The following is a 71,538-nucleotide window of genomic DNA, read 5'->3' as shown; positions in this document are numbered from 1 at the left end:
GGTTTTTTTCATGCAATCCCAAGATCACCAGTGGAAAATAATTCAGGACATATATATATATATATATATATATATATATATATATATATAAAAAATTTTTTTTATATTATATGTGTGTGTGTGTGTGTGTGTGTGTTTTGTGTCATCAATTTCTGAGACCTGTGACTTATTTTTCCTCCGATGGCGCTGTGTCGGGGATTTTATATGATGTTTTGAATGCTGATTTCAATGTTTTGATTGCTTTTTATTGCATTTTTCTGTTATTGTCAAGGCAATGTAAAAACTTAATTCCAATTTCATTTTTTTTAATCCTTTTAATGCATTGTTCAAATCATTGTATAATTCGATAGATTGGACCACGTACGGGTATTGTTTTTTTGCTTTATTTGTGAGCTGTGAAAATTGGATTGATTTTAACTTTTTTATTTTTGAATAATTTAACACTTTTTTTGCTTTATTCTTTATTTTGTAGTTTTCTTATGGTTGTTTGATCGTTTGATCTATTTACTGCAATACCATAGGAATCGCCAAATAAAGAGATAGATATGAAGCCCTCAGCTGGGCTTCTAAAGAGGACCAAGGTGGTGGGAAGTCTTTAGTAGGCCACTATAAGCCATCGGCATCCTGCAACTGCATTGCCAAATGGTAATTCCACTTCAGGGGTGAAAATTCAGTTTTTATCTGATTTGGCAGAGTTGTTGCTTTTGGGCTGTATTATGCTTAGTTTGGAAAAATTTGAGTAACCTAAAAAGTACAAAATTTGAACAAAACAAAGTTTCCAGTAAATATCCGCTGGCTGCCGACTCTGGACGGCTTGGTGTCTGGGTTTTAGGGAATGTTTTTAAGTCAAGGCCATCAGCCCCTACTGGGCTCAGAACTGCGGAAATATGCGAATGGTGACAGCTCGTGATTTTTGGTCTGTGCCTCCCTGTTGCGCTCAGCATGGTCTGCTCCGCTCAGGGGTCACCTGTTTGATTCACTACATGAAAAACAACCGTCTTTGCGCACCGCCTCCTGCCCGGACACAATTTAATGGCCATCATTAGCAGATTTAGCGTCTGATATGTTCCTAACCCTGCGACCTCCATCATTAATCACCTGCGGGTCCTGAAGACGACTGAGGTCCGGGTAAAGGTAAAACTGAATTCCTTGTAAAGCACCGGGTAACGAGACCCCTCGGATTAGCAAAACAACCAACATCAAGTAAGGGAAAGTTGCCGTAATATATACAACCTGCAAAAAAACAACAATTTTTGGATTGATAATATTACTTCTATTTTTTCACCCAGATCACATATGTTTTGTACTATTTCAATATATTTGAAATAGCCCATATTTTACGTTATTTTGTGTGATTTTTCCGGTACAGGGGTGGTCAAATAGTCTAGTTAGTGAGCTCATCGGCAAGGATTTGTGATGTCACCAACCTGTGATGTCACTTATAGGGAATCTGTCAGTTGATTTTGTAGTATAACATTAATGTAATCTTTAAATAGGGCTTAAGGAGACCTTTCAGGATCAGTACATTTTATTGCTCTACCTTATCCTCTTATCTTCAGTCTCTCCTGCACACTAGTCAAGGATATGTAAATACAATTTGCAGATCCACTCCTCCCCCACCTACCTCCCAGTTTATTCACTATCACTGCGGAGAAAGCGTATGGGAGGGGGCAGCAGTGTAAATTCAGTTCAGATTTATTTTCACTAATGGTAACACTGAGAGGTGGGAGGGGGAGCAGTGAATATGTTGTTTGTATTTACATATGCTTGACTACTAGTTACTAGTTACACTGAATTCTCTGAAGCTTACAACAAGATAAAAGGATAACGTAGAGCAATAAGACTTACTGATCCTGAAAGGTCTCCTTAAGCTCTATTTAAAGAGAACATTAGTACTGTACTAGAAAATCACCTGACAGATTCCCTTTAAAGAAAATCTCCACATGAACATGAGGTTGGGCTCTTATAGAGTTGCACAATAAAAGCTTTAGGTGAAGGTCCACTCTTGGGTATAGGTGGTATGGAAAAAGAACCTAGGATCTCAATGGCTTCTGCACCCTCAAACACAACAGTTTCCCATACTTTACAATCAGATGGGTAGATATGAAAGTCATCATACTAAGATGTAATTCAAGGAAAATACCCTCACCTTTCCGGTTGACTTAACCCCTTTCCAGATACAGAAGTAGCAGATGATCCAGGCCAGCAGGAGACAAAGAGCAAGCTCCCAACGTAAGCTTCCAATCTGATCAATGCCGTCGGATATACAAAGTACTCGCCTCCTGGGGTGAAAAAGGGAATTGTGTGGAATCTGGTTACATATATCTCTGGGATATTTAGTATGGTCACATTTCCACCCAAGGACTTGATGACAAACATTGAAGCCTCCCTAAGCGTTCCCAGTGTATCTACACCATGAATTATGGTCCAAAGAGTAACATTCAAAGAGTAGATGTTATCCCAAATGTTTATCAGGGACAGTAAGGTCAGGAAACATCCTTCAACTTACTCCCAAAACTCGATGACGCTGGATGTCCCATTTACGGTCATGTTATGAGTGCTGTTACTCTTGTGAAAATCTATGCAATTATCTAAGGAAGCAAGAGAGGTACCATGAGAAAAATGAAATATCAGCTACGTCTATGTAATGTTAGGATTTTTACTAATGCACCTGTGTTCCATGAATGGTCGCAGGAAGCCCAAGGAAGATCAGATGTGAAGGAATTGAAGAGATAAAAGAAGGCCCAAGCCAGGACTATAATGTAATAAAAGTTCAGCAGGATGACAATGACTTGAGAGGAGTACCCGATGCCTGGAAAAAAAGGAAACCGTTCTCAGCTAGCTGGTGGCAACCTATATGCATGTACTGTCTATGTTCCCAGTATAATCCAATCTTGGTGGTAAAACGGACTGAAAGACAAGATGATAAAAAGTGGAAGAGTTGTCAAAACTAACCTTCAAAGATGGGGCAGATCTTCCGCCATGACGTGACACCTCCTTGGCTGGTGTATTGTCCCAATGCTGTCTCCAGGAAGAAGACTGGAATTCCACAGGTGAAGAGGAAGATGAGATATGGAATGAAGAAGGCTCCTGCATAGAGATAATAAGTCAATAAAAAAATGTTATGATGGGATGTAAAGGATGAGACTATCCTATCAACCCTTGACACCTCTCCTCTGTACAATTGTAAAGGCCCTGTCACACACCTTTGGCAGATCTGTGGTTGCAGTGAAATCATGGACATATTGTTCCATTTGTACACAGCCACAAACCTGGCACTGATTGTCCACAATTTCACTGCAACCACAGAACTGCCACAGATTTATCTCTGTGTGTGACAGGGCCTTAAGGCTTAAAACAAACATCCATCAATGCAACCGCATCTTGCCTAAATTTATTTATAAAGGACTGTTGATGTTACGCAACCAGAAGAACATTTTGTAGACCCAGCGTCCTAGAGCTATAAAGCTCTATAAAGCTGCGTGGATACCAACTTTACTATCCAACATCCAATGAAACTGGTAAATACAACATTCATAAAGAATGGGTCCCATATTTCAGAGACGACTCGTAGGTATTTCGGTGGTGAGGTGACCATATAGCTGCATGAAACCCAAACTTAGTACCCACTCGTCACTTATATTCCTCTGACTGATCTGTGATTGTCCATCACATAGCCACTATTTTGAGGGCCTGGCGTATATGTTGGGTATATTTGTCTTGTGTATGCCTATTTCTAGTGTAGATGAATATTAGGCTGTCCAGGGTCATTCATGGTTGAGCGGGAGCACCATGTCGGACCATTAGGGTGTCAACCTCCGCGTTGAGTAGGCTGACAACCTATAGGGCCCATTAGGGTCAGTTAGCCACTTCCTTTGCTCCTGATACATCTGCCACACACACACATAATTTTAACATTTCAGAGTGGTCAATTAAAGGTTTTAATTAATTATTAATAAAATAAAAATTGTTAAGTTTTTTTACTTTTTGGTCTTTATCTAAGTGGACGCTGTATATTTATCTATTTTTTGGTTTTCTACCCACTTGTCCTCATCAGAAGAAGGGACAGCTACCTGATCTCATCAAAAAGACTCATCTCTTAAGGAAAACCAAACCTGTGACCCACTGTCCTCATCTGTTCTAGGCACCAACCTAGCTACCTGATCTCATAAAAAATAAATCTACATGAAAACCAAACCCAGGACTAACATATCTTCATTACTGGTAGGAACCCTGACTACTGGACTCCACTAATAAGACTTATGTCCCCATAAAAACTAAACCTAGGACCCACATGGTCTCATGCCAGCTACAGCTACCAAATCCCACCACGTCTCATACCTGCATTAAAACTAATTTTAGGACCTATTGTTGGGATCACAGCTAACCCTAGGACCCTTTTGTCTTAATGACTGGTAGAACCTCAAATGCTAGATGCCACTAACAAGACTCAATTCTAGGACCCACATTATCAAGATAGCATGGGGACAAAGTGGACCCTGTATATTTATCTATTTTTTGTTTTTTTACCCACTTGTCCTCATCAGAAGTAGAGACAGCTACGAGATCTCATCAACAAGATTCATCCCTTAATGAAAACTAAACCCACATCCCACTTGCCCTCATCTCTTGTAGGGACTAACCTAGCTACCAGATCTAAAAAAAAAATCTCCATGAAAACAAACCTAGGACCAACATGTCTTCATTGCTGGTAGGTACCCTGGCTGCCAGACTCCACTAACAAGACTCGTGTCCCCATGAAAACTAAACCTAGGACTCATGACTGGCGGGATGCTAGCTACCAAATCCCCTCCAAGTCTCATACCTATATTTAGGACCTATTGTTGGGATCACAGCTAACGCTAGGACCCTCTTGTCCTCATGACTGGTAGAACTGCTTGGACCCTCTTGTCCTCATGACTGGTAGAACCTCAAATGCTAGATGCCACTAATAAAACTCAATTCTAGGACCTACGTTATCAAGATCGCTTTGGGACTGCAGTTGCGAAACTCTACTAACAAGACTTATATCCCCATGAAAACCAAGCTAAAATTGGTGGTAACAACAACTAATGGACCTCACCAACAACATCAAGGCTGATATCTCTATGAAATCATATTCGATCCCAGTTGTCCTCAATATTGGTGGGAACCACAACGAATGGACCTCACCAACAAGGTCATGGACTCATGGGTCTATGAAATGCATGTTTTATCCCACGTGTCATCAATATTGGTGGGGACCACAACTAACAGACCTCAGCAATGAGGCTAATGTATGAAATCAAAGTTTGGTCTCACGTGTCCTCAAGATTGGTGAGAACAGCAGCTATCAACTCCAACATGAACACTCATGACTGTATGAAAACAGATCCTAGGAACGATTTGGACTCCAAAATGGAAGGCCAGATCTCAACAACAAGACTCAAGCTGCCATTAAAACCAAGTCTAAAATAGTTGCCTGAAGTCTGGTGCCATCCTATTTGTCATATAGGTTAATTATTAGAAGACCTCTCGATTTTTTTTTTTTATGGGACCTACACAGAGAAGCTGCTGAAGGTTTTACCGATCAGTATGGATCAGTATGAATACCCTCATTCATGGACGTTAAGCCTCGTCGACCAGTTGCAGCCTCACGTACTGAAAGTCATGCACTAACACTTGAACTCTTGTGTTGATCTCCTCGTTCTTAGACTTTGGACCCGTCAGGAGCAGTCGTGGTTAAACTACTTTCATTCCTTCACCCCCATCCAGCACCGACTTGTAAAAAATGTGGCCAATAGCAGAAGGGGAGGAACGGGGCGAGAGCTGAAAGGCCTCAAACTGTACTAAGAATAACAGGAGCTCTTACAGGGAACTGCAAGGAAATGCTACCCATGTGAGCAGGTGATCGAACACCAGGGGGTGTGTAAGGAAGACAACCTGATACAATACAGGTTTATTTTCCTCGGTCTGCTGAAGTGGCTGATAATAGAAAACAATGGTAGGACAATAAATTACAGGGTCAGATCTCTTTTATAATGATACATCAGTATAGATTCTATAGATTCTAGATTATAGGCTGAGGTCACACACAACCAAAAGTCCAAGGTGATACCGTGACCCCTGGGTGATGGCGACTGGACAACGTCCAAGTGATGCCGTGACCCCAGGGTGATGGCAACTGGACACTGTTCACAGCTGAAAAATTAACCCTAGATATATAAAACAAAACCTTCCCCAAACATTACAGCCATGTCAGGTTACATGCCTCATTTTAGAGGGACCAGACAACCATCCAACACACATGGGGCCTCACGAAGGAAAGATCGTCCATGTGGGAAGTCAGCACCAATCCTCAGAACGTAGAATCCAGGAATTTCTGGATTTTAAGGGAAAGGTTCTTTAAGTTTCCTTAATTTCTGGAGTGTTAACACCAAACACAATAATTAATGCAAATCCACCGTAAGAGCCAAATCCTTCAGGAAATAAGCTCGAAGAAATTCCGGGGCAGCTTATCGGGTTAGATCGTCACGTAAAGAAATCTGTCCAATCTGCTTCCTCTCTTTACGTATTTCGGCACAACCTCAGGCCTCTAGCTTAGGGGATGACTGACTGAATTTTCCTCTACACGTACCTCCTCCATTTTTGTAGCAAAGGTACGGAAATCTCCATACATTTCCCAAGCCGATGATCTCTCCGGCCACGGCCAGCACAAACTCCATCTTGTTGTTCCATTGACCCCGTTCTGTCATCGGTTTACCGCAGTCATCCTGGTGCTCCTTCTCCATCAGCGGCTGTGATGGAAAAGAGTCCCCGTTCCCCACCGCTCCCGGGACCTTGTTATCCATGACACCTGCAAAACCGCAAAAAAGACAATAGTACTGTAGTCCGAGTGTCAGGGTCATTATCCTGTACCCCGAGTGTCAGTGTCATTATCCTGTACCCCCAGTGTCAGTGTCATTATCCTATACCCCCAGTGTCAGTGTTATTATCCTGTACCCCCAGTGTTAGTGTCATTATCCCGCACCCCCAGTGTCAGTGTCATTATCCTGTACCCCCAGTGTCAGTGTGATTATCCTGTACCCCAGTGTTATCATGTACCCCGAGTGTCAACTTCATTATGCCATACCCAGAATGTCAGTGTCATTATCCCACACCACCAGTGTCAGTGTCATTATCCTGTACCCCAGTGTCAGCATCATTATCCTGTACCCCCAGTGTCATTATCCTGTACCCCGAGTGTAAGGGTCATTATCCTGTACCCCCAGTGTGAGCATCATTATCCTGTACCCCCAGTGTCATTATCCTGTACCCCGAGTGTCAGTGTCATTATCCTGTACCCCCAGTGTCAGCATCATTATCCTGTACCCCCAGTGTCATTATCCCGCACCCCCAGTGTGTGTCCTTGTCCTTTATCCCCCAGTGTCAGTGTCATTATCCTGTACCCCCAGTGTCAGTGTGATTATCCTGTACGCCAGTGTCAGTGTGATTATCCTGCACCCCCAGTGTCAGTGTCATATCCTGTACCCCAGTGTTATCATGTACCCCGAGTGTCAACTTCATTATCCCATACCCAGAATGTCAGTGTCATTATCCTGTACCCCGAGTGTAAGGGTCATTATCCTGTACCCCCAGTGTCAGTGTCATTATCCTGTACCCCCAGTGTCAGTGTCATTATCCTGTACCCCCAGTGTCAGTGTCATTATCCTGTACCCCCATTGTCATTATCTTGTACCCCGAGTGTCAGTGTCATTATCCTGTACCCCCAGTGTCATTATCCTGTACCCCAGTGTCAGTGTCATTATCCTGTACCCCGAGTGTAAGGGTCATTATCCCGTACCCCCAGTGTAAGTGTCATTATCCTATACCCCCAGTGTCATTATCATGTACCCCTCTATACACTGGAGATCATCATTAGCACACAATTTCCTACATGTTGCGGTCATTGTGTCGTCCTATATGATTATATCCTCGCAAGAGGAAACTGGCAGGATTTTTTGATTATTTCATAAATTGAATTTATTCTAAAGCAAATAATAAAAATGTAAATGAGATAAATGTAAAAGACATGGATCACAATTAGAGACACTCAGATCCCTGCAAGTTATTGGTGTTAATCTGCACCTGGTGCTAATTTCCTTAATTATCTGACAAACTCTATGTAACTGGTGCCGAACTTTCCAGTTTGCACTGACTTTGCCGTTCCAAAGTGACTTAAACCCTCCGGCCGCAGATTGTCCAGATGAAGGCCAAAGAGGTGACCCTATCAGCCATAGCAAGAGAAGTTGGTCGTTCCAAGTCTGTGATCTTTACAACATCACAAACTCTTTCAAGTCCCCCAAGAAGGCTGGTCGCCCTCAAAAAGACAAATGGAAGAGAGGAGAATCTCCATGGGTAATCGTTTCACACTGCAGCTGAAATTGCCGCCAGTTCAGCACTGAACAGGGTAAGGATCTGTCTTGTCATACAGTGTCACGACGTGTAAGAGCATTTGGACTATCATTATCAGAAAGAACCACAAGGCTAGACTGACCTTTGGTGAGGAGCATGTTGTGTGGACAGAGGAGAAGTGTCCACAGGTCATGTTAGTGATGAAAGCAAGTTTAATTTATTTGAATCTGATGGGAAACATTCTGTTTGTTGACAAACTGGGGAAAGACTGAACCCAAAGTGTGTTAAGAAGTCAGTGAGCGGCGGTGGAGGAAGTGTCATGGTTTGGGGAATGTTTTCTGTAGCAGGAGTTGGACCTCTTATACATCTACATGACAGAGTGAATACAAGTGTGGATCAGAACCTTCTTCACAACATGTGGCTTCTTACTTGTGTTCATCACTCAATCAGAAGCAATTTTCATGCAGGACAATGCCCCTGTCACACAGCAAAACGAGGAAAGCAGATCCTAGAAACAATGAAATGACCACAGCTCACAGTCCTGATCTAAACCCAATAGAAACCTCTGGAAAATGCTTGGTGACAAAGTTATGGTCAAGAAACCCACAACAGTCACAGAACTGTGGAAGAGACTGGAAGAAGAGTGGGCCAAAATCCCCCCAGAGCAGTGTGAGAGACTAGTGATGTCCTGTGGAAGAGACTGGAAGAAGAGTGGGCCAAAATCCCCCCAGAGCAGTGTCAGACACCAGTGATGTCCATGTTCTAGTGGCACGGTGCGCCCCTTACCCTCTTCCAGTGGCATGGTGCTCCCCCTTTACACAAAACCTTCATATGGTCATCAATGGAGATTACATTATTTCTGAAAAAAGCGAGTGATCAGACATTTTTCTCTAATTTACATCTCCAGTCTGTGTTATTACTGTTCTGTCTCTGGAATGACCTGAGATCATTTTTACCTTTTTGGGATCAGCGATGTCCTGGATTGTGAAGAAATCCAATAAGGAATCCAGCACTGAGTGTTGGGGTCAGGAGGAATCCATCATGATGGTCCGAGTGTCACTGCGGAGAGAGAGGAGCCGGGCGGTCAGAGAGTGGGGTCCAGAGCATCGGAGTAATGGAGACCGGGGGTCACTGCATGGGGAGAAATGCCCGGGGGTCAGAGCAGAGACACCAGAACAGCAGCTCACAGCTGCATGACCATGGGCTTCGAGGTCAGAGCAGAGACAGAGGGTCAGAGCAGAGACAGAGGGTCAGAGCAGAGACAGAGGGTCAGTGCAGAGACAGAGGGTCAGAGCAGAGACAGAGGGTCAGTGCGGAGACAGAGGGTCAGAGCGGAGACAGAGGGTCAGAGCAGAGACAGAGGGTCAGTGCAGAGACAGAGGGTCAGAGCAGAGACAGAGGGTCAGTGCAGAGACAGAGGGTCAGTGCAGAGACAGGGGGTCAGTGCAGAGACAGAGGGTCAGAGACAGAGGGTCAGTGCAGAGACAGAGGGTCAGTGCAGAGACAGAGGGTCAGTGCAGAGACAGAGGGTCAGTGCAGAGACAGGGGGTCAGTGCAGAGACAGAGGGTCAGAGACAGAGGGTCAGTGCAGAGACAGAGGGGCAGTGCAGAGACAGAGGGTCAGTGCAGAGACAGAGGGTCAGTGCAGAGACAGGGGGTCAGTGCAGAGACAGAGGGTCAGTGCAGAGACAGAGGGGCAGTGCAGAGACAGAGGGTCAGTGCAGAGACAGAGGGTCAGTGCAGAGACAGGGGGTCAGTGCAGAGACAGGGGGTCAGTGCAGAGACAGAGGGTCAGTGCAGAGACAGAGGGTCAGAGACAGAGGGTCAGTGCAGAGACAGAGGGTCAGTGCAGAGACAGGGGGTCAGTGCAGAGACAGAGGGGCAGTGCAGAGACAGAGGGGCAGTGCAGAGACAGAGGGTCAGAGACAGAGGGTCAGTGCAGAGACAGAGGGTCAGAGACAGAGGGTCAGTGCAGAGACAGAGGGGCAGTGCAGGCAGAACAGAGACAGGTCAGTGCAGGGAGAGCAGAGACAGAGGATCAGAGCAGAGACAGAGGGTCAGTGCAGAGATAGAGGGTCAGTACAGAGAGTGCAGGCACAGAGGGTCAGTGCAGGTAGAGCAGAGACAGAGGGTCAGTGCAGTGGTAGCAGAGCCCTGAGTCACTGGTGGCAGAGGGTCCGCTCCCTTCTCTCCTCTCAGTCTCCACTGTCTGAGCCTCCACAGTTGCTCGGGATATTTAAAGGATGAAGGAAGTAATTGTAACCGTCCCCGCCCTCACATTCCTGGGTCCAGCCGAGAGCAGGAGGGCACAGAGGCCACCGGGCAGCCGGGTCACCAGACGTCCTCTGCATCAGAGACATGACCTGCACACGTCTCACTCTTTGACCCTTTCTCCTGCACGGATCGCTGGAGGCGCCTTCCAGGAAAACTGGGTGACATCCTTGTGGTGACAGCCCTGTGGTGACAGCCCCATGGTGACAGCCCCATGGTGACAGCCCTGTGGTGACAGTGCTGGTGGCTACACTGGTTGTCACTTAGTTTTCGTACAACATTAAGATGTTTTAAATGGGAAAAGGGTCTCTGGCGGACACGTCTGCCGGTGGCGGGGAGGGTTCCAGGTGGCTGCCGGTCCTTGGGTGACAGAGTCCCGGTTGGCCACTCTTTGATTTCGATTTTTCTGCCTCTCTTTCCAAGAAGTATAACTTCTCTATTTTTGGTCGGCTGCGCTCTATCCTTATTTTTTGTGGAAGGAGATGTAGATTTCATCTCCACCATTATGGGGTCAGATCTTTTTATTTTACTTTTTAAAAGCCAAAAATAGCAAATCCGACATTTCTCTATCTTTCTGCTTCGGCGATCACCGCACTGATGTTTAATTGCAAATATAATTTTTCTGATCCGCCAAAAGTATTTATGTCGATTGTACAATCACATAATACCGCCGTATAGGCGACATCACCCGTCTGCTGTGAAACCAAAAACCATGACAGAAACAGGGTCTTCAGTAGCCCTCAACTTCCATGAGAATGAAGCCGGCAAGTTTTCCCCCCTGCACAGAATAGAGAAATCTGTAATTTTTATCGTAGGTAACTTTCAATGTGACAGAATAAAAAAATCCAGAAAATCCCATTGTATAATTTATAAAGAATTTTCATTTTGTTGCATGAAATAAGTATTTTATCACTGAGAAACCAGCATGAATTCTGCCCTCACAGACCTGTTATTTTTTCTCCTACTCTGCACTCATTACCTGGACTAATTGCACCTGTTTGACCTCGTTATCTGTATAATAGACACCTGTTCACACACTCAATCATACCCCAACCTCTCCACCATGGCCAAGACCAAAGAGCTGTCTAAGGACACCAGGGACAAAATTGTAGACCTGTATAAGGCTGGGGTGGGCTACAGGACAATAGGCAAGCAGCTTGGTGAGAAAGCAACAACTGTTGGCACAATTATTAGACAATGGAAAAAACACAAGATGACTGTCAATCTTACTTGGTCTGGGGCTCCATTCAAGATCTCACCTCATGGGGTAAGGATGATTCTGAGGAAGGTCAGGAATCACCCCAGAGCAACACGGGAGGACCTGGTCAATGACCTGAAGAGAGCTGGGACTAGGTATAAAAAATTACCGTTAGTAACACACTACGCCGTTGTGGATTAAAATCTTTCAGGGCACAAGGTCCCCCTGCTCACATCAGCACATGTCCAGGCCGGTTTGAAGTCCACCAATGACCATCTGGATAATCCAGGGGAGGCATGGGAGAAGGTCACGTGGTCAGATGAGACCAAAATAGAACTTTTTGGTTTCAACTCCACTTGCCGTGTTTGGAGGAAAAAGAAAGAAGAGTACAATCCCAAGAATACTGTCCCAACCGTGAAGCATAAGGGTGGAAACATCATACTTTGGGGGTGCTTTTCTGCAAAGTGGACAGGACGACTGCACAGTATTGAAGGGAGGATGGATTGGGTCAAGTATCGCGCGATTTTGGCCAACACCTCTTTCCTTCAGTGAGAGCATTAAAGATGGGTCGTGGCTGGGTCTTCCAGCATGACAATGACCCAAAACACACACACATACACAGCCAGGGGCCACTAAGGAGTGGCGCATTTCAAGGTCCTGGAGTGGCCTAGCCAGTCTCCAGACTTGAATCCAAGAGAAAATCTGTGGAGGAGCTGAAACTCAATGTTCTCTGGAGAAGTTCTGCATGGAGGAGTGACCTGAAAGATCTGGAGAAGATCTGTATGGAGAAGTGACCTGAAACATCTGGAGATCTGTATGGAGAACTGACCTGAAAGATCTGGAGAAGATCTGTATAGAGGAGTGACCTGAAAAATCTGGAGAAGATCTGTATGGAGGAGTGACCTGAAAGATCTGGAGAAGATCTATATGGAGAAGATCTGTATGGAGGAGAGACTGAGAAGATCTGGAGAAGATCTGTATGGAGGAGTGACCTGAAAGATCTGGAGAAGATCTGTATGGAGGAGTGACCTGAAAGATCTGGAGAAGATCTGTATGGAGGAGTGACCTGAAAGATCTGGAGAAGATCTGTATGGAGGAGTGACCTGAAAGATCTGGAGAAGATCTGTATGGAGAAGATCTGTATGGAGGAGAGACTGAGAAGATCTGGAGAAGATATGTATGGAGGAGTGACCTGAAAGATTTGGCAAGGATCTGTATGGAAGAGTCATTAAAATCCCCGCTGCAGTGTGTGCAAACATGTCAAGAACTACCGGAAACCTCCGACCTCTGTAACTGCAAAAAACCGTTTGTACCAAATATGAAGTTCTGTTTTTCTATTGTATCAAATACTTATTTCCTGCAAATTAATTATTTATAAATAATACAATGGAATTTTCTGGATTTTTATTCTGTCACAGTTGAAGTTACCTACGATAACAATTACAGATCTCTCCATTCTTTATAGGTGGGAAAACTGACAAATCAGCAGAGTATCAAATACTTATTTTGCCCGCTGTGTAACCCTTCTTTCATGTCATCTTCACATTTCTCGCATCCAGTTTTTGGATAGTTTCTGCTTGAATTTCTTTGCAGGATGTCAGAATCGCCTCCCAGAGCTGATGTTTGGATGTGATCGGCCTCCCACCCTCATAGATCTTGTGCTGGAGGATACTCCAAAGGTTCTCAATAGGGTTGAGGTCAGGGGAGGGTGGTGGCCGCACCATGTTTCTCTCCTTTAATGCCCAGAGCAGCCAATAACTCTGAGGTCTTCTTTACAGGATAGGATGGCGCATTGTCAGCATGAAAATAATATTACAGATGGCACTGTTCTTTATGTGCCATGGAAGATAGTGTTCAGTCAGAAACGCTATATACTTTGCTGAGATCATTTTCACACCTTCAGGGACCCTAAAAGGGGCCACCAGCTCTCTCACATGATTCCTACCCATGGTGGGTAGGGGTCTATGATACCCCCCATCAGTAATCCTCTAAGTAAAAAGAAACAAACACCAAAAAAATACTTTATTTGTAAAAAAATACCAAAAAAACACCCTCTTTCACCACTTTATTAACCCCAAAATACCCCTGTAGGTCCAACGTAATTCACATTAGGTCCAACGACGATCCTGGCTGTGCTACATCTGAGTCACAGCGCACGGCCATAGAGCATGACTGCCCGCTGTGAGTGCAGACAGAGACTGACTGAGCCACGATGAGCGATCCTGGTAACCGTACCTTCGAGGTTTTTTTGTGGGTTTTTTTCATATATTTTTATATTTTCATTATTGATCATTTTCGAAAATGTATGAATAATGTATGAATAATTTCTTTTTTTTGCGTTATGTTTTAATATATATTTTTGCTAATTTTTGTAGTTTAGATATGAAGTGTCTATAATTTTAAGGGTCGGTTCATTTTAATAGTGAGAGATACAATATCTAAAAAAAAATCCAGAAAATCACATTGTATAAATTATATAAAATTGTTTGCATTTTGCAGAGAGAAATAAGTATTTGATCCCTCTACCAACCATTAAGAGTTCTGGCTCCTACAGGCACTTAGACTCCTAATCCCCTCGTTCCCTGCATTACAGACGGCTCTGACATTGTCCCCTGTATAAAGCTTGCTGTCCACAGACTCCATTAATCCATCAGATTCTAACCTCTACAACATGGGCGACCAGAGAGCTTTCTAAGTATGTCAGGGAAAAGATCATAGACCTGCACAAGGCTGGAGCTGGAATGGGCTACAAAACCATAAGTAAGATGCCAGGGAGAAGGAGAAGCTGCTGGTGCAATAGTAAGAAAATGGAAGAAATACAAAATGAGTGTCACTCGCTATCGGTCTGGGCCTCCATGCAAAATCTCACCTCGTGGGGTCTCTAGGATCATGAGGAAGGTGAGAGATCAGCCTAAAATTACACGGGGGGAACTTGTTACTGATCTCAAGACAGCTGGGACCACTGTCACCAAGAAAAACATTGGTAACACATTACGCCATAATGGCTTAAAATCCTGCAGTGTCCCCCGCAAAGTCCCACTGCTCAAGGAAGCCCATGTGCAGCCGGCCGTCTGAAGAAGGCCCATGTGCAGCCGGCCGTCTGAAGAAGGCCCATGTGCAGCCGGCCGTCTGAAGAAGGCCCATGTGCGGCCGGCCCGTCTGAAGAAAGCCTATGTGCAGCCGGCCCGTCTGAAGAAAGCCTATGTGCAGCCGGCCCGTCTGAAGAAGGCCCATGTGCAGACGCACGTCTGAAGAAGGCCCATGTGCGGCTGGCTCATCTGAAGAAGGTACATGAGCAGCCATGCCGTCTGAAGAAGGCCCATGTGTGGCCGGCCCATCTGAAGAAGGCTCATGTGTGGTTTGCCCATCTGAAGAAGGCTCGTGTGTGGTCGGCCCGTCTGAAGAAGGTCCATGTGCGGCTGGCCCGTCTGAAGAAGGTCCATGTGCGGCTGGCCCGTCTGAAGAAAGTCCATGTGCGGCTGGCCCGTCTGAAGAAGGTCCATGTGCGGCTGGCCCGTCTGAAGAAGGCTCGTGTGTGGTCGGCCCATCTGAAGAAGGCCCATGTGCAGCTGGCCCATCTGAAGAAGGCCCATGTGCAGCTGGCCCATATGAAGTTTGCCAATGAACACCTGTATGATCCTGAGAGTGATTGGGAGAAGGTGCTGTGGTCAGATGAGACAAAAATTCAGCTCTTTGGCCTTAATCCAACTTGCCGTGTTTGGAGGAAGAGAAATGCTGCCTATGACCCATAGAACACCATCCCCACTGTCAAACATAGAGGTGGACACATTATGTTTCGGGGGTGTTTTTCTGCTAAGGGCACAGGACTACTTCACTGCATCAGTGAAACAATGGATGGAGCCATGTGCCATAAAATCCTGAGTGACATCCTCCTTCCCTCCGACAGGACATTAAAAATGGGTCGTGGTTGGGTCTTCCAGCACGAGAATGACCCAAAACATACAGCCAAGGCAACAATGGAGTGGTTCAAGAAGAAGCACATTAAGGTCATGGAGTGGCCTATCCAGTCTCCAGACCTAACTCCCATAGAAAACCTATGGAGGAGCTGAAGCTCCGAGTCGTCAAGCGAGATGATCTGCAAAGAGGAGAGGAGCAAAATTCCTCCCGACATCAAACCTCATCATCAACTACAAAAAATGTCTGACTGCCGTGCGGCCACCAAGGGGATGGCCACCAAGTATTAAGTCTTGTTTACCAGAGGGATCCAATACTTATTTCTCTCTGCAAAATGCAAATAAATGTATATACTTTATATAATGTGATTGTCTGGATTTTAGTTTGGATATTTTCTCACTGTTATAATTAACTGACCCTTAAAATTATAGACTGTCCATGTCTATGTCAGTGGGAAAACATACAAAATCAGCGAGGGATCCAATACTTATTTCCTTCGCTGTATTATACGCTGGTGTTTTTGTGTCTTGGGATCAGGGGAGTTTTCCTCTGGAGTATAATGTGTTTGCGTCCTTTTGTAATCACGTGTAATGAATTAGGAACAGATTTTGTGGTTTGAAATGTTTGTGATTCCCTGTAGAGATCGGTCTCCAGAGCACGAGGGCGTCGGCCTGAAACGCGTTTCTATAGGTTTTATTTTTCTGCCTAACGTGGATTTTAATACGAATCAATAAATGTGAATCTTTACCTACAGACGACAAGGATTTTCCTTGTTTTTCTCTGCTCGTTGTTACCGCGAGTCAGCGGCGGAGGAGTCGGCTCCGACTGGAATATTTACCTCGGGTGCACAATGTGAACAGCGCCGGTGAGCAGGAAAATGGCGTCTTATTAATGTTTTCTTACCTCGTCCTGACATTGCGATATGTGAGGGTTATCAGCAGCAGAGATCCTTTATCTGTCCCCTATAACCGGGGCGGCGAAATAATGGGGCACGTCCTTCTTAAGTAGTTCTCCTTTAATTGGGCTCAGCAAGAAAACTAATTATCAGTGACCCCCAAAACCCCCAGAGACCACCGAGACCCAGAGACCCCCAAGATCCAGAGACCCCCAAAGATCCAAAACATTATTAGAGAGATTATTAGACAAAACAGAAATGTAACATTTATGACACTTAAATCTAATTTGTATAATATGAATACAGCGTAGATACACAGCTCAGCAGACAGTATCACACAGGAGAGGATTAGATACACAGCTCAGCAGACAGTATCACACAGGAGAGGATTAGATACACAGCTCAGCAGACAGTATCACACAGGAGAGGATTAGATACACAGCTCAGCAGACAGTATCACACAGGAGAGGATTAGATACACAGCTCAGCAGACAGTATCACACAGGAGAGGATTAGATACACAGCTCAGCAGACGGTATCATACAGGATGGGATTAGATACACAGCTCAGCAGACAGTATCACACAGGAGAGGATTAGATACACAGCTCAGCAGACAGTATCACACAGGAGAGGATTAGATACACAGCTCAGCAGGCAGTATCACACAGGAGAGGATTAGATACACGGCTCAGCGTACGGTATCACACAGGAGAGGATTAGATACACGGCTCAGCAGACAGTATCACACAGGATAGGATTAGATACACGGCTCAGCGTACGGTATCACACAGGAGAGGATTAGATACACGGCTCAGCAGACAGTATCACACAGGAGAGGATTAGATACACAGCTCAGCAGACGGTATCACACAGGAGAGGATTAGATACACAGCTCAGCAAACAGTATCACACAGGAGAGGATTAGATACACAGCTCAGCAGACGGTATCACACAGGAGAGGATTAGATGCACAGCTCAGCAGACAGTATCACACAGGATAGGATTAGATACACAGCTCAGCAGACAGTATCACACAGGAGAGGATTAGATACAAAGCTCAATAGACAGTATCACACAGGAGAGGATTAGATACACAGCTCAGCAGACAGTATCACACAGGAGAGGATTAGATACACGGCTCAGCAGACAGTATCACACAGGAGAGGATTAGATACACAGCTCAGCAGACAGTATCACACAGGAGAGGATTAGATACACGGCTCAGCAGACAGGATCACACAGGAGAGGATTAGATACACAGCTCAGCAGACAGTATCACACAGGAGAGGATTAGATACACAGCTCAGCAGACAGTATCACACAGGAGAGGATTAGATACACAGCTCAGCAGACAGTATCACACAGGAGAGGATTAGATACACAGCTCAGCAGGCAGTATCACACAGGATAGGATTAGATACACGGCTCAGCGTACGGTATCACACAGGAGAGGATTAGATACACGGCTCAGCAGACAGTATCACACAGGAGAAGATTAGATACACAGCTAAGCAGACAGTATCACACAGGAGAGGATTAGATACACAGCTCAGCAGACGGTATCACACAGGAGAGGATTAGATACACAGCTCAGCAAACAGTATCACACAGGAGAGGATTAGATACACAGCTCAGCAGACGGTATCACACAGGAGAGGATTAGATGCACAGCTCAGCAGACGGTATCACACAGGAAAAGATTAGATACACAGCTCAGCAGACAGTATCACACAGGATAGGATTAGATACACAGCTCAGCAGACAGTATCACACAGGTGAGGATTAGATACAAAGCTCAATAGACAGTATCACACAGGAGAGGATTAGATACACAGCTCAGCAGATGGTATCACGCAGGATAAGATTAGATACACAGCTCAGCAGACGGTATCACACAGGATGGGATTAGATACACAGCTCAGCAGACAGTATCACACAGGAGAGGATTAGATACACAGCTCGGCAGACAGTATCACACAGGAGAGGATTAGATACACAGCTCAGCAGACAGTATCACACAGGAAAGGATTAGATACACAGCTCAGCAGACAGTATCACACAGGAGAGGATTAGATACACGGCTCAGAAGACAGTATCACACAGGAGAGGATTATATACACAGCTCAGCAGACTGTATCACACAGGAGAGGATTAGATACACAGCTCAGCAGACAGTATCACACAGGAGAGGATTAGATACACAGCTCAGCAGACAGTATCACACAGGAGAGGATTAGATACACAGCTCAGCAGACAGTATCACACAGGAGAGGATTAGGTACACAGCTCAGCAGACAGTATCACACAGAAGAGGATTAGATATACAGCTCAGCAGACAGTATCACACAGGAGAGTATTAGATACACAGCTCAGCAGACAGTATCACACAGGAGAGGATTAGATACACAGCTCAGCAGATGGTATCACACAGGAGAGGATTAGATACACAGCTCAGCAGACAGTATCACACAGGAGAGGATTAGATACACAGCTCAGCAGACAGTATCACACAGGAGAGGATTAGATACACAGCTCAGCAGACAGTATCACACAGGAGAGGATTAGATACACAGCTCAGCAGACAGTATCACACAGGAGAGGATTAGATACACAGCTCAGCAGACAGTATCACACTATGATTGGATGTACAGCTCAGCAGACAGTATCACACTATGATTAGATGCACAGCTCAGCAGACAGTATCACACAGGAGAGGATTAGATATACGGCTCAGCAGACTACCACACAGGAGAGGATTAGATACACAGCTCAGCAGACAGTATCACACTATGATTAGATACACAGCTCAGCAGACAGTATCACACTATGATTAGATGCACAGCTCAGCAGACAGTATCACACAGGAGAGGATTAGATATACGGCTCAGCAGACTATCACACAGGAGAGGATTAGATACACAGCTCAGCAGACAGTATCACACAGGAGAGGATTAGATACACAACTCAGCAGACAGTATCACACAAGAGAGGATTAGATACACAGCTCAGCAGACAGTATCACCCAGGAGAGGATTAGATACACAGCTCAGCAGACAGTATCACACAGGAGAGGATTAGATATATAGCTCAGCAGACAGTATCACACAGGAGAGGATTAGATACACAGCTCAGCAGACAGTATCACACAGGAGAGGATTAGATACACAGCTCAGCAGACAGTATCACACAGGAGAGGATTAGATACACAGCTCAGCAGACAGTATCACACTATGATTGGATGTACAGCTCAGCAGACAGTATCACACTATGATTAGATGCACAGCTCAGCAGACAGTAACACACAGGAGAGGATTAGATATACGGCTCAGCAGACTACCACACAGGAGAGGATTAGATACACAGCTCAGCAGACAGTATCACACTATGATTAGATACACAGCTCAGCAGACAGTATCACACAAGAGAGGATTAGATACACAGCTCAGCAGACAGTATCACACAGGAGAGGATTAGATACACAGCTCAGCAGACAGTATCACACTGATTGGATGCACAGCTCAGCAGACCGTATCACACTATGATTAGATGCACAGCTCAGCAGACAGTATCACACTATGATTGGATGCACAGCTCAGCAGACAGTATCACACTATGATTAGATACACAGCTCAGCAGACAATAGTGCCCCTCATAGAAGTAGATATACCTGCTAAGCAGACCGTATCACGTACAAGGCTGTGAAACTGTCTTCTGAAGCTTAGATACACCAGATTGGTATCACGGGGTCCCTGGCGGGTAGCTGAGCTGTGGAGCACGTGCCCGGGGACGTTCCTCGGTGTAATCCTCGCTCTGGACCTGTCACAGCCGAGCCTCCGCTGCTTACACTGCACATTTCGGCACCTGCCTGCGGTGACCCCTTCCCTCGCTGTGTGTCGCCGCCCTGCTGTTCACCGGCCCCATCTGCACATCTGAAGATCCAGATGCCTTCACAAGAGGTGGTCCTGCAGAAAAAAACTCAGCCTCAGGGACCCACGGGAACTACAACCCCCTAAATTCCATCACCCCCAGCTACTGCGGAGGCACATTAACCCCCTCAATTCCGGGGTCTGCTCACATTTCTAACAAGCAAATATAAGTCGCTGCCGACCCCCCCCTTCCCCCCCCCAATCCCCGGCTTGTCCAAGGCTCTGAATAGAAAACCTGATGTCGTATCTAATCAGAAATGCCGTTCAGGGGCCTTGGAAAGCCGTATAAGTGCGGCCATATTATACCCACTCAGCTTTCCAGAATGCAGATATAGCTATACCTTTATTATTAACCCAATAATGACTGACATTTACTAGGATTTTATATGATAGAAGGAAATTTTCCTGGATCTTCCCTCCTGATCCGCTTTGGTGGGCGGCTGTTGATCTGTGCGTCTGCGCAGCACGGAGCCGCGTCCTCACCCCGGTGTCCCGCGGGGTCGGGATCAGGCAGCTGTGACCCGTCCTGTGTTCTATCAAAAAACAAAAAACTTCATAGAACATCTCATCTGTTAACATTAAACATGACAGAAGCCGCATGACCCGATGTGAACGCAGAAGAAAGCAGAGGCAACAGAGCATGGTGGAGGCGACAACCCGGACACCGAGGACACAGGGCCAAAGTCTCCACCAAACAGCACAGTGAGCTTCACCGGACCCGAATAACAGCATATAGCTGACTTACATATGTTACCTACCTGCAGCCACCACTAGAGGGAGCTCACTACACACAGATTTATACAGCCACCACTAGAGGGAGCTCACTACATACAGATTATACAGCCACCACTAGAGGGAGCTCACTACATACAGATTTATACAGTCACCACTAGAGGGAGCTCACTACATACAGATTTATACAGTCACCACTAGAGGGAGCTCACTACATACAGATTTATACAGCCACCACTAGAGGGAGCTCACTACATACAGATTTATACAATTCTGAATATACCATTTAGTCTAAAGTTTAAAAAAAATAAAAAAAAAATGACTCCGGAGAGCAGAGCATTGTGGGAGCGCTAATCGCAGATTCATAGAGCTGTTACGTCACATCAGATTTCAAGTACCCAAAAGAGAAGTTTGTATATATTCACATATTACAGAACCACAACTCCCAGCATACTCAGGACGCCATTTCCCTATGGAGACTGACCTGCTATCCAACTCTTTTGTCTTAATACTAGAGAATGCCTCCTCTTCTGCTGACTGCTCATGGACCTCTTTCCGTGTCGCTCGTGTATTTTGCTGGCTGTGGTTGACTTGCAAAAGCTCGATTTTGTGTCTGGATGACTACAATGTGACTGTATATAATTCCAGGTATAGAAGTATTCACAGAAACTGACTGTAGAAGAGACTTCCTCTCCATCCTTCACAGACTTCTTACCTTCCATAAGATATAATTCTGTAGAATATGAATAAAGCTCAACTTTTTCGACCAGATCCATTAAGACTGAATGGAGTCGTAGGTAGATTATGATGGCATCACAGCAGCCATAAAGTGAGATGTAAGGGATAGCAGACAGGGATGAAGTGGTCATGTCAGCTCTGTAATAATCCAGACAAGAAAGATGTGGCTGTGTAAATCTGTATGTAGTGAGCTCCCTCTAGTGGTGGCTGTATAATCTGTATGTAGTGAGCTCCCTCTAGTGGTGGCTGTATAAATCTGTATGTAGTGAGCTCCCCTAGTGGTGACTGTATAAATCTGTATGTAGTGAGCTCCCTCTAGTGGTGACTGTATAATTCTGTATGCAGGGAGTTCCCTCTAGTGGTGGCTGTATAAATCTGTATGTAGTGAGCTCCCTCTAGTGGTTGCTGTATAATCTGTATGTAGTGAGCTCCCTCTAGTGGTGGCTGTATAATCTGTATGTAGTGAGCTCCTTCTAGTGGTGACAGTATAATCTGTATGTAGTGACCTCCCTCTAGTGGTGACTGTATAAATCTGTATGAAGTGAGCTCCCTCTAGTGGTGGCTGTATAAATCTGTATATAGTGAGCTCCCTCTAGTGGTGGCTGTATAAATCTGTATGTAGTGAGCTCCCTCTAGTGGTGTCTGAATAATCTGTATGTAGTGAGCTCCCTCTAGTGGTGGCTGTATAAATCTGTATGTAGTGAGCTCCCTCTAGTGGTGTCTGAATAATCTGTATGTAGTGAGCTCCCTCTAGTGGTGACTGTATAAATCTGTATATAGTGAGCTCCCTCTAGTGGTGGCTGTATAAATCTGTATGTAGTGAGCTCCCTCTAGTGGTGTCTGAATAATCTGTATGTAGTAAGCTCCCTCTAGTGGTGGCTGTATAAATCTGTATGTAGTGTGCTCCCTCTAGTGGTGGCTGTATAAATCTGTATGTAGTGAGCTCCCTCTAGTAGTGGCTGTATAAATCTGTATGTAGTGAGCTCCCTCTAGTGGTGGCTGTATAATCTGTATGTAGTGAGCTCCCTCTAGTGGTGGCTGTATAAATCTGTATGTAGTGAGCTCCCTCTAGTGGTGACTGTATAAATCTGTATGTAGTGAGCTCCCTCTAGTCGTGGCTGTATAAATCTGTATGTAGTGAGCTCCCTCTAGTGGAGGCTGTATAATTCTGTATGCAGGGAGTTCCCTCTAATGGTGGCTGTATAAATCTGTATGTAGTGAGCTCCCTCTAGTGGTGGCTGTATAATCTGTATGTAGTGAGCTCCCTCTAGTGGTGACAGTATAATCTGTATGTAGTGACCTCCCTCTAGTGGTGGCTGTATAAATCTGTATGAAGTGAGCTCCCTCTAGTGGTGGCTGTATAAATCTGTATATAGTGAGCTCCCTCTAGTGGTGGCTGTATAAATCTGTATGTAGTGAGCTCCCTCTAGTGGTGTCTGAATAATCTGTATGTAGTGAGCTCCCTCTAGTGGTGACTGTATAAATCTGTATGTAGTGAGCTCCCTCTAGTGGTGGCTGTATAAATCTGTATGTAGTGAGCGCCCTCTAGTAGTGGCTGTATAAATCTGTATGAAGTGAGCTCCCTCTAGTGGTGGCTGTATAAATCTGTATGTAGTGAGCTCCCTCTAGTGGTGGCTGTATAAATCTGTATGTAGTGAGCTTCCTCTAGTGGTGTCTTTATAAATCTGTATGTAGTGAGCTCCCTCTAGTGGTGACTGTATAAATCTGTATGTAGTGAGCTCCCTCTAGTGGTGGCTGTATAAATCTGTATGTAGTGAGCTCCCTCTAGTGGTGACTGTATAATCTGTATGTAGTGAGCTCCCCCTAGTGGTGACTGTATAAATCTGTATGTAGTGAGCTCCCTCTAGTGGTGGCTGTATAATCTGTATGTAGTGAGCTCCCCCTAATGGTGGTTGTATAAATATGTATGAAGTGAGCTCCCTCTAGTGGTGGCTGTATAAATCTGTATGAAGTGAGCTCCCTCTAGTGGTGGCTGTATAATCTGTATGTAGTGACCTCCCTCTAGTGGTGTCTTTATAAATCTGTATGTAGTGAGCTCCCCCTAGTGGATGCTGTATAAATATGTATGTAAATGTGGGGCCCCTGAGGCTACCGTCGTCACAGAGGTACTGCACCTCAGCCGGAGGTGTGGTGCCCCATCCTGGGTAAGAAAGGGGCGTACCAAAAACCTGCAGCCACCCAATTGTGACTTCACACATTAGATCAGGGCCGGGGCAGGTATCATTAATGCTGCAACCAGGAGTCCGGTTATGGCACTTAGGCCCAGTGCACTGTCTCTGGAACGAGCCTGGGGGTGGAGCTTAGTGGGTGAGCAGTCTGAGGTAAAATGGGCGGAGCTAAGTTTGAAAGTTGACAGTGGACAGAGTCAGTCAGGCGCGGGGAGGAGACCGACGAGGGGTCCGGACCCTGAGGGTCTTCCTCAACCCTGGTGATGCTGAGAGAATCCCGGAGACTTTGGGGAGGGGTGCCAGACTCCCCTATATTCTTGTTCCACAAGCAACATCTCCCGGTGGAGGGATTTGGTCGCAAACAGAGTCCCAGTCCCTAGGCTAGGATACTTCAGGACTTTCTAGTAACACCGGAGGCCGGGGGGGGGGGGGGGGGCTGTACGCACTTTTGGGTTACAAGCAGCACATGAATCCACTGGAGGGGGGCCACAGAGGGCCAGGGAGCCAAATAGGCCGAATTCTCTTTGAGGGTCCGCGTCCCCTGGCTCAGGGCACAGTGTGTGGAGGCGCAGGACCGGCGGGAGAGAGTCAGCGCCATCGAAACGACCAGGAAAGGCAAACAAAGAAGAACCGGTACTGGCCTCAGACATACTCGGGATCGGCGGATGCCCATCACTGGGGATCCCAACATACCGTGATGGACTAAGCTGGCTCAGTGAGTAAAAGACTTCTCGCAAAGCCCTGGTGTTGTCTCCATTCCTCCTGCGTCACAACCTGCCCTCATAGACATTTCATATTTGCAACAGTTGCCCCGGGGTCCGCTCCACCTGTGGAAAGGAAGATTACCTCGGCTGCACCCTCATCACCTGCCCCGGGGCACACGCAGTGCAGCGGCAGCACACATAGCCGCAAAACCACAGCTGGCGTCACCAACTTTAAAAATCTCTGTAAACACAACTCCCATCATCATCTCCTTTATTATTTGAAAGACACCAGGGTCACGGAGGCGGACCCTGCCACCACTGACATCCCCGGACTAGTCCAGCTCGGTTCAGAGTACCCTAAGGCCCGGGGGTGGGCGTGTCAATGATCTCATTTTAGTGGTGAATACAGAGACATAATCATGTGATTATATAAACTATTGCAATGCTACTATTAGGCTATGTGCGCACGCTGCGTTTTTTTTGATGCTGCGTTTTTTGCGGCAAAAAACGCACCCGCGGCAAAAAGCCGCATCAAAAAAAACATGTGTTTTTACCCGTTTTTGTTCACTGCGTTTTTTTTATCAGTGAACAATGCCATTAAAGATTGGTGAAGAAAAAAAAAATCTGATGTCATTTCCTTCATCAATCTGTTCTTCATTCTCCACTAGTGTATGCAGGAGAGCAAACAGCTGTAGAACTACAAGGCTCAGCATGCTCCATCCAGGACTGTATGCTGGAGGGAGAGGCAGGGGGAGCAGAACTACAAGGCTCAGCATACTCCATCCACTAGTGTATGCAGGAGAGCAGACAGCAGCTGCAGAACTGCAAGGCTCAGCATACTCAATCCAGGACTGTATGCAGGAGTTTTTTTGCTCAAAAACGTAAAAAAAATTACGTGGGCTTCGCCATATTTTTGTATGTTAGCCAAGTACAGCAGGCAGGGACGGCTGCCCCCAACTGCCTATTTGTACTTGATTGGGAACCAAAGATATTAGGGAGAACTTTTTTTTTTATTAAATTACGAATTTCATGAATAAAAAATAAAAAAAAGACGTAGGCTTCGCCCAATTTTTGTGTCCAGCCAGGTACAACTAGGCAGCTGGGGATTGGAATCCGCAGCTCAGAGTGCCCAAGCTTTCTGGGCACTCCCGCTGCAAATTGCAGCCGCCCCAGAAAATGGCGCTTTCATATAAGCGCCATCTTCTGGCACTGTATCCAACTCTTCCAGCTGACCTGGTGCCGGGTGGCTCGCTGGGTAATAATGTGGTTAGGGCTAGCTGTGTATTATCAACTTACCCTAAGCTCGAAATTCATAGTGTCACACCAATATTAGACATGGCCACCATGAATTTCTAGTAAAGATATAAAAAAAAAACAAAAAAAACCCCACAAAAATATTTTCATTAGAAATAAGACAACACAATTAGTGACTCCATCTTTATTGAAATAAAGCCACCCCCACCCCCCCACCCCCGGCAGTAATTCTGGGTCAAGGGTCCCGCGCTGTCCAATCCGGATCCAATATCATCTGATCGGTTTGCCGGAAAAAAGCCAAAGCGATCAGATGATGTTTCAGGTTCAAGGATGTGAATCACATCACACATCAGTTGATTGTATAAACGGCTTTTATACAATCAGCCGATGCATCAGTAGAAAAAAAAACACACTACACACGTCTGTGCCGACTCCTGTCCAATCGCTCCTGGAGCTGCCGGTAATCAGCTGATGCGGTCACCTGACGGCATCAGCTGATAGTTTAAGCCGATTGGGCGGTAAAAAGCCGGTGTCACCGCTGGACTTATACCGTCAGCTGATCACCGGCAGGTCCTGCAGCCATCGCACGTGTCCCGGGAGTCTGCAGACAGGCGAGTATGATATATTTTTTTTCTACTGTTCACTTTTGATTTCGCAGCTGCTTCCACCTCCCATCCGGACATGGCGCCGCACGGGAGGCGGAAGCAGCGGTGGCGGTACCGGGAGGATTCATTCTTCCTGTACAAGTGACTGTACTACCCACCCCTTGCGTTTATAGCTGCGTTTTTCATTGCGTTTTTGAACATTTCATTGAACTCAATGGGTGAAAAACACAAGAACAATTGACATGCTGCGTTTTTTTGGGCACCACAAAAACGCAGCATAAAAAAAAAAAAAAAAAAATGCTGTCTGCACACAGCAAAAATGAAAACTCACAAAGTCATGCAGTTTTCTGAACAAAAACACACCCGAAAAACACGCAAAAAAAACGCCAAGTGCGCACAGAGCCTTACTGTCTTATAAGAGCCAAGAACTAGGCCCTTTATAGATAGTCGATAGAACTAGCACCCTATTCCTGGACGTCTTACAGGAACTACACAAAGGGTTAAGATTTGCTTAGATACAATTGGACAGAAGAGAAATAATTTAGCAATGTAATGAAATGATGAAGCTTCAGCAATATGTTCTATACAGGAGATGACCCCCGGGGGGCGCTGATCCCTCCTTCATTTTTCTTTTATTTCATGCGGCTTTGAATAAAGCGCAAAAACTAAAAAAATGAACGAATGTTGAAGGGGAACAGCTCAAAAGGCAAATAAATTAACGGGTCCGTCCATTTTTTTCAGGGATTTTTCTGAAGACAGAAGGCGACGCGTCCTCCGATGACTCTCCACCCGATCCGGACGACTGTTATTTATTTAACAAGGACGGGTCGTCTCAGTTACAGAGAGCAGCGATGCGGACAGGCGAGACATCATAACGATACCTTACACAAGCAAAGTTTGTTCTACTTCCCAGAGACAAAGGGAGACGGATGCCAATCGTCCTGTAGTGAAGGAGGCGTTTCGGACACATTGGCTTAAATCCCAAAGTGGAAACCGGCACGAGATTTACAGAGAAATGAGAATCAGTGCCAAAAGGTCAACATCCCTGTCCCTACACGAATTATGGATGCCATTTTTCCAAGGACCGGACTTTCAGTGGCCAGATTTAGCACTTGTTTTATTCCCCCGGCCCCCCAAAGTTCTCATTTTTAATTATTCTTAAATCCACTGAACGGTTCCAGAAATATGGGCCTTTTTTTTTTGCTTTTACAATGGGGTGTGTCTCACGTGCTAATTATGCAAAGCAGCCAAAAGACACGCCCCCGAGGAACCCTGTAAGAACCACTCACTAGGCAAATCACCATATAGCGTCATGTGGGCAGTGGGAAGAGTCGAATCCTAATCGAACGAGGAAATTCGATAGAACTCATTACAATTTCTGTAGACAAATTGCCGATTGTTCCCTTCTCCACTGATCCAAGACTTTGGGTCCAGTCCTTCTGAATCAGGAAGGTACTGGTGTGTTCTCTCGGGTACGTCCTGCGCCCAAATCAAGTGTAGGCTTGTGGTGAACCCATCACTCATTCAAGAGTCAAGATCAAGACGATCATTCTCTAAGAACGAGATATCACGGCTGTGACAGGTTTGAGGGATTCGCATCTCCATATTCTCATTGTCAAGTTGTCTGGAAATTCGTAAGGATAGCTGTGAATCACGCCTTCTTACCAGTTCGCACTTGCTCGCTCGTCGGCCTCTCGTCAGACCCCAGAGACTTCTAACCTCAATCTAAAAGGGGATTTTCATTATCTAGATGATTAGTCAAAGCCTCCTGAGAAGATCTCCCTCAAAAACATCTAAAAACCACTCTGGAGTTCTCATGAATCATTGGTTTGCGGTTAATTGGGAGATGTCTCAACCAGAATCAAATTTTTGGGTGACAGACTCCACCGAGAAGAAGTCAGAGATCAGGAACGTGATACATCGTCTTCCTCCTCCAATCCGTTCTGCAATAAAGATTTTGAGAATCTTAACCTCAATAGACGCTGTCCCTTGGTCAAGTCCATGACCAGGATTTCCCGACCAACTTCTTCAGAGGAAGTTTCTTCTCCCAGATCCAGGTCGCTTTTGTCTTCTGTTTTTTTTCCTCAAGGACAAATTTGGAATCTTCATTAGAGATTATTTCTACCGTTCTGCCAGCCGGACATCCGAAAACATCGTTACTGTGGGCTAATCAGTGTACAAGGAACGACCAGCGCATCTAACATGACCGGAATGGCTGTCATCGCGACATCACCGCTGCAGACAATCAGTATACATGGAACGCTCCACTAATAGCTGCTGAGATCACAGATTGGCTGCAGCACCGAGTCACAACGACAGCCAATCGGTGTACACTGAACGTCTCGCTAAGACGCTGAGTACATTGATTGGCTGTCAAGCTGTCGATGTGATGTCAGCACTGCAGCCAATATCTGACACTGGGCGCAGCGGTGGACCTAGGAGAGGGGAGTCTTAGACCCTGTGCCCACGGGAGAACGTACCTGCGGACTTTTCTGCAGATTCACGCAGCAACTCCCCGGAATCCGCAACTATCCATTGATGCGATATTTTTGCGGATTTCCTGCGGAATTCCCGCCCTGTATCTCCATAGTGGAAAGGCAGGAATTCCGCAGATAATGCCGCATGAATAATTGACATGCAGTTACGTGCGGCCGAGGAAAATACGCATTTTCCGCAGCCGCAAAAAACGCAGCATTGATACAGCAGTCCCCAAATCCCATAGGATGACATGGGGAGTGTCTGCACTTGCGTAAACCTGCGGATGTATCTGGAAAATCCGTGGGTTTTCCACAGCAAAATCCGCAGTTACTTTCTCCCATGGCCTTAATAATGACCCGACACCAGTCAGCGTTTGCCCTTATTTTATTCCCGCTGCTCCCCTTTTAGGAATCCGCTGGAGATGTGGACATTGTGTGACCGGTGATACCAGGGACTGACAGCAGCATGAATGGGTTAATCTGCAGCGATTGGAGCTTGTGCTCCGGTCGCTGCTGTTACAGATGTCGGCTGTGTAACGCGGCTTCAGATCACGCTCCATACACTGTTATGTCTTGATGTTTATCGCTGCAGTTTCAGAGCGCCCCTATGACAACACTTCCTGCCCTGTAACAGCTGACTGCCATCATCGGGTCTGTGTGTGGATCCAAATCCTTCAATACTGGCGGGTTTTCATTTCGGGGGTAATTTTTGGTACAGAGACTCTAGACAAAGTCGATAGGAGAGAAAACTATTTATACAACAGTCAGTAGTCACAGAAAGAAAAAAAAGGGGTGACGGCTCCAACCTTCCCCAGGATTTACAAAAAAAAAAACAAAAAAAAAAACCAAAGTCCCACACAGACGATCCTGCGTTCACCGCGCAGCCTCCCATCACCCACACTAGGAGCGTTCAAGTCCAGACACCGGCGCCAATACTTGTGCAAAGCAGGTAAAGGATGTTTTGGACCCATCACAAAAAAAAGGATCCTTGTCCTGTAGGAAGAGTACGGGCGTCCACCAGATCGTCGCCCGCTGCCCACCCTCCGGCCATGTGGGGCGTCCTGGGTTTGGGGTCTTCTATTATAAAAAGTCACTTCCAGGAAATCCGCGAGTCTGTTGGGGTCTGGAAATCTTGCAGGATAATACAGTTCACTATGGAGCGTTTATTATTTTTTTTTTTTGTTTTTTGTTTTTTTTTTGCAATGACAGCCCCCCCCGGATCTGCTGCCGTCCAATGAGGGCACTACCTATCAACAGAAAGCTCTGCCCTAAGCAGATTGCAGAGGGTGGGAAGAGGAGAAAAGAAAAAGCAAAAACATCTATGATGCTAGCTGACCTCCTGCTTCACCTCGATGGTGGGCAAAGGGAATCCGGGGGTGAAAGTCAAAGTAGGTGGGCAGGGCGGGCACAGTCCAGGGACTCGCTTTCTGGTACAGTTCGTGCAGATGTAATCCTCGTTCTCGGCCATTTCGGAAGAGACCCCGACGCAGACCTGGTGAAACCATTCGTCACAGCCGCCATCGCACTGCACCCAGTCCACCTGTGGAAAGGAGACGGAAACGCCATTAATAGAAGCCTCAACGCACAAGATAGGACGCACCCAAGTCAGGTGGTCCCTGCCAGGACTCGGCACACGTCCGCCCCCTCACCTTGTCCTTGCAGGGGCGCTGACAGTTCTGAGCCGCACATATGGCGTTCTCGTCATCGGAGTCTTCGGCTCCCGACCAGTCGTACTTGGAGGGGATGTCCAGCACCTTCTTCTCTCGCTTCTTCTCGGTGATCTCTTTGCCGAGCTCCACTTTGGCGGCCGCGGCCTTTTCCTTCTTCCTCTTGCGCTCCTCCTCCTTGGCCAGCCTCTTGGCGAGCTTGCTCAGCTCTTTGGCCTTGTCGTGGCCCAGCTTCAGCTTCTTCTTTTTGGTCTTGTCCAGTTTCTTCAGCTCCTTGGACCGTTGCTTCCCCTCGGATAACAGCAGCTCTGCCCGCTCCAACTTCCGCTTGCGCTTCTTCTCAGAAGAATCTCTACTTTTCAGTTTCAGCGGCTTCTCATCCAGGCTGTCATCCTGTGGAAACCACAGCGGTAAGAATCAGGGTCACAACTAGGGGCGGCAGCGGATGAGGCCGGACGGCGGGAAGGCTTACCTCCATGACATGCAGGAAGCGCTCCTCCGATGGTGGGTGCGTAGCCTGCAATATCCGCCAGATATGCTGCGTCTCATCAAGAGAAACTTCCAGAAGATCCCCCAACATCATCAGCTCCTCCAGCTGACACTTCGCCCCGGGGGACAGCTCTAGGACAGGCGGCTCCAAGCTACGGGGCACCAGAGGGGTCTTTCTTGGTTGCTTTCGAGCAGTTCCTGAAGCTGAAGTAAAAGAAAAAAAAAACAAGGAGATATTAAAGATCTCTGCTTGCTTACAGAGAACTGGGTAATACTTGGGCACCGAGACTGAAACGGTCCTAGAATTATACTTGTTATAATAGATCATCTGCAACTAAGGGCGGTATATTATTACTAACTGCAGTACGAGTGAATGCATGCGCCAGAGACCAGGGACCTAGGGGGGAAGAGAGCGTGCCATAGGCCAGGGGCATAGGCCTAAGGTGGAGGGAGAACTACTTGCCACAGGCGAAGGGGGAGAAGGAACACAAAAAAGGCCAGGGCGAAAAGGAGAGAGCGAATGAGCCAGAGGCCAGGGACAAAGGAGAGAGCGAATGCGCCAGAGGCCAGGGACAAAGGAAAGAGCGAATGCGCCAGAGGCCAGGGACAAAGGAAAGAGCGAATGCGCCAGAGGCCAGGGACAAAGGAAAGAGCGAATGCGCCAGAGGCCAGGGACAAAGGAAAGAGTGAATGCGCCAGAGGCCAGGGACAAAGGAGAGAGCGAATGTGCCAGAGGCTAGGGACAAAGGAGAGAGCGAATGCGCCAGAGGCCAGGGACAAAGGAAAGAGCGAATACGCCAGAGGATAGGGACAAAGGAGAGAGCGAATGTGCCAGAGGACAGGGACAAAGGAAAGAGCGAATGCCCCAGAAGTCAGGGACAAAGGAGAGAGCGCGAGCGCCAGAGGCCAGGGACAAGAAGGGAATTTTGTTACTTACCGTAAATTCCTTTTCTTCTAGCTCTTATTGGGAGACCCAGACGATTGGGGTATAGCTACTGCCCTCCGGAGGCCACACAAAGCACTACACTAAAAAGTGCAAGGCCCCTCCCCTTCTGGCTATACCCCCCCGTGGTGTCACGGGTTCTCCAGTTTTAGTGCCAAAGCAAGAAGGAGGAAAGCCAATAACTGGTTTAAACAAATTAACTCCGAGTAACATCGGAGAACTGAAAAACCGTTCAACATGAACAACATGTGTACCCGCAAACAACAAAAAAATCCCGAAGGACAACAGGGCGGGTGCTGGGTCTCCCAATAAGAGCTAGAAGAAAAGGAATTTACGGTAAGTAACAAAATTCCCTTCTTCTTCAGCGCTCTATTGGGAGACCCAGACGATTGGGACGTCCAAAAGCTGTCCCTGGGTGGGTAAATAAATACCTCATGTTAGAGCTGCAAGACAGCCCTCCCCTACGGGGAAATCACTGCCGCCTGCAGGACTCTTCTACCTAAGCTGGCATCCGCCGAAGCATAGGTATGCACCTGAGAATGTTTGGTGAAAGTGTGCAGACTCAACCAGGTAGCTGCCTGGCACACCTGTTGAGCCGAAGCCTGGTGTCGTAGTGCCCAGGACGCACCCACGGCTCTGGTTGAATGGGCTTTCAGCCCTGAAAGAACCGGAAGCCCTGCAGAACGGTAGGCTTCCAGAATTGGTTCTGTGATCCATCGAGCCAGGGTGGCTTTAGAAGCCTGCAACCTCTTGCGCGTACCAGCGACAAGGACAAAAAAAAAGTGCATCGGAACGGCGTATGGGCGCCGTGCGGGAAATGTAGATTCTGAGTGCTCTCACCAGATCTAGCAAACGTAAATCATTCTCATACCGGTGAACCGGATGAGTGCAAAAGGACGGTAAGGAGATATCCTGATTAAGATGAAACGAGGATACGACCTTAGGGAGAAACTCCGGAATGGGGCGCAGCACTACCTTGTCCTGGTGAAACACCAGGAAGGGAGCCTTGGATGACAGAGCTGCCAGCTCAGACACTCGCCGAAGCGATGTGATCGCAACGAGAAACGCCACCTTCTGTGACAGGCGAGAAAAGGAAACTTCCTTCAGAGGCTCGAAAGGCGGCTTCTGGAGAGCAACTAGAACCCTGTTCAGATCCCATGGATCTAACGGCCGCTTGTACGGGGGTACGATATGACAAACCCCCTGCGGGAACGTGCACACCTTAGAAAGACGTGCTAGACGCTTCTGAAAAAACACGGATAGTGCTGAGACTTGCCCTTTGAGGGAGTCGAGCGACAAGCCCTTTTCTAACTCCTATTGTAGGAAGGAAAGAAAAGTAGGCAATGCAAATGGCCAGGGAGACACTCCCTGAGTAGAGCACCAGATTAAGAAAATCTTCCACGTTCTGTGGTAGATCTTAGCAGACGTGGGCTTCCTAGCCTGTCTCATGGTGGCAACGACCCCTTGGGATAATCCTGAAGACGCTAGGATCCAGGACACAAAGGCCACCCAGTCAGGTTCAGGGCCGCAGAATTCCGATGGAGAAAACGGCCCTTGGGACAGTAAGTCTGGTCGGTCTGGTAGTGACCACGGTCGGCCGACCGTGAGATGCCACAGATCCGGGTACCACGATCTCCTCGGCCAGTCTGGTGCGACGAGTATGACGCGGCTGCAATCGGATCTGATTTTTGCGCAGTACTCTGGGCAAGAGTGCCAGAGGTGGAAACACATATGTGAGCCGGAACTGCGACCAATCTTGCACTAAGGCGTCTGCCGCCAGAGCTCTGTGATCGCGCGATCGTGCCATAAATGCCGGGACCTTGTTGGTGTGCCGAGACGCCATTAGGTCGACGTCCGGCACCCCCCAGCGGCAACAGATTTCCTGAAACACGTCCGAGTGAAGGGACCATTCCCCCGCGTCCATACCCTGGCGACTGAGGAAGTCTGCTTCCCAGTTTTCTACGCCCGGGATGTGAACTGCGGATATGGTGGATGCTGTGTCCTCCACCCACATGAGGATTCGCCGGACTTCCTGGAAGGCTTGCTGACTGCGCGTCCCTTCTTGGTGGTTGATGTATGCCACCGCTGTGGAGATGTCCGACTGGATTCGGATCTGCTCTCTTTCTAGCTACTTCTGGAAGGCTAATAGGGTAAGATACCCTGCCCCGATTTCCAGAACATCGATCTGAAGGGTGGACTCCTGCTGAGTCCACGTCCCCTGAGCCATGTGGCGGAGACAAACTGCTCCCCACCCTGACAGACTCGTATCTGTCGTGACCACTGACAATGAGGTGGGAATAAGCCACTATAGCAGAGAGTCCTCGGCCGTCTGGGAAAGGGAGACTTCCCTGTCCAGGGAGGTTGACTGCCCGTCCCATTGGCGGAGAATGTCCCATTGCCGTTGGCGCAGATGAAACTGCGCAAAGAGAACTGCCTCGATGGCTGCCACCATCTTCCTTAGGAAGTGCATGAGGCGCCTTAAGAGGTGCGACTGGCCTTGAAGGAGAGACTGCACCTCTGTCTGCATTGAACGCTGCTTGTTCAGCGGAAGCTTCACTATTGCTGATAGAGTGTGAACTCCATGCCGAGATACGTTAGTGATTGAGTCGGAGACAGATTTGACCTTGCCAAATTGATGATCCACCCGAAAGTCTGGAGAGTCTCCAGCGTAACATTCAGGCTGCGTTGGCATGCCTCGAGGGAGGGTGCTTTGACGAGTAGATCGTCCAAGTACGGGATCACCGGGTGTCCCTGAAAGTGCAAGACTGCTACCACTGCTGCCATGACCTTGGTGAACACCCGTGGGGCTGTCGCCAGACTGAATGGCAGAGCTACGAACTGAAGATGTTCGTCTCCTATCACAAAACGTAGAAAACGTTGGTGCTCCGTAGGAATTGGCACGTGGAGATAGGCATCTTTGATGTCTGTTGAGGCAAGGAAGTCTCCTCGAGACATTGAGGTAATGACGGATCGGAGGGATCCCATCCGGAACCGCCTGGCGTTCGCATGCTCGTTGAGCAGTGTCAGGACCAGAACGGGACGGAAGGAACCGTCCTTTTTTGGAGCCACAAAGAGATTGGAGTACAAACCCTCGCCCTCGTTCCTGAGGGGGGACAGGGATCACCACTCCTTCTGCTCTTAGAGCATCCACCGCCTGCAGCAGGGAAATGGAGTCGGAGGACGAGAACAGAACACTGTCCTGTGCACGTGAGCACAATGTCCGTCACCCACCGGTCTGTGACCTGTGGCAGCTAAATGTCGCCAAAGGCGGGGGAGTCTGCCATCAACCGCGGATGCGGAGAGAGAGAGAGAGCTGAGAGTCCTGAGGAGACCGCCTTGGTAGCGGTTCCTCCGACTGCCTTCCTTGGGCGTGATTGAGCCCGGCCGGAATCTGAGCCCGTCTGAGGTTTTGTAGCCCTTTTGCACGAGGACAATTGGGACCTGCCGGAGCTTGGGAAGGACCGAAACCTCGACTGTACTTTTAGGACAGTATTAACAGGGTAAGTCGCAGTGCAGACATTGCGGGCCAGTGCAACTATGGCTCTAGATGCAAGCCTGGAGATTGGAGAATCCACCTTTGGACCCTGGGTCCAGCGCTGACCACGTCAGGGGAAAAGGGATAACGTGTATCCTAAAAACGTTTGGAGAAGACGCTTATCTGGTAAGCGTGGTGTTCCTGGACTGCTTCTCTGAAGTCAGCGTGGCCAGAAAAATACTCAATATCTGTGTGAGATACTGAAAAGGGACTTCTCCTGTTCGTCTCCTATCTCCACTGGGGGAGCTGAGGGAGAAAGATCCAACCTTCCATTGATGGACGGTATAGGATCATTCCGTATGGCGTTACCACCCGGTGTATCCGGATCGATAGCGATGTCAGTATCAAAGCCCTGAAGAGCTGCCTTTTGGTCAAGTAGATTGCCCATGGCCTGTCTGGACTGCAAGTCTCTATATTATGACTACTCCGTCCCTGTCCATGGACAGGGTTGACAGGTGGTGTCTTTGGCCACAACTAGTAGAGACCCCGGCAGACGAAGTGCTAGAGACCCCGGCAGACGACGTGCTACAGGGGAGCATGCACACAATGGGACGGTGTCATGAACAGCATCCCATGTAGTAAAAACAGCACTGAAAATCTGTGTTGCTTTTTTGCCGCTGCCGACTAGCTATCTAGAAGTATATAGCCAAGATTGGTGACCGTACAGTGCAATGTATAGCATACAGGCATAAAGTACAAATGACCACTGCAGCACAAGCAATACAAGCAGCATAGAAGCCTGTGCCCTGGCACCCCTGCTCTTCTGCTGCTGTATACTAGTCATCTAGGGGAATATAGCCCAGAAGAGTGACCATACAGTGCAATGTATAGCATACAAGCATAAAGTACAAATGAACACTGCAGCACATGCAATACAAGCAGCATAGAAGCCTATGCCCTGGCACCCCTGCTCTTCTGCTGCTGTAGACAAGTCATCTAGAAGTATATAGCCAAGAGTGACCCTACAGTGCAATGTATAGCATACAAGCACAAGTACAAATGAACACTGCAGCACATGCAATACAAGCAGCATAGAAGCCTGTGCCCTGGCACCCCAGCTCTTCTGCTGCTGTAGACAAGTCATCTAGGGGAATATGGCCCAGAAGAGTGACCATACAGTGCAATGTATAGCATACAAGCACAAGTACAAATGCACACTGCAGCACATGCAATACAAGCAGCATAGAAAAAAACCTGTGCCCCAGCACCCTTGGTTTTCTGCTGCTGTAGTCTAGCCATTCCAGGAGAATATAGCTAAGACTAGCGACTGTACAGTGCAATGTATAGCATATAAGCATAAACACAAATGAACACCTCAGTCGTGCAATACAAGCAGCCTAGAAAGCCTGTGCCTTAGCACACCTGCTTTCCTGCTGCTGATGTGTCGCTCCCCAAGCGGGCATATAGCGACCTATGCAGTTAAAAACAACACATGTACACACTGCAGTTATATTGTGGTCAGCACTATATGTGCCGCTTACCGCCCGCCTATAAGCGGGTGTATGATCGCCACCGTCCTGCCTGGTTGCCGAAAGTCCGAGCTCGGACTGCAGTAATGGCTGCCGGCTTCTTCCCCAGCTCATGTGAGGAGGGGCGGGCCGTGGGCGTGCCCCCAAGGCAGAGCGGGAATCCGGCGTCCGACAGTGTGCAGTGAGAGGGCTGGAGCATGTAAATAAGGCTCCAGCCCTCGGCGCTGCTGATTGCTCAGCGCCTGTCCCCTTCCCTGAGTGACAGGGGGGGGGCGGGAACGCAGCGGCACTAGGCCGCAGAAGCCGGGGACTGGATTTATAAGCGCCGCCGCCGTAAAAGCGCGGTCGGCGCCCAGTCCCCGGCGAACTACAAGTCCCAGCCGCGCCGCCGCTCCCGGAGCGTCCGGCGCGGTAGTTCCCAAAACACAAAGTCACTCAGCAAAGCTGCAGTGACTGTAACCCATTACTGTCCCCGGCGCACTAGCACACCCAGCAAGTCTGGAGTGTGCTGTGCCTGTGTGTACGGGGACACAGAGTACCTGTAATGGTGCAGGGCCATGTCCCTGAACGGTACTCCAGCTCCGTATCCATCAGGTTCAAATGGGTCTGTGGATGGAGCCCGGCGTCAGAGCTTTGAGGCCGGCAGGATCCCACTTCCTCAGAGCCCCTCAGGGGGATGTGGAAGGAAAGCAGCATGTGGGCTCCAGCCTCCGTACCAGCAATAGGTACCTCAACCTTACAACACCATCCAGGGGTGAGAAGGGAGCATGCTGGGGGCCCTATATGGGCCCTCTTTTCTTCCATCCGAAATAGTCAGCAGCTACTGCTGACTAAAATCTGTGGAGCTATGCATGGATGTCTGACCTCCTTCGCACAAAGCTTGAAAACTGGAGAACCCGTGACACCACGGGGGGGTATAGCCAGAAGGGGAGGGGCCTTGCACTTTTTAGTGTAGTGCTTTGTGTGGCCTCCGGAGGGCAGTAGCTATACCCCAATCGTCTGGGTCTCCCAATAGAGCGCTGAAGAAAGGAGAGAGCGAATGCGCCAGAGGCCAAGGACAAAGAAGGGAATTTTGTTACTTACCGTAAATTCCTTTTCTTCTAGCTCTTATTGGGAGACCCAGACGATTGGGTATAGCTACTGCCCTCCGGAGGCCACACAAAGCACTACACTAAAAAGTGCAAGGCCCCTCCCCCTCTGGCTATACCCCCCCGTGGTATCACGGGTTCTCCAGTTTTAGTGCCAAAGCAAGAAGGAGGAAGCCAATAACTGGTTTAAACAAATTAACTCCGAATAACGTCGGAGAACTGAAAAACCGTTCAACATGAACAACATGTGTACCCGCAAACAACCAAGAAATCCCGAAGGACAACAGGGCGGGTGCTGGGTCTCCCAATAAGAGCTAGAAGAAAAGGAATTTACGGTAAGTAACAAAATTCCCTTCTTCTTCAGCGCTCTATTGGGAGACCCAGACGATTGGGACGTCCAAAAGCTGTCCCTGGGTGGGTAAAGAGATACCTCATGTTAGAGCTGCAAAACAGCCCTCCCCTACGGGGATGTCACTGCCGCCTGCAGGACTCTTCTACCTAAGCTGGCATCCGCCGAAGCATAGGCATGCACCTGACAATGTTTGGTGAAAGTGTGCAGACTCGACCAGGTAGCTGCCTGGCACACCTGTTGAGCCGAAGCCTGGTGTCGTAGCGCCCAGGACGCACTCACGGCTCTGGTTGAATGGGCTTTCAGCCCTGAAAGAACCGGAAGCCCTGCAAAACGGTAGGCTTCCAGAATTGGTTCTTTGATCCATCGAGCCAGGATGGCTTTAGAAGCCTGCAACCTCTTGCGCGTACCAGCGACAAGAGCATCGGAACGGCGTACGGGCGCCGTGCGTGAAATGTAGATTCTGAGTGCTCTCACCAGATCTAGCAAACGTAAATCGTTCTCATACCGGTGAACCGGATGAGTGCAAAAGGACGGTAAGGAGATATCCTGATTAAGATGAAACGAGGATACTACCTTAGGGAGAAACTCCGGAATGATGCGCAGCACTACCTTGTCCTGGTGAAACACCAGGAAGGGAGCCTTGGATGACAGAGCTGCCAGCTCAGACACTCGCCGAAGCGATGGGATCGCAACGAGAAACGCCACCTTCTGTGACAGGCGAGAAAAGGAAACTTCCTTCAGAGGCTCGAAAGGCGGCTTCTGGAGAGCAACTAGAACCCTGTTCAGATCCCATGGATCCAACGGCCGCTTGTACGGGGGTACGATATGACAAACCCCCTACGGGAACATGCGCACCTTAGAAAGACGTGCTAGACGCTTCTGAAAAAACACGGATAGTGCTGAGACTTGCCCTTTGAGGGAGTCTAGCGACAAGCCCTTTTCTAACTCCTATTGTAGGAAGGAAAGAAAGATAGGCAATGCAAATGGCCAGGGAGACACTCCCTGAGTAGAGCACCAGATTAAGAAAAACTTTCCACGTTCTGTGGTAGATCTTAGCAGACGTGGGCTTCCTAGCCTGTCTCATGGTGGCAACGACCCCTTGGGATAATCCTGAAGACGCTAGGATCCAGGACACACAAGCCACACAGTCAGGTTCAGGGCCGCAGAATTCCGATGGAGAAAACGGCCCTTGAGACAGTAAGTCTGGTCGGTCTGAAAGTGACCCCGGTCGGCCGACCGTGAGATGCCACAGATCCGGGTACCACGATCTCCTCGGCCAGTCTGGTGCGACGAGTATGACGCGGCTGCAATCGGATCTGATTTTTTCGCAGTACTCTGGGCAAGAGTGCCAGAGGTGGAAACACATGTGAGCCGGAACTGCGACCAATCTTGCACTAAGGCGTCTGCCGCCAGAGCTCTGTGATCGCGCGATCGTGCCATAAATGCCGGGACCTTGTTGGTGTGCCGAGACGCCATTAGGTCGACGTCCGGCCCCCCCCCCAGCGGCAACAGATTTCCTGAAACACGTCCGGGTGAAGGGACCATTCCCCCGCGTCCATGCCCTGGCGACTGAGGAAGCCTGCTTCCCAGTTTTCTACGCCCGGGATGTGAACTGCGGATATGGTGGATGCTGTGTCCTCCACCCACATGAGGATTCGCCGGACTTCCTGGAAGGCTGCTGACTGCGTGTCCCTCCTTGGTGGTTGATGTATGCCACCGCTGTGGAGATGTCCGACTGGATTCGGATCTGCTCCCTTCTAGCCACTTTTGGAAAGCTAATAGGGTAAGATACCCTGCCCCGATTTCCAGCACATCGAACTGAAGGGTGGACTCCTGCTGAGTCCACGTCCCCTGAGCCATGTGGCGGAGACAAACTGCTCCCCACCCTGACAGACTCGTATCTGTCGTGACCACTGCCCAGGATGGGGGCTATGGCAATGAGGTGGGAATAAGCCACTATTGCAGAGAGTCCTCGGCCGTCAGGGAAAGGGAGACTTCCCGTCCAGGGAGGTTGACTGCCCATCCCATTTGCGGAGAATGTCCGATTGCCGTTGGCGCAGATGAAACTGCGCAAAGAGAACTGCCTCGATGGCTGCCACCATCTTCCTTAGGAAGTGCATGAGGCGCCTTAAGGGGTGCGACTGGCCTTGAAGGAGAGACTGCACCTCTGTCCGCAGTGAACGCTGCTGGTTCAGCGGAAGCTTCACTATGGCTGATAGAGTATGAAACTCCATGCCGAGATACGTTAGTGATTGAGTCGGAGACAGATTTGACCTTGCCAAATTGATGATCCACCCGAAAGTCTGGAGAGTCTCCAGCGTAACATTCAGGCTGCGTTGGCATGCCTCGAGGGAGGTTGCTTTGACGAGTAGATCGTCCAAGTACGGAATCACTCCGTGAGAGTGCAAGACTGCTACCACTGCTGCCATGACCTTGGTGCCCACCCGTGGGGCTGTCGCCAGACTGAATGGCAGAGCTACGAACAGAAGATGTTCGTCTCCTATCACAAAACGTAGAAAACGTTGGTGCTCCGTAGCAATTGGCACGTGGAGATAGGCATCTTTGATGTCTGTTGAGGCAAGGAAGTCTCCTCGAGACATTGAGGCAATGACGGATCGGAGGGATCCCATCCGGAACCGCCTGGCGTTCGCATGCTCGTTGAGCAGTTTCAGAACCAGAACAGGACGGAAGGAACCGTCCATTTTTGGAGCCACAAAGAGATTGGAGTACAAACCCTCGCCCTCGTTCCTGAGGGGGGACAGGGATCACCACTCCTTCTGCTCTTAGAGCGTCCACCGCCTGCAGCAGGGCATCTGCTCGGTGGAGAGGTGGGGCCGTTCTGAAGAATGGAGTCGGAGGACGAGAACAGAACACTGTCCTGTGCACGTGAGCACAATGTCCGTCACCCACCGGTCTGTGACCTGTGGCAGCTAAATGTCGCCAAAGGCGGGGGAGTCTGCCAACAACCGCGGATGCGGAGAGAGAGAGAGAGCTGAGAGTCATGAGGAGACCGCCTTGGTAGCGGTTCCTCCGGCTGCCTTCTTTGGGCGTGATTGAGCCCGGCCGGAATCTGAGCCCGTCTGAGGTTTTGTAGCCCTTTTGCACGAGGACAATTGGGACCTGCCCGAGCTTGGGAAGGACCGAAACCTCGACTGTACTTTTAGGACAGCATTAATAGGGTAAGTCGCAGTGCAGACATTGCGGAGTTACGGACGCCTCTGCGGTACAGATGTACATGTGCTCAAGGCCAGCTGCGCAAGAACCGCTGAAAAGGTTAGGTTGCCCATACGGCTGTGAATGCCGGAGCAACCGACACGCCGATAGCCTCCTAGACAGATTTCAACCAGAGTCCATCTGTCTGTGAATGGCATCTTTAAGTGAAGCCTCATCTCCAGTGCAACTATGGCTCTATATGCAAGCCTGGAGATTGGAGAATCCACCTTTGGACCCTGGGTCCAGCGCTGACCACGTCAGGGGAAAAAAGGGATAACGTGTATCCTAAAAACGTTTGGAGAAGACGCTTATCTGGTAAGCGTGGTGTTCCTGGACTGCTTCTCTGAAGTCAGCGTGGCCAGAAAAATACTCAATATCTGCGTGAGACACTGAAAAGGAACTTCTCCTGTTCGTCTCCTATCTCCACTGGGGGAGCTGAGGGAGGAAGATCCAACCTTCCATTGGTGGACGGTATAGGATCATTCCGTATGGCGTTACCACCCGGTGTATCCGGATTGAGAGCGATGTCAGTATCAAAGCCCTGAAGAGCTGCCTTTTGTTCAAGTAGATTGCCCATGGGTGCAAGTCTCTATATTATGACTACTCCGTCCCTGTCCATGGACAGGGTTGACAGGAGGTTTCTTTGGCCACAACTAGTAGAGCCCCGGCAGACGAAGTGCTAGAAACCCCGGCAGACGACGTGCTACAGGGGAGCATGCACACAATGGGACGGTGTCATGAACAGCATCCCATGTAGTAAAAACAGCACTGAAAACTGTGTTGCTTTTTTGCCGCTGCCGACTAGCTATCTAGAAGTATATAGCCAAGATTGGTGACCGTACAGTGCAATGTATAGCATACAGGCATAAAGTACAAATGACCACTGCAGCACAAGCAATACAAGCAGCATAGAAGCCTGTGCCCTGGCACCCCTGCTCTTCTGCTGCTGTATACTAGTCATCTAGGGGAATATAGCCCAGAAGAGTGACCCTACAGTGCAATGTATAGCAATACAAGCACAAGTACAAATGAACACTGCAGCACATGCAATCCAAGCAGCATAGAAGCCTGTGCCCTGGCACCTCTGCTCTTCTGCTGCTGTAGACTGGTCATCTAGGGGAATATAGCCCAGAAGAGTGACCATACAGTGCAATGTATAGCATACAAGCACAAGTACAAATGCACACTGCAGCCCATGCAATACAAGCAGCATAGAAAAAAACCTGTGCCCCAGCACCCTTGGTTTTCTGCTGCTGTAGTCTAGCCATTCCAGGAGAATATAGCTAAGACTAGCGACTGTACAGTGCAATGTATAGCATATCAGCATAAACACAAATGAACACCTCAGTCGTGCAATACAAGCAGCCTAGAAAGCCTGTGCCTTAGCACACCTGCTTTCCTGCTGCTGATGTGTCGCTCCCCAAGCGGGCATATAGCGACCTATGCAGTTAAAAACAACACATGTATACACTGCATATATATTGTGGTCAGCACTATGTGTGCCCTTACCGCCCGCCTATAAGCGGGTGTATGAACGCCACTGTCCTGCCTTGGTGCCCCGAGCTCTGCAGTAATGGCTGCCGGCTTCTTCCCCAGCTCGTGTGAGTAGGGGCGGGCCGTGGGCGTGCCCCCAAGGCAGAGCGGGAATCCGGCGTCCGACAGTGTGCAGTGAGAGGGCTGGAGCATGTAAAAAGGCTCCAGCCCTCGGCGCTGCTGATTGTTCAGCGCCTGTCCCCTTCCCTGAGTGACAGGGAGGGGGCGGGAACGAAGCGGCACTAGGCCGCAGAAGCCGGGGACTGGAGTTATAAGCGCCGCCGCCGTAAAAGCGCGGTCGGCGCCCAGTCCCCGGCGAACTACAAGTCCCAGCCGCGCCGCCGCTCCCGGAGCGTCCGGCGCGGTAGTTCCCAAAACACAAAGTCACTCAGCAAGGCTGCAGTGACTGTAACCCTTTACTGTCCCCGGCGCACTAGCACACCCAGCAAGTCTGGAGTGTGCTGTGCCTGTGTGTACGGGGACACAGAGTACCTGTAATGGTGCAGGGCCATGTCCCTGAACGGTACTCCAGCTCCGTATCCAGCAGGTTCAAATGGGTCTGTGGATGGAGCCCGGCCTCAGAGCTTTGAGGCCGGCAGGATCCCACTTCCTCAGAGCCCCTCAGGGGGATGTGGAAGGAAAGCAGCATGTGGGCTCCAGCCTCCGTACCAGCAATAGGTACCTCAACCTTACAACACCATCCAGGGGTGAGAAGGGAGCATGCTGGGGACACTATATGTGTCCTCTTTTCTTCCATCCGAAATAGTCAGCAGCTACTGCTGACTAAAATCTGTGGAGCTATGCATGGAATGTCTGACCTCCTTCGCACACAAAGCTAAAACTGGAGAACCCGTGATACCACGGGGGGGTATAGCCAGAGGGGGAGGGGCCTTGCACTTTTTAGTGTAGTGCTTTGTGTGGCCTCCGGAGGGCAGTAGCTATACCCAATCGTCTGGGTCTCCCAATAGAGCGCTGAAGAAAGGAGAGCGCGCGGGCGCCATAGGCCAGGTGCAAAGAGGAGAGAGCATGTGCCAGAGGCCAGGGACAAAGGAGAGAGCGCGAGCGCCAGAGGCCAGGGACAAATGAGAAAGCGAATGCGCCAGAGGCCAGGGACAAATGAGAAAGCGAATGCGCCAGAGGCCAGGGACAAAGGAGAGAGCGAATGCGCCAGAGGCCAGGGACAAAGGAGAGAGCGAATGCGCCAGAGGCCAGGGACAAAGGAGAGAGCGAATGCGCCAGAGGCCAGGGACAAAGGAAAGAGCGAATGCGCCAGAGGCCAGGGACAAAGGAGAGAGCGAATACGCCAGAGGACAGGGACAAAGGAGAGAGCGAATGCGCCAGAGGCCAGGGACAAAGGAAAGAGCGAATGCGCCAGAGGCCAGGGACAAAGGAGAGAGCGAATACGCCAGAGGATAGGGACAAAGGAGAGAGCGAATGTGCCAGAGGCCAGGGACAAAGGAGAGAGCGAATGCGCCAGAGGCCAGGAACAAAGGAGAGAGCGAATGCGCCAGAGGCCAGGGACAAAGGAGAGAGCGAATGCGCTGGAGGCAAAGGAGAGAGCAAATGCGCCAAATGAGAGACTGCACCAGAGGCCGGGGCACAAGAGCACGGCGATATCTGTCAAACTTCTGTTTATGCCAAGTGAGCAGCGCCTCTCACCTACTGGTGGGTAACCTCAGAATGTGTAAGCTGTTCCTTAGACAGACACAATGTAACAAACCCTCTGCTCTGTTAGGAGCCAGAAGAATATGGCTACCACTTCCCACTGCAGTGTATGACTGGGCAGGGCGGATGATTTAGGTAACAGAGTAATCGGCACATTACAGGGCCACCACCCGTGGCTGCTCCTTACTCTGCATGCAGCTCTTGGAGGCGGAGGAGTACGCGTGCTCGGCGCAGAAGGACGGGGTGGTCCACATGTGACTGACCACTTCTTCTGACTTGATGGGAATCTCCTCGTCACAGAACAGGTTGGGCTCGAGACTGCTGGATGACTTCACGCTGCCGGTGTCCTGGAGAGCAAAGAGAGGATTAGTGCCCGATAAAAAAATCCTAAAAACGAGCGGAGTCCAAAATGTCCTAATATTATCCGTCAGGACACAGCGGCTCCGGGGCCATAGAGAGGCGGCGTGCCCATCCTATATAAATCCTCGTCTGTACGTGGCCTGGAAATATCCAGCTAAATATACAGCAGACGCTCCGCCAATACTCGCTGCTGATCCTTATATAAATGCGGGGCCTTCGACGCTCCCTCCGCGCGGCCCAATACCTCAGTGTCCCATTACACCGTCTGATCTGCATCTGCTGCAGCGTCCATGATCGACAGCAGCGGATATCTCACAGAGAGCGATCGCTAATCTCACACCCCTGTACACATGTGTGCGCACTGACACCGCAGAAGCACAGCGAGCGCTCGCTAAACTCACACCCCTGTACACCTGTGTGTGCGCACTGACACTGCAGAAGCACAGCGAGAGCTCACACCCCTGTACACCTGTGTGTGCGTACTGACACTGCAGGAGCACAGCGAGCGCTCACTAAACTCACACCCCTGTACACCTGTGTGCGCACTGACACTGCAGAAGCACAGCGAGAGCTCACACCCCTGTACACCTGTGTGTGCGTACTGACACTGCAGGAGCACAGCGAGCGCTCACTAAACTCACACCCCTGTACACCTGTGTGTGTGCACTGACACCGCAGGAGCACAGCGAGCGCTCGCTAAACTCAAACCCTGTACACCTGTGTGTGTGCACTGACACCGCAGGAGCACAGCGAGCGCTCGCTAAACTCACACCCCTGTACACCTGTGTGTGTACTGACACTGCAGAAGCACAGCGAGAGCTCACACCCCTGTACACCTGTGTGTGCGTACTGACACTGCAGAAGCACAGCGAGAGCTCACACCCCTGTACACCTGTGTGTGCGTACTGACACTGCAGGAGCACAGCGAGCGCTCACTAAACTCACACCCCTGTACACCTGTGTGTGTACTGACACTGCAGAAGCACAGCGAGAGCTCACACACCTGTACACCTGTGTGTGCACTGACACTGCAGGAGCACCCCTTTAAGGCCCCGCACTCTCTTTGGTCTTTACCCTGCTGCTCACTACCTTCACGTCGTAACCGTATGTCTCCCTGACGTCCTCGTCGGAGTCGGTCTCCTCATCGTCGTAGTCTAGAGGAGGTTGTGGAGAAGACGCGATGCTGGACATCCCCCGACTGAAGGAGCCTTGCTGGAATATGGGCAGGTGACCCTGTAAGGAGACAAATGTCAGAGGATAACCCTCACAACACACTCTGGCCCAGTTGGGCACTGGTAGAACTGGTTTTCTTGGTGCGGACCTGCAGATCCGGATTGGCGGCCGCTTTCTGCAGCTCGGCGCTGATGATCTTCTCGGTCTTCTCCCTCGCGGCCTGCTCCACCATTCGCTGGCTCAACACAGACAGTTTGGCCAGGGCACAAGACAGTTCCTGCGTGGCCAGTGCTTGCCGCGCCCGGTCCTGCCAGCTCATGGCGCGCTCTGTCAAGCACTGTAACGCTTCGCCCTCCGGCAGCCGGACGGGCAGTTTCTGTAGTGACACCAGAAGCGAGAGGATGGTCTCCAGCCGCGGCCGCCGGGACCGCATGCACTGCGTGCACAGGAACTTCACGTCCTTGGATTGCCAGCTGGCGCCTTTCTTCTGGGAGCTGGTTTTGGGCAGGGGCACGCACGTGCTGTGGAACCAGTCCTTGCACAGCTCGCACTGTAACATAAAGCCGCTGGCAGCTTTGCGGCAGATGCAGAACCGGACCTCCTCGATGCGATCCACCATAACCATCTTGGCCAGATTCCCGGCCCGCAACGATCGCATGGAATCCACCTCCTTGTGCTCCAGATCCTTAAATAATGCAACCTATAGGGGACGGGAAAACCAGCGTCACTACGGCGGCTTCTTATACCACAGGACTTAGCCCCCCTCCCCCCGTGCAGGCATGTAAGGGTTAATGGGCGCACATCCTCCGTGCACATTAATATCTCGTATTAGGGTGGTCCTTAGATATACGCCCATTACGTATCCGGGCTCCATTACCACAGAGGCCGCGTCCCGAGCGTCTTCCTGCAACTCCTCCAGTTCACTCAGAGAGTCCAGGTCCAGGTCCTTCTCCTCCAGCAGCGCCTTCACCTTCTTCCTCTTACTGCGCCCGCTGCCGTAAACACCGATGTCACTGCGGGGGCTGAGCACCTGCGGACGACAAGAGTGGGGGGTCCGGTCAGTCACCAGGAGACGTCACAAGAGCGGGGGGTCCGGTCAGTCACCAGGAGACGTGACAAGAGCAGGGGGGTCCGGTCAGTCACCAGGAGACGTGACAAGAGAGCGGGGGGTTCGGTCAGTCACCAGGAGACGTGACAAGAGAGCGGGGGGTTCGGTCAGTCACCAGGAGACGTGACAAGAGAGCGGGGAGTCCGGTCAGTCACCAGGAGACGTGACAAGAGCGGGGGGTCCGGTCAGTCAGCAGGAGACGTGACAAGAGCGGGGGATCCGGTCAGTCAGCAGGAGACGTGACAAGAGCGGGGGGTCCGGTCAGTCAGCAGGAGACGTGACAAGAGCGGGGGGTCCGGTCAGTCAGCAGGAGACGTGACAAGAGCGGGGGGTCCGGTCAGTCAGCAGGAGACGTGACAAGAGCGGGGGGTCCGGTCAGTCACCAGGAGACGTGACAAGAGCGGGGGGTCCGGTCAGTCACCAGGAGACGTGACAAGAGCGGGGGATCCGGTCAGTCTGCAGGAGACGTGACAAGAGCGGGGGATCCGGTCAGTCTGCAGGAGACGTGACAAGAGCGGGGGGTCCGGTCAGTCTGCAGGAGACGTGACAAGAGCGGGGGGTCCGGTCAGTCACCAGAAGACGTGCCAAGAGCGGGGGGTCCGGTCAGTCACCAGGAGACGTGACAAGAGCGGGGGGTCCGGTCAGTCACCAGGAGACGTGACAAGAGCGGGGGGTCCGGTCAGTCACCAGGAGACGTGACAAGAGCGGGGGGTCCGGTCAGTCACCAGGAGACGTGACAAGAGCGGGGGATCCGGTCAGTCACCAGGAGACGTGACAAGAGCGGGGGGTCCGGTCAGTCACCAGGAGACGTGACAAGAGCGGGGGGTCCGGTCAGTCACCAGGAGACGTGACAAGAGCGGGGGGTCCGGTCAGTCACCAGGAGACGTGACAAGAGCGGGGGGTCCGGTCAGTCACCAGGAGACGTGACAAGAGCGGGGGGTCCGGTCAGTCACCAGGAGACGTGACAAGAGCGGGGGATCCGGTCAGTCACCAGGAGACGTGACAAGAGCGGGGGGTCCGGTCAGTCACCAGGAGACGTGACAATAAGAAAAAAGCAAAATATACACAAAAAAAAATACAATACAAAAAGGAAAATACCTGAAAGGAAAAAAAAAAAAGTCTAATATTTTATAAAATGCGCAAAAAAGAACATATACAAATAAAAAAAAAAACACAAATACAGGGGCACATATAAAAACAAAACAAAATACACAAAAGAGACACTCCAACAACATACCGACACACATAAACACAATACAATAACACACAGTGATGGGTTTTCAGGGGTCCTCGGTGCGGACACTTGCACATGGGCAGGTGGATTTCGCTGATCACATGGCACCAGCCGGCCCCACACACAGCGCATGTCCTACCGCCGGCAGCTGCCAATATAACGTGATCGGCTGCGCCCATCTCCATGCAGAGGTCAGGGGTGCAGCTGGAGTCGGGCGCCCCTGCCCCCGGCGCCACCTCCGGGGCTCCCCTGCCCCCGGCGCCACCTCCGGGGCTCCCCTGCCCCCGGCGCCACAACCGGGGCTCCCCTGCCCCCGGCGCCACAACCGGGGCTCCCCTGCCCCCGGCGCCACCTCCGGGGCTCCCCTGCCCCCGGCGGCACTTCCGGGGCTCCCCTGCCCCCGGCGGCACTTCCGGGGCTCCCCTGCCCCCGGCGGCACTTCCGGGGCTCCCCTGCCCCCGGCGGCACTTCCGGGGCTCCCCTGCCCCCGGCGGCACTTCCGGGGCTCCCCTGCCCCCGGCGGCACTTCCGGGGCTCCCCTGCCCCCGGCGGCACTTCCGGGGCTCCCCTGCCCCCGGCGGCACTTCCGGGGCTCCCCTGCCCCCGGCGGCACTTCCGGGGCTCCCCTGCCCCCGGCGGCACTTCCGGGGCTCCCCTGCCCCCGGCGGCACTTCCGGGGTTCCTCTGCTCCTTCTCACCTGCAGTAACGTGTAGCTGGAGTTCTTCTTCAGGAAGGTCCGGGCGGTGCGCTCCCTCCAGGCTCGCGCTGCGGCCACCTGGGACTCCAGCTGCGGGAGGGCGTCCAGGCGCACAGGGATGGGGCGGCCCTTGCTCAGCAGGCACTCCAGGTGCTCCAGGTAGGCATAGTGACTGCCATTCTGGGGAAAAGACCACAAAACGATTTTTCAGGTCTACGACTGACAGCGCGTGCTGTGACCACACGTCACTAAGACGCTACCTGGATGGCTTCAACCTTGGCAGTCCAGTCCTTGGCTCTCTGCAGAGCTTCCTTCAGCGCCAGCACATTGGGCAGATAGGCCTGGATGTTCTTCGCCTCGGTTAGGATGCCTTCGAGGCTGGGCACGCTGTGCTGCGGTCTGGGAAGGATCGGGGACATAATTAGATATCACATGTTCCAAATGTACAGCGAGCAAGACGTATAGCGCAGCCTCCACGCACGCACGCCGCGCGCACTCACCTCGCTTGTAGACAGGTTTTGGCTTTCTCTTCCCACCTCTCGGACACGGTCAGCAGTTCCTGAAGTTCGGCCATTGCCTTCTCTACGGCATGATGAGGCGCCAGTCCCACCCCCGAATCAATCAACTTCTTCATCACATCCAAAGTGACCTTATGGGGGTCGGAGAGAGTCTGGCGCACCTCGTCCAGCCACCGCGCCTGCAGCAGCTCTTGTTTCAGGCGCGGCAGCTCCGGGAGCTCCACGTACAGGTTGGATCCCATGTCGATGAGCGCTTGTAGCTTGCTGGAGTCTGGGATCTCGTCTGCCATGGCGTCCTGGGCGCGCTCGTGAAACTCCTCCACGTCATCCAGCAGGTTCTGGGGAAACATGTGCAAGACGTGTGTACAGGGCGCACATAAAATCCCTGTAGGGGGTCCCGGAAGAGGAGAGGAGGGTGGGTCGGCCCCGGGGGAGCATTACACAGCAGCGCTTACCTTGACCTGCCGGGCCTGGGTGATGATGCATGGCAGGCTGAACAGCTGCTGGACGAAGGCCTTGAGCTCCTCCATGGTGAGCTTAGTGCGAGTTTTCCCGGAGTCTTGGCTCAGTTTACTGCAAAAGCCACATAATTGTAAAGAAATACGCAGAAATGATGAAAAATGATGGCTCTTAGCCGGGCCCGACAGCTGCAGGTGATGCAATAGCTGGAAAGCAGCTCTGTGGCCAGTGACTGGCTGCAGCGGGGGAAAGAGAGGTGACCGGTGAGTGACGTGTGTCGCGCTGATCCCCGCGGCCGCTCACCTGTGTTTCTGCTTTTTGGTTAGTAGCAGCTGAGCCACGGACGCGCAGGTCTCGGCCTCTTTCACGGAGTCTCGGAGCCTTCGGAAAAGCTCGTTCTCTGGAAACTTCCGGTCCTCAGCGTCTTCTATCATAACCTTCAACTCAATGATGTCTGCAGCAGAGAGGACGACGGTCAATCACAACAGCGAGCAAGAAAAAGGCACAACGTGACTACAGCAGCGCAGACACTCGCCTTTCTTGTGATTCAGGGTGGCTGTCAGCGCTTCGGTCACCCGGCCGACCCACGTGTCGTAGGACTGAGCGCGCAGCTTCACCCCGTACAGCAGCGAGGGGAAATCTTCAAGTGAGTAACGGTACCTGGGGGTCAATAACACGGGAAGGAAAGGGTCAAATACGTCAGTGATGGGTAGGCGGCTTTATCAGTGATTTGTCACCACTTGTGTTGGACGGACTTGCAGATACCCTGGACCGGCAGACCTAACCGGATTAAAAAGAAAAAATCCAGTTCCGGCCCGGAATTGATACCGGTGCCCATATAAGTCTATGGGAACCAGAATCCGGCGATTAAAAATGGTAGTGGAAGGGATAGGAGCAGGCGTGCTGTACTTACCGAGGCTCCGGCACGGGTGTAACTGCTCCCACAGCTTCTCATTCACTTCCAGGGCCGCTCATTTACCTTCATGCATATTCACTTCTTTCCCCGCCCACCGGCGTCTGTGATTGGTTGCAGTCAGATGTGCCCCCATCCTGAGTGACAGCCTGTCTGACACGTCCAATCACAGACCATGTGTACGGGTCTATCGTACAGTAAAATTAAAAAAAAAACAAACTGGCGTAGAATCCCCCCGTATTATGATACCCAGCACAGGTAAATCATACGGCCACAAGCTGCAGCCCCCAGCCGTGCACTTATCTTCACTGTGTATCAAAATAAGAGGAACCGCGTTTATTTAAAATTTAAATAAATAATTTTAAAAGCCTGCGTGCGGTCTTCCCCCCCCCTAATTTTGATACCCAGCCAAGATAAAGCCCAACAGCTGCGGGCTGATATTCTAAGGCTGGGAAGAGCCATGGTTATTGGGCCCCCCAGCATAAAAATAGCAGCCTGCAGCCACCCAAGAGTGCCGCATCCATTAGATGAGAATCCCGGAACTTTACCTGGCTCTTTCCAATTGCCCTAGGTGGAGGTAATAAGGGGTTAATTGTAGCTCACAGCGACAGAGATTGAGTGAGCTGCACGATCAGCAGCGTCGTCACTCAGGTGATTTACGGTCACAGCTGGATGTTCCCGCGGTCCTCCACCTGTGACCACAGGTAACCTGACATCAGGGTACTTCATTGAACTCAGTGACTCCACCTGAGGTAAGGTCACTGACTTTACGGAGGCCAGGTTACCTTCGGGCACAAGTGGAGGGCCGTGGGAACCTCCAGCTGTGACCGCAAATCACCTAAGTGACATCACCGCTGATCGCGCAGCTCACTCAGTCTCTGCCTCAAGCTCACAGCGGCCAGTCATGTTCTGTGGCACTCACTGTGAATTTAGATGTAGCAGAGTCGGAATCGTCGAGGGACCTCGTGTGGATTACGTCAGACCTTCAGGAGTGTTTGGAGGATAATAAAGTGGTGAAAGAGGGTGTTTTTTTTCTTTTTTTAATAAAATACAAAGAAAATTTTTTTTTTAGCATTTGTATTTATTTTCATTTACAGATTAGTAATTTGGGGGGTCGGGAGGGGGGGGTCTCAGACCCTTAAAATAACTAAATAAGGGCTTAGTGGCAGCTGTGAACAGACATTAACCCCTTATTACCCCAATTGCCACCGCACCAGGGCAATCGGGAAAAGCCTGGTAAAGTGCTGGGACTGTCATAACTAATGGATGTGGCAAACTGATATTTTTAGTCTGGGGGGGCCCCAATATGCATGGGTCTCCCCAGACTTAGAATACCAGCCCCCAATTGCCGGGTTTTATCATGGCTGGGTATCATAATAAGGGGGGGCCCTACATCAATTTATTTACTTTTACTGTTTGACAGACCCGCAGACCGGGTCTGTGACTGGTGGGCGGGGAAAGCAGTGCATATGCAATGAAGATAATGAGCTGTCCAGGAAGTTAAAGCGCGGCCGCGGGAGCAGTTACAGTCTTAGACACACCACTCCTGACCTGTACATGGGAGTACCACCTTTCCTCCTCACCTGAGACACTTGCTCTGCATGGGGCATGCGCACAGCTCCTCCACATGGTGCAGGCAGACGAGCCGGTCTGAGCTGCAGCTGCAGGTGAGAGCGGAGAGGAAGCAGGTGGTCCTGCAGGTGGCGCACTGCCGCTCGTCGTCCGGAACGAGCTCGAACACTTCTTCTTCCGACTGCTCGATCCCCTGCGAGACACAGAGACCGCTGTCAGATCTGCAGACACGCGCCGCGCGCATGGCAGCAGCACGAGGCCGCTGATCCCTACCATCTGCATGGCGCTGTCCCGCATCCTGCTCTCCTCCTCGATCATCACCGTCATCTCCTTGCACACCGCGGCGGCCAGGCCGACATCCAAGCACTCTGGGTCCGCGGCCATCTTGAAGATGAGCTCCTCGTGAGAAAACACACAGTGCCGTCTCAGCCGGCGGTAATGATTGACGCACTGACGGCCAATCGGAAGCTGGTATACAAATAATGGTATCAGTTTGCGGGTCGTAAATGCAGAAATACACAATGTAATAATTGCCCTCCTCCGCCGCGGCACGCACCCAGTCGGCCGTGCAGAAATTCACCGCCTCCGCAAAGTTGTATCCTTGGTTGAAGCCGGAGTGATACGCCCGCGGGAAGGTGACCACAAACTCCCCCGCACATTGGTTCGTCCGGTAAACCTGGAGACAAAAGTGTAAATCCCGGTCAGTCTCATGGTGGAATACGGGGGTGTCTGCCTGGAGCCCCCATTATTGGCAGACTGAGGGTCTCACACACAGTCACAGGATGCCATAATCCGGGGGGAGGGGCGCAGCGCTGCACTCACCGGCACGCCGTGCTCCATCAGGATGTTGGGGTTCATGATGGTGACCAGCTGGTGCAGGAGGTCCGGCTGCGTCTCAAACAGTTCTGGTGCCAGCTCTCTCATCACGTCCTCCAGCTGCTCGGCCGCGTGAGAGGGAACCCCGTACCACGTCTTGGGTTCCCCCCTAATGGAAGAGAAAGGAAACGTCACAAGATGAGCCGACACCGCCCTGATCCCAAGGGGACGGCGCCGACACGAAACCCACCAGTGCAGGTAATTAATGGAGTAGCTCCAGTGGTCCTCAATGTGCCAGCAAAACGAGGAGAAGCACATGCCCACGTAAAGCCACGGCACCTTCATGCCCGAGATGTCCACATTGATGTGGGTGAGAACGGACTGATCCAGCACCGGCATGTTATTCAGGTTCCAGCCACACTGCGCGTAATCCTGGAGGAAGAAAGGAAAGGGTTAATAGAAAGAGAAGAGACCCCCAACAGCAGAAGAATAGGGAGCGCAGCTCTGGGGTATACATAACTCAGGATCAGTAATGTAATGTATGTACACAGTGACTGCAGCAGCAGAATAGTGAGTGCAGCTCTGGAGTATAATACAGGAGGTAACTCAGGATCAGTAATGTATGTACACAGTGGTGAGCGCAGCTCTGGGGTAACTCTCTGCAGTTCACTTCTCACCTCTTCATCGGTTGTCAGTTTCCTCCGGCCGTCTATTGTCGGGAAGCCGCTCCCAAAATCTCTGGAAGAAATATCGGCCCCGTACTCCACGATCACATCCTCTTCTATGGAGCTCACGAGGCGCCAGAACTCCTTCTCCACCAGTTCTGTGGGCACCATCTGCGGAGGACGTGATATTGCGGATTACTTCAGACTCGCAGAACCATGTACTATGTACAGAGCGGTCCGCACTCACATGCACCGGCATATTGAAGTAGTCGGACTTGAAGTTGTCGGCCATCTCTCCGAAGCTCTGCAGCGTGTACTCCCGCACCGCCTGCTCAAACCCAAAGGCCTCGCGCGGTTTGCTGCATTCCTGTGCGGAGAAGGGAAGATGAATAATACAACTGCTTATCTATAGGATCCTATGAAGCTAAAGGGTCACTCTGCCGCCATTTTTACCCTCCTTTGGCTGCACAACCAAAAACAATGTATTGTTGTGGTTGTCCTCTGTTAGTGCTGGACCCGGGGAGGGTGAGTAAGGCGGGGAGTGGTTTTTATATTCATTATAACAAACAGCCTGGGGCCCGGGTGTTTCTGACAAGAGACAACGCCTCTAAGTAAAGCGTCTGTTTCGATATTTCCCTGAAATCGGGATGTAGTCATTTGAGCAGGACGCGAGACCGAGGAGGCAGACATGACAGACCGGGGGGGAAGGGGCAGACATGACAGACCGGGGGGGAAGGGGCAGACATGACAGACCGGGGGGGAAGGGGCAGACATGACAGACCGGGGGGGGGGGGGAAGGGGCAGACATGACAGACCGGGGGGGGGGGGAAGGGGCAGACATGACAGACCGGGGGGGGGGGAGGGAAGGGGCAGACATGACAGACCGGGGGGGGGGAGGGAAGGGGCAGACATGACAGACCGGGGGGGGGGAAGGGGCAGACATGACAGACCGGGGGGGGGAAGGGGCAGACATGACAGACCGGGGGGGGGGGGGAAGGGGCAGACATGACAGACCGGGGGGGGGGGGCAGACATGACAGACTAGGGGGGAAGGGGCAGACATGACAGACGAGGAGGGGGGGGCAGACATGACAGACCGGGGGGGAAGGGGCAGACATGACAGACCGGGGGGGGGGGAAGGGGCAGACATGACAGACCGGGGGGGGGGGGGGAAGGGGCAGACATGACAGACCGGGGGGGGGGGGGGGAAGGGGCAGACATGACAGACCGGGGGGGGGGGGGGAAGGGGCAGACATGACAGACCGGGGGGGGGGGGGAAGGGGCAGACATGACAGACCGGGGGGGGGGGGAAGGGGCAGACATGACAGACCGGGGGGGGGGGGAAGGGGCAGACATGACAGACCGGGGGGGGGGGGAAGGGGCAGACATGACAGACCGGGGGGGGGGGGAAGGGGCAGACATGACAGACCGGGGGGGGGAAGGGGCAGACATGACAGACCGGGGGGGGGGAAGGGGCAGACATGACAGACCGGGGGGGGGGGAAGGGGCAGACATGACAGACCGGTGGGGGGGGGGGCAGACATGACAGACTAGGGGGGAAGGGGCAGACATGACAGACGAGGAGGGGGGGGCAGACATGACAGACCGGGGGGGAAGGGGCAGACATGACAGACCGGGGGGGGGGGAAGGGGCAGACATGACAGACCGGGGGGGGGGGGAAGGGGCAGACATGACAGACCGGGGGGGGGGGGGAAGGGGCAGACATGACAGACCGGGGGGGGGGGGGGGAAGGGGCAGACATGACAGACCGGGGGGGGGGGGAAGGGGCAGACATGACAGACCGGGGGGGGGGGGAAGGGGCAGACATGACAGACCGGGGGGGGGGGGGAAGGGGCAGACATGACAGACCGGGGGGGGGGGGAAGGGGCAGACATGACAGACCGGGGGGGGGGAAGGGGCAGACATGACAGACCGGGGGGGGGGAAGGGGCAGACATGACAGACCGGGGGGGGGGAAGGGGCAGACATGACAGACCGGTGGGGGGGGGCAGACATGACAGACTAGGGGGGAAGGGGCAGACATGACAGACGAGGAGGGGGGGGCAGACATGACAGACCGGGGGGGAAGGGGCAGACATGACAGACGAGGAGGGGGGGGCAGACATGACAGACCGGGGGGGAAGGGGCAGACATGACAGACCGGGGGGGAAGGGGCAGACATGACAGACCGGGGGGGAAGGGGCAGACATGACAGACCGGGGGGGAAGGGGCAGACATGACAGACCGGGGGGGAAGGGGCAGACATGACAGACCGGGGAGGGGGGGGGCAGACATGACAGACCGGGGAGGGGGGGGGGCAGACATGACAGACCGGTGGGGGGGGCAGACATGACAGACCGGTGGGGGGGGCAGACATGACAGACCGGTGGGGGGGGGCAGACATGACAGACCGGTGGGGGGGGGCAGACATGACAGACCGGTGGGGGGGGGCAGACATGACAGACCGGTGGGGGGGGGCAGACATGACAGACCGGTGGGGGGGGGCAGACATGACAGACTGGGGGGGGGGGGGGGGCGCAGACATGACAGACCGGGGGGGGCGCAGACATGACAGACCGGGGGGAAGGGGCAGACATGACAGACCGGGGGGAAGGGGCAGACATGACAGACCGGGGGGAAGGGGCAGACATGACAGACCGGTGGGGGGGGGCAGACATGACAGACCGGGGAGGGGGGGGGCAGACATGACAGACCGGGGGGGGCAGACATGACAGACCGGGGGGGGGCAGACATGACAGACCGGGGGGAAGGGGCAGACATGACAGACCGGGGGGAAGGGGCAGACATGACAGACCGGGGGGAAGGGGCAGACATGACAGACCGGGGGGAAGGGGCAGACATGACAGACCGGGGGGAAGGGGCAGACATGACAGACCGGGGGGAAGGGGCAGACATGACAGACCGGGGGGAAGGGGCAGACATGACAGACCGGGGGGAAGGGGCAGACATGACAGACCGGGGGGGAAGGGGCAGACATGACAGACCGAGGAGGGGAAGGGGCAGACATGACAGACCGAGGAGGGGAAGGGGCAGACATGACAGACCGAGGAGGGGAAGGGGCAGACATGACAGACCTGGGAGAAGGGGCAGACATGACAGACCTGGGAGAAGGGGCAGACATGACAAACCGGGGAGAAGGGGCAGACATGACAAACCGGGGGGGGGGGGGGGCAGACATGACAGACTGGACTGTGAGGATGATCACCGGGACCCTCAGGGCTCTGCTCCCCAGTCATCTATGGGCCTTTCAGAGATGGCGGAGTGCGGCTTTCCTGCTGTCCCAGTGATAAAGGAAGGAGCGACGGTTGCACGAGCTGCTCCATACCGGGTCTAATGGGACGGGTCTAATGGGACGGGTCTAATGGGACGGGTCTAATGGGACGGGTCTAATGGGACGGGTCTAATGGGACAGACGGCGGGGTCTCCGCTGCCTCCATTGGTGCTGAAGACTTAAATGGACCGACAGCCCAGTCCCACATCATAGCAGATACCCGAGTGTGAGCACAGAGCATCGTGGGTACTGAATACACCAGACCGGTGGGTAGAGCGGGTCCAGAATTACCTCGGCGATACATTTCGGGCAGCGCCAGTCTCCTTTGGGCACCTCCGGGAGCGGTGGGATGAGGCAGAACGTGTGGTAACTGTCGTCACATCCGTCGCACAGCAGCAGCTTCTCCTCACAGTCCCCGCGGCCGCAGAACAGGCAGATGTACAGGTCCACCTGCGGGGAGCGCAGACAAGTCACCGGCTTCATCAGGACAAAACTACAGTATTCCTAATGTGGGTGTCTGTTACTCTGCGGCAGCCGGAGCCCTGCACTCACCCTCGGCCAGAGCTCGAATACGGGCCGCATCCGAGGTGCGACGCACACAATGGTGCTGCGGGGACCGAACAGTCACAACACGCGGCCCTGATGCTGGCACGCCAGTGCTGACGACCCCGCTATGGCTGCCATGGAGTAACTGAGGTGGACGCCGGACCAGAGAGGTGGGAAAAGGATTGCTCATCGCTAGTAATGAGGACTCAGGACACTTACAAAATTGACGGACAGAGCCCCCTTCCGCTGCCTCATCTGCATCCCGAAAGCGTCCAGCCTCGACGTCTTCCTCTTCTTCAGAAGTTCATCTAAAAAAGCGACAAAGTCAGGAAAAAAAAAATAAAAAATATCGCAGCTGTGACAAAGGACAAGAAAGGAAATCTGCCATCAACTGCCCGTGCTACTGCAATACTCTGCACACCCCTGGTTTACTATGTAAGGAGCTGATCCCCACAGTCTGTGCATCCATAGCAAGTAACAAGTTCCCCCAACCATGCAGGGAATGGCTCCCTCTGCTGGCCACCAAGCCTCACTACACTGTGTGCCCCCCACCCCTCCATTATCCTCCAGGGAATGGCTCCCTCTGCTGGCCACCAAGCCTCACTACACTGTGTGCCCCCCACCCCTCCATTATCCTCCAGGGAATGGCTCCCTCTGCTGGCCACCAAGCCTTACTACACTGTGTGCCCCCCACCCCTCCATTATCCTCCAGGGAATGGCACCCTCTGCTGGCCACCAAGCCTTACTACACTGTGCCCCCACCCCTCCATTATCCTCCAGGGAATGGCTCCCTCTGCTGGCCACCAAGCCTTACTACACTGTGTGCCCCCACCCCTTCATTATCCTCCAGGGAATGGCTCCCTCTGCTGGCCACCAAGCCTTACTACACTGTGTGCCTCCACCCCTCTATTATCCTCCAGGGAATGGCTCCCTCTGCTGGCCACCAGTCCTCACTACACTGTGTGCCCCCACCCCTCCATTATACTCCAGGGAATGGCTCCCTCTGCTGGCCACCAAGCCTTACTACACTGTGTGCCTCCACCCCTCCATTATCCTCCAGGGAATGGCTCCCTCTGTTGGCCTCCAAGCCTTACTACACTGTGTGCCTCCACCCCTCTATTATCCTCCAGGGAACGTCACCCTCTGCTGGCCACCAGTCCTCACTACACTGTGTGCCCCCACCCCTCCATTATCCTCCAGGGAATGGCTCCCTCTACTGGCCACCAAGCCTCACTACACTGTGCCCCCCACCCCTCCATTATCCTCCAAGGAAAGGCTCCCTCTGCTGGCCACCAAGCCTTACTACACTGTGTGCCTCAGGCATCCTCCACTAAGTCTCATGCCGCCCCCATTTACATCAGTGACTGGACAGATGTCATGGTCCGGCCTTTGTGCGGTGCGTGGTGCCGGCGCCATCTTACCTGCTCTATCTTTAACGCTGTCGCCGACTCCGATCACCTTGGGCGCCGCTCCGAAGGGATGAAGCTTCTTCACCTCCGGACTTTTAGTGATCTCCACGGACTCCTGAAATATAAAGACCTGGATTCAGCGAAGACGCGACTGCAAGGGTTAAATGAAGGGTGTTCTATCGCCACCTGCAGGACAATCTGCATTTCCAAGAGAAAGAACTTATTTTTTTTATAGTGCACTGAAAATGTGAAGAAAAAAAAGAAATCCAAGTGAAATGAAAAGTCAAAAAACAAATAAAAATCCGCCTTGTTTTTGCCTCGGCCGCCAGCTGCAATCATCTCCTCTGTACCTGGGGGCGCCGGCGCCTGAGGACCCTTTAACGTCTAGAAATAGAAACAGAAATGTCCGCACCTCGGACTTGATCCGCTTGGACCTCTTCAGGGGCAGGCTGGTCTTCTCGGCTCTCACGGCCTCCTTGGTTTCCTCGCACGGTTCGGCTACCTCCACCTTCTCCTCCACTTTCAGACTTGGTTTCTGGATTCCCTGAGGGGAGAGGAGGTGAAGGCGACGGTCGCAGGGGTCCGGGGGGGGGGGGGGGGGGATGGAGCGGGCGATATAAGGGGTCCGTGTGGGACTCACCATGAGGCTGATCCCCGACTGGAAGAGCTCGTAGGGGTAGAGGATCCGCTCGTAGTGCGTCTTCAGGAGAGACCCCGTGCCCTTCCCGGACACGTACCCCAGGCGGCTGCCCACTTTTGACCATTTCTTCTCTTTGCTGATGATGTCGAAGCCCCCCTCACTGGAGACCACCTGAGAAGAAAAGGAAGAGATCACTCAGGACTGGCGGCAAATATACAGGGGTACTCCCATCTCGTATTGTACCATCAATTCTGGATTGGGGGTGCTGACCACCTCATGGTGGGTGGACTGCAGCCTTCAATCTGTGGGGGTCTGATCCTACTGCACCCTGATATAACTGTACGTCAGACAGTGTGTGCATGTATTGGGAGAGCTTGAGAGCAGTGTTATACCGCAGACACCAGCCGCTAAGAGCAGCGACTGGAGCATGCTCCAATCACTGCTGTCACCCACTGATCAAGGCATTTAAACAGTCTGGATGCCGATACGCCGGCGCCCATCACCCCCACATCTCCCCCCACACTGCGCTGCGAGACGACGCTCACATTTTGGTCCTATGGAGCTCAGGTGGTGGAAGGATTCATAGAACAGCAATTCTGTCCTTGGTGATGGCAGCCGAGGCTGGAGGTGCCAGGATTTCTGCACGAGGCTCAGATTCCGGACTGAAGAAATCCAGGAGAATTGGAAAATGTTATTCCTATTTTACATCACTTCCATTTTCCAAAAAAAAAAAAAAAGCAAATAGGACAGAATTTCACACAAAACCCCAAAAATGGGTGACAAAACTGGATAAACAACTTTATTTCCAGCACGTGATGCTCGTTCACACTCCCGTGACAAATAACAAGTGTGGGCAATATGAAAATCACACCTGAAAGCAGATAAAATTGGGAGAAGTTGCCTCAATCTTTGCATTGTGCATCTGTGTGCTGCACTAAGCATGGAGAACAGAAAGAAGAGAACTGTCTGAGAACCGAAATCGTGGAAGACTAAACACTGTGTGCAGAATTATTAGGCAAATGAGTATTTTGATCACATGACACTTTTTATACATGTCGTCCTACTCCAGGCTGTATAGGCTGAGAGCCAACTACCAATGAAGTAAATCCGGTGATGTGCCTCTCTGTAATGAGGAGGGGTGCGGTGTAATGACACAACACCCTATATAAGGGGGGCTTAATTATTAGGCAACCTCCTTTCCTTTGGCAGAATGGGTCAGAAGAGAGATTTGACGGGCTCTGAAAAGTCCATATTGTGAGATGTCTTGCAGAGGGATGCAGCAGTCTGGAAATTGCCAAACTTTTGAAGTGTGATCACCGAACAATCAAGCATTTCATGGGAAACAGCCAACAGGGTCGCAGGAAGCGTGCTGGGCAAAAAAGGAGCAAAATAACTGCCTATGAATTGAGGAGAATCAGGCGTGAAGCCGCCAAGATGACATTTGCCACCAGTTTGTCCATATTTCAGAGCTGCAACGTCACTGGAGTATCAGAAAGCACAAGGTGTGCCATACTCAGTGACAGGCCAAGGTAAGGAAGGCCGAAAACCACCACCTCTGACCAAGAAACAGAAGATAAAACCTCAAGACGGGGCCAAGAAATATCTGAAGACTGATTCTTCACAGGTTTTATGGACTGATGAAATGAGAGTGACTCTTGATGGGCAGATGGATGGGCCAGTGGCTGGATCAGTAAAGGGCAGAGAGCTCCACTCCGACTCAGACACCAGCAAGGTGGAGGTGGGCACTGGTATGGGCTGGGATCAGCAAAGATCAACTTGTGGGACCTTTTCGGGTTGAGGATGGAGTGAAGCTCAACTCCCAGACCTACTGCCAGTTTCTGGAAGACAACTTCTTCAAGCAGTGGTACAGGAAGAAGTCGCTATCGCTCAAGAAACACATGATTTTCATGCAGGACAATGCTCCATCACATGCATCCAACTACTCCACAGCGTGGCCGGCCAGTAAAGGTCTAAAAGATGAAAAAATAATGATATGGCCCCCTTGTTCCCCTGATCTGAACCCCATAGAGAACCTGTGGTCCCTCATAAAATGTGAGATCTACAGGGAGAGAAAACAGTGCACCTCTGGGAGCAGTGTCTGGAGGCTGCGGTGTCTGTCTGGAGGCTGCGGTGTCTGTTTGGAGGCTGCGGTGTCTGTCTGGAGGCTGCGGTGTCTGTCTGGAGGCTGCGGTGTCTGTCTGGAGGCTGCGGTGTCTGTCTGGAGGCTGCGGTGTCTGTCTGGAGGCTGCGGTGTCTGTCTGGAGGCTGCGGTGTCTGTCTGGAGGCTGCGGTGTCTGTCTGGAGGCTGCGGTGTCTGTCTGGAGGCTGCGGTGTCTGTCTGGAGGCTGCGGTGTCTGTCTGGAGGCTGCGGTGGCTGCTGCACGCAATGTTGAGCGTGAACAGATCAAGCAATGACAGAATCTATGGATGGTGGCTGCTGAGGGTCATCAGAAAGAAGGGGGCGATATTGGTCACTCATTTTTGGGTTTTGTTTTTGCAGTCAGAAATGTTTATTTCTACATTTTGTGCAGTTATATTGGTTTCCTGGTGACAATAAACCAGTGAGATGGGAATAGATTTGTTTTTTATTAAGTTGCCTAATAATTCTGCACAGTAATAGTCACCTGCACACACAGATCCTCCTAAGAGCCAAATCTAAAACCCTCCAACTGCCAAATATATTAAGCGCTGATATTTATGAGTCTTTTGGGTGATTGAGAACATAGTTGTTGATGAATAATAAAAAAAATCCTCTAAAATACAACTTGCCTAATAATTCTGCACACGGTGTATTATCAATCTCAAAGTAACAACTCCATCTCCAGAGATCTTGATGTTCCTTTGTCCACAATGCACAACATAATGAAGACGTTTACAACCCATAGCAATGTAATCTCCCTACATAGATGACAGAGAAAAATTGATGACAAGTTGTAAGGCAGGAAAGTCCGGATGGTGGATAAGCCCCAATCAAGGTCCAGAGAAATTCCAGCCGTCCTGCGGCTCAGGGGCATCACTGTCAGTGCAAACTATCCGTCCACATCTGAATGAAATGAAATGCTATGGAGGAGACCCCACTGCTGAGACAGAGACAGAAAAAGCCAAAATGTACATGAGGAATCAAAATCCTTCTGGGAATGCGTCTTGAGGAGGAGACCAGGATACAGCTTTTTGGAAAGCGCATCCTTCTACTGTTAACCGAAAACGGAATTATCTACAAAGTAGAGATAACAGCCCCTACAGTCACACATGGTGGAGGTCAGAGATGTTTTGGGTTGCTTTGCTGCCTCTGGCACTGGGGACTTCACTGTGTGAAAGGCAACATGAAATCTGAAGATTATCAAAAGGATTTTGGGTCACAATTTAGTGCCCAGTGTCAGAAATCTGGGTGTGCGTCCTAGATCGGGGTCTCCAGCAGGACATGGACCCCAAACACGTCAAGAAGCCCCAGAATTGGATGGTAACAAAGCACTGGAGAGTCCTGAAGAGGCAGCAATGAGTCCAGATCTAAATCCCATTAACACCGGAGGAGAGATCTGAAAGCGAAGAAGGGCGCCGAGGATGATTTTACACACACAGTACGTATACTTCAGGGGGTCCGGGATGATATTACACACACAGTACATATACTTCAGGGGGTCCGGGATGATATTACACACACAGTACATATACTTCAGGGGGTCCGGGATGATATTACACACACAGTACATATACTTCAGGGGGTCCGGGATGATATTACACACACAGTACATATACTTCAGGGGGTCCGGGATGATATTACACACACAGGACATATACTTCAGGTGGTCCGGGATGATATTACACACACAGTACATATACTTCAGGGGGTCCGGGATGATATTATATACACAGTACATATACTTCAGGGGGTCCGGGATGATATTACACACACAGTACGTATACTTCAGGGGGTCCGGGATTATCTTATACACACACAGTACGTATACTTCAGGGGGTCCGGGATTATCTTATACACACACAGTACATATACTTCAGGGGGTCCGGGATGATATTACACACACAGTACATATACTTCAGGGGGTCCGGGATGATATTACACACAGTACGTATACTTCAGGGGGTCCGGGATGATATTACACACACAGTACATATACTTCAGGGGGTCCGGGATTATCTTATACACACACAGTACATATACTTCAGGGGGTCCGGGATGATATTACACACACAGTACATATACTTCAGGGGGTCCGGGATGATATTACACACAGTACGTATACTTCAGGGGGTCCGGGATGATATTACACACACAGTACATATACTTCAAGGGGTCCGGGATGATATTACACACACAGTACATATACTTCAGGGGGTCCGGGATGATATTATATACACAGTACATATACTTCAGGGGGTCCGGGATGATCTTATACACACACAGTACGTATACTTCAGGGGGTCCGGGATTATCTTATACACACACAGTACATATACTTCAGGGGGTCCGGGATGATATTATATACACAGTACATATACTTCAGGGGGTCTGGGATGATATTACACACAGTACATATACTTCAGGGGGTCCGGGATGATATTACACACACAGTACATATACTTCAGGGGGTCCGGGATGATATTACACACAGTACATATACTTCAGGGGGTCCGGGATGATATTACACACACAGTACATATACTTCAGGGGGTCCGGGATGATATTACACACAGTACATATACTTCAGGGGGTCCGGGATGATATTACACACAGTACATATACTTCAGGGGGTCCGGGATGATCTTATACACACAGTACATATACTTCAGGGGGTCCGGGATGATCTTATACACACAGTACATATACTTCAGGGGGTCCGGGATGATCTTATACACACAGTACATATACTTCAGGGGGTCCGGGATGATATTACACACACAGTACATATACGTCAGGGGGTCCAAGATGATATTACACACATTTTGGGGTGGTCCTCACCTTGCTCAGTGCATACAGATCCAGCAGCCGCCGATCCACCACTGGGATCCGGAGCATTGATCCCTGCAGCTCCCAGAACTTTGCCAGCTGATCCAGGAAGTCGAGCTTCACGCGGGTCATGGCCTGGGGACGAAGACGTGAAATGGTGAGTCCCCTCTACAGAGCAGGGGCAGGTACAGAGGTGACAGCACAAGCCCCGGCCCCCCGGAGACCACTCACCTCCAGCTCATTCAGACGCTGCACCCGGGGAGTGAAACAGAAGCTTTTCACATCGCAGGCGAAGGGCGGCTGCCAGTCCTGGGGAAAAGGGGAGAGAAGAAAGGGTGAATAATTCCACCAGGACCCCGATCTCCAGGTGGAGACGACGGCCCCAGACAAAGCGCGTTCTATCTGGGGAAACCCAGTGCAGAGCCATCGGGTGACGCCAGCGCAGCGTACACAGCACCCCAATATACCGGCACAGGAGCGGGAAGCAAAAGAAGCCAACCCAAAAAACTGACGCAGCGGCTGAGATCGGGGACACGGAGGAGGGAAGAGGGGGGGTCCTTACAATAATCAGATCCCCCCTCCCCCAAGCTCCGACCCCAGAGCGAAACGCGTCCACAGCTTATAGTCCGAGACATCTCCAACCGGCGCCTATAGACTTACATTGCATCCGTCGCCCCTTAAAGATACGGGAATTTGTTTTTTTTCTACAGATGAAAAGTCCTCGCCTCTCCCAGAACTTACATCTCACGTCTTTTCCCCTTTAATATCGTTTCTGTGTCCATCGTCGGATTATTCACAGAAGGGCCGGCTCTCACTTTCTTCAGATTTGTTTTTACCTTCTTTGTTGCACTTTCTATCGTTCTTGTTACTTTTATGTAACATTTTATTTCTGAACATTTACATCTTTTTTATTCACAAAAGTGATTTATACAGAAGCTTCTTTTTATATTCCGGCCATAGCTATGGATGATGGGGACCGGGGGGTGGGGGGAGGGGGACACAGAGGAGGCATTACATTGGGTTTCTCGGAGTTAATCCTGGCGCCGTCGCTGAGTCTCATGCAAATTATTCACCTGCTACACAAATGTGCCTGGACAGGAGGCGGCAGCAGCAGCAGGGTGTGGGACGCAACAGCGGGGTGTGGGGTGAGGAGGGGGTGGGGACGCGGCGGCCGAGTGTGAGGAGGGGGGGATGCAACAACGGGGTGTGGGGTGAGGAGGGGGGGACGCGGCGGCCGAGTGTGAGGAGGGGGGATGCAACAGCGGGGTGTGAGGTGAGGAGGGGGGGACGCGGCGGCCGAGTGTGAGGAGGGGGGAGATGCAACAGCGGGGTGTGGGGTGAGAAGGGGGTGGGACGAGGGGGGGTGGGACACGCGGCGGCCGAGTGCGAGGGGGGTGGGACACGCGGCGGCCGAGTGCGAGGGGGGTGGGACACGCGGCGGCCGAGTGCGAGGGGGGTGGGACACGCGGCGGCCGAGTGCGAGGGGGGTGGGACACGCGGCGGCCGAGTGCGAGGGGGGTGGGACACGCGGCGGCCGAGTGCGAGGGGGGTGGGACACGCGGCGGCCGAGTGCGAGGGGGGTGGGACACGCGGCGGCCGAGTGCGAGGGGGGTGGGACACGCGGCGGCCGAGTGCGAGGGGGGTGGGACACGCGGCGGCCGAGGGGGTGGGACACGCGGCGGCCGAGTGTGAGGGGGGAGGACGCGGCGGCCGAGTGCGAGGGGGGAGGACGCGGCAGCTTGGTTTGATGGGGAAGGGGGGGGAAGGGGGGGAATGCAGCAGCCGGGCACGAGGGTGGGGGGAATGCAGCAGCCGGGCACGAGGGTGGGGGGGAATGCAGCAGCCGGGCACGAGGGGGGGGGGGATGCCGCAGCCGGGCACGAGGGGGGGGGGGATGCCGCAGCCGGGCACGAGGGGGGGGGGGATGCCGCAGCCGGGCACGAGGGGGGGGGGGGATGCCGCAGCCGGGCACGAGGGGGGGGGGGATGCCGCAGCCGGGCACGAGGGGGGGGGGATGCCGCAGCCGGGCACGAGGGGGGGGGGGGATGCCGCAGCCGGGCACGAGGGGGGGGGGGGGATGCCGCAGCCGGGCACGAGGGGGGGGGAATGCCGCAGCAGCCGGGCACGAGGGGGGGGGGGGAATGCCGCAGCAGCCGGGCACGAGGGGGGGGGGATGCCGCAGCAGCCGGGCACGAGGGGGGGGGGATGCCGCAGCAGCCGGGCACGAGGGGGGGGGGGATGCCACAGCAGCCGGGCACGAGGGGGGGGGGGGATGCCACAGCAGCCGGGCACGAGGGGGGGGGGGATGCCACAGCAGCCGGGCACGAGGGGGGGGGGGATGCCGCAGCAGCCGGGCACGAGGGGGGGGGATGCCGCAGCAGCCGGGCACGAGGGGGGGGGGGGATGCCGCAGCAGCCGGGCACGAGGGGGGGTTGATGCCGCAGCAGCCGGGCACGAGGGGGGGGGGGATGCCGCAGCAGCCGGGCACGAGGGGGGGTTGATGCCGCAGCAGCCGGGCACGAGGGGGGGGGGATGCCGCAGCAGCCGGGCACGAGGGGGGGGGGGATGCCGCAGCAGCCGGGCACGAGGGGGGGGGGATGCCGCAGCAGCCGGGCACGAGGGGGGGGGGGATGCCGCAGCAGCCGGGCACGAGGGGGGGGGGGATGCCGCAGCAGCCGGGCACGAGGGGGGGGGGATGCCGCAGCAGCCGGGCACGAGGGGGGGGGGGATGCCGCAGCAGCCGGGCACGAGGGGGGGGGGGATGCCGCAGCAGCCGGGCACGAGGGGGGGGGGGATGCCGCAGCAGCCGGGCACGAGGGGGGGGGGGATGCCGCAGCAGCCGGGCACGAGGGGGGGGGGATGCCGCAGCAGCCGGGCACGAGGGGGGGGGGATGCCGCAGCAGCCGGGCACGAGGGGGGGGGGGATGCCGCAGCAGCCGGGCACGAGGGGGGGGGGGATGCCGCAGCAGCCGGGCACGAGGGGGGGGGGGGGATGCCGCAGCAGCCGGGCACGAGGGGGGGGGGAATGCAGCAGCCGGGCACGAAGGGGGGGGGGATGCAGCAGCCGGGCACGAAGGGGGGGGGGGGATGCAGCAGCCGGGCACGAAGGGGGGGGGGGGATGCAGCAGCCGGGCACGAAGGGGGGGGGGGGGATGCAGCAGCCGGGCACGAAGGGGGGGGGGGGATGCAGCAGCCGGGCACGAAGGGGGGGGGGGGATGCAGCAGCCGGGCACGAAGGGGGGGGGGGGATGCAGCAGCCGGGCACGAAGGGGGGGGGGATGCAGCAGCCGGGCACGAAGGGGGGGGGGGGGAGGATGCAGCAGCCGGGCACGAAGGGGGGGGGGGATGCCGCAGCCGGGCACGAAGGGGGGGGATGCAGCAGCAGGGTATAAGAGGGAAGGGGGGGATGCAGCAGCCGGGTATAAGGGGGAAGGGGGGGATGCAGCAGCCCGGGCACGAGGGGGGGGATTCAGCAGCCGGGTATGGGGGGGGGGTGCAGCAGCGGCTCTGTCTTACCTTCGGCGGTCTTATTTTGCATATTCCCGTCCTCTCAGCGATGGGTCGAATGCGTCCAATGAAGCTCAGGGGGTCGGAGAATTCCTCCCAGCTGGGTTCGAACACCGGGCACTCCGGAGGGGGCACAAACTCGCTGTACGAAGCCATGCCGGGGGGCACTGGGGGGCGCACACACATACAAGTGACCTCAGGCCGCAGAGTCTCGGGGGGCGCGGGGAGACGCCGGGTCTGTGCCCTGGTATTAACCCTCACAGTTATCTTATGTCACCTCTAAACAATCTGACAACCAGGCGCCTCCAGACCACTCCTGACAACCAGAACTCGCCCAGGTCCCCACCCCCGATAGCCCTGACCGCCAGGTCCCCCTACAGAGACCCCCGGATACACAGGATCAGTCCTGACAACCAGGAAGCTCAAAAAGGAACTAATGATCCATCCTGACAACCCGGGCCCCCATAACTTATCCTGACAACCAGCAGAGATCTTTCCTGTGACCCAGGGGTCAACACCAGGGACCCCACAACATTACTCCTGACAACCACAGACAACAATGGACTCCGGACACCCGGGGGAAATTACTGAAAGATCCTGACACCCAGGAGACCAAATCCCGGACAACCTGAGAAGCGGAGGGTTAATCCCGACAACCAGGGCGCAGACGACACCTCCTGACACCCGGGCCACGGCCGGCCGCCCCTGACTCCCGGCTGCTCCCCCGCCGCCATCAGGGCCCCTGCGGGCCTTCCCTGCTCCCGGGGCCCCTCCTGCTCCGGTGCCGCCGCCTGTCCGCGCCTCCCCGGGGCTCCGGCTGTGATGGGCGCCGCAGACTCCGCACCCCCGGCCGCTGCCTCAGCCTCCGGGCAGCAAACACCGGTTTGTTTTCCTCTCAGTTCTAGGCCGGAAGTTGGAATCACCGGAAACCGGAACTGTCCGCCTCCGCCACCGGGGGCAGGTAGTCCGCGGCTGCTGAGGTGGCTGCTAGTCCCGAAGATAAGATTCCTACAGATTTCAGACCTCACCGGGAACGGTTCATTCACGGCGATAATGATGCTTCACCGGGCGGAAGGATCTGCGTTGCCGACGGTGGTATCACTCCGCCTCACTAGCTCTGCAATAACTAATGTGACCAGCAGAGGGCGGCGGTGTCACTCCGCGTCATCCTGCGCTGCAATTATCTGATGTGACCAGCAGAGGGCGGCGGTGTCACTCCGTGTCTTCCTCTGCTGTAGTATCCGATATAACCAGAAAAGGGCGACCGACGGTATCACTCCGTCACCCTGCGCTGTAATAACAGATGTGACCAGCAGAGGGCGGCGGTATCACTCCGTCACCCTGCGCTGTAATAACAGATGTGACCAGCAGAGGGCGGCGGTGTCACTCCGCGTCACCCTGCGCTGTAATAACAGATGTGACCAGCAGAGGGCGGCGGTATCACTCCGCGTCATCCTGCGCTGTAATAACAGATGTGACCAGCAGAGGGCGGCGGTATCACTCCGCGTCACCCTGCGCTGTAATAACAGATGTGACCAGCAGAGGGCGGCGGTGTCACTCCGCGTCACCCTGCGCTGTAATAACAGATGTGACCAGCAGAGGGCGGCGGTATCACTCCGCGTCACCCTGCGCTGTAATAACAGATGTGACCAGCAGAGGGCGGCGGTGTCACCCCGCGTCATCCTGCGCTGCAATTATCTGATGTGACCAGCAGAGGGCGGCGGTTTCACTCCGTGTCTTCCTCTCCTGTAGTATCCGATATAACCAGAAGAGGGCGACCGACGGTATCACTCCGCGTCATCCTGCGCTGTAATAACTGATGTGACCAGCAGAGGGCGGCGGTATCACTCCGCGACATCCTGAGCTGTAATAACTGATGTGACCAGCAGAGGGCGGCGGTATCACTCCGCGACATCCTGCGCTGTAATAACTGATGTGACCAGCAGAGGGCGGCGGTATCACTCCGCGTCATCCTGCGCTGTAATAACAGATGTGACCAGCAGAGGGCGGCGGTATCACTCCGCGTCATCCTGCGCTGTAATAACTGATGTGACCAGCAGAGGGCGGCGGTATCACTCCGCGTCATCCTGCGCTGTAATAACTGATGTGACCAGCAGAGGGCGGCGGTATCACTCCGCGTCATCCTGCGCTGTAATAACAGATGTGACCAGCAGAGGGCGGCGGTATCACTCCGCGACATCCTGCGCTGTAATAACTGATGTGACCAGCAGAGGGCGGCGGTATCACTCCGCGTCATCCTGCGCTGTAATAACAGATGTGACCAGCAGAGGGCGGCGGTATCACTCCGCGACATCCTGAGCTGTAATAACTGATGTGACCAGCAGAGGGCGGCGGTATCACTCCGCGACATCCTGCGCTGTAATAACTGATGTGACCAGCAGAGGGCGGCGGTATCACTCCGCGTCATCCTG

At 52.1% G+C, this 71,538-nt stretch overlaps 2 protein-coding genes across 4 annotated transcripts in view; both read right to left on the bottom strand.

Annotated features, from left to right (window-relative positions):
- Positions 1-20,974, bottom strand: part of LOC142302534 (sodium- and chloride-dependent GABA transporter 2-like) — a 28,725-nt gene extending 7,751 nt beyond the window's left edge. Inside the window, exons 1-9 of one of the 2 annotated variants that reach the window (XM_075343629.1) lie at positions 20,955-20,974; positions 20,321-20,615; positions 9,330-9,504; positions 6,617-6,835; positions 2,956-3,090; positions 2,672-2,812; positions 2,510-2,591; positions 2,150-2,282; positions 1,099-1,233 (exon numbers count right to left, since the gene is read on the bottom strand). In XM_075343629.1, the coding sequence (XP_075199744.1) occupies positions 1,099-1,233; positions 2,150-2,282; positions 2,510-2,591; positions 2,672-2,812; positions 2,956-3,090; positions 6,617-6,830 (840 nt within the window). In that variant the 5' untranslated portion in view covers positions 6,831-6,835; positions 9,330-9,504; positions 20,321-20,615; positions 20,955-20,974. The remainder of the gene's footprint in view (positions 1-1,098; positions 1,234-2,149; positions 2,283-2,509; positions 2,592-2,671; positions 2,813-2,955; positions 3,091-6,616; positions 6,836-9,329; positions 9,505-20,320; positions 20,616-20,954) is intronic. The other variant, XM_075343630.1, reaches the window with a different exon arrangement.
- Positions 20,975-30,015: 9,041 nt separating this feature from the next.
- KDM5A (lysine demethylase 5A) lies at positions 30,016-70,238 on the bottom strand. 2 transcript variants are annotated; one of them, XM_075343628.1, is made up of 28 exons: positions 69,116-70,238; positions 65,831-65,908; positions 65,612-65,734; positions 60,634-60,804; positions 60,406-60,528; positions 60,006-60,108; positions 58,804-58,892; positions 58,330-58,488; positions 54,996-55,115; positions 54,761-54,919; positions 54,334-54,515; positions 54,090-54,252; positions 53,824-53,943; positions 53,541-53,735; positions 53,279-53,460; positions 51,318-51,442; positions 51,086-51,236; positions 50,779-50,896; positions 50,306-50,661; positions 50,066-50,204; positions 49,806-49,985; positions 47,643-47,795; positions 46,914-47,465; positions 46,682-46,825; positions 45,420-45,579; positions 31,418-31,638; positions 30,928-31,338; positions 30,016-30,818 (listed from the first exon to the last, which is right to left on the bottom strand). In XM_075343628.1, the coding sequence occupies exons 1-28, from the start codon at positions 69,290-69,292 to the stop codon at positions 30,606-30,608; spliced, it is 5,067 nt and encodes a 1,688-aa protein (XP_075199743.1). In that variant the 5' UTR covers positions 69,293-70,238; the 3' UTR covers positions 30,016-30,605. The 2 variants fall into 2 exon arrangements, with proteins under 2 accessions (XP_075199743.1, XP_075199742.1); XM_075343627.1 differs by having other exon boundaries at positions 60,406-60,537; positions 69,116-70,237.
- Positions 70,239-71,538: the final 1,300 nt, after the last annotated feature.

This window comes from Anomaloglossus baeobatrachus, chromosome 4 (assembly GCF_048569485.1).
Source record: "Anomaloglossus baeobatrachus isolate aAnoBae1 chromosome 4, aAnoBae1.hap1, whole genome shotgun sequence".
Lineage (NCBI taxonomy): Eukaryota > Metazoa > Chordata > Amphibia > Anura > Aromobatidae > Anomaloglossus > Anomaloglossus baeobatrachus.
Note: the sequence above shows the minus strand (reverse complement) of the source record. Positions and strands in the feature narration are given on the sequence as shown.

Excerpts from the sequence above, each read along its gene's own strand:
- KDM5A (XM_075343627.1), bottom strand. The coding sequence starts at position 69,292 with ATGTGTGTGCGCCCCCCAGTGCCCCCCGGCATGGCTTCGTACAGCGAG. Across the intron at positions 60,109-60,405 it reads CCAAGCGGATCAAGTCCGAG|GAGTCCGTGGAGATCACTAA; the intron begins GTGCGGACATTT and ends TTTATATTTCAG. Across the intron at positions 58,893-60,005 it reads CAGCGTTAAAGATAGAGCAG|ATGAACTTCTGAAGAAGAGG; the intron begins GTAAGATGGCGC and ends TCGCTTTTTTAG.